Consider the following 60,948-nt stretch of genomic DNA (forward strand, 5'->3'; position numbering starts at 1 on the left):
AAAAAGTCAGAATAACGAAAATAAACTCCACCTAAACTTGGTTTATATCTGACTCGATAGACTGCAGGTCATAACTTCTTACCTGAAGTTCAGTTCACCTGACACGCGGACCGGCGGCTGCTTCGGTCTCTCCTCTTGCCTCCCTTTCCTTCATCCACCTGCTGGCCTCCACCACTTGCTAATGTTATTGAATCTGTGGAAGCTCCGATATCCACCACACGAGTAACGAGTAACGAGCCTATCTAAATCCCAGTAACGAGTAACGCGCTCCTGGTTTTGGCATAATAACTAGTTACCGTGCTCGTTACCACAATAATAACGTAGTTACTGTAACGCGTTACTTAAAAACGCGTTAGTCCCAACACTGCATATGACACAGTGGAGAATCAACTAGCCGATGCAGTCAGGAGAACCACATGACTGCACCAAGAAAGCTGAAGCTGAAGAAAAGTCGGAGAGACCTGGAGACTTGAAGGGCAACAGTCAGCTCAGAGAGCAGAAGAAATTGCACTGAGCAGGGCCCTGAGACTGGCTAAAGAAAAGAGAGCGAAGATATACACAGATTCAGCTTATGCATTTGGGGCAGCACACGTGGAGCCCACTCAATGGAAGAGAGCAGGCTTCAGAGCGGCAACAAATGCTCACATTTCAAAGAAGAAAGAAATGGGAGGACTGGAAAGGTCCTGGATGACCCAAACGAGGTCAGTATCATAAAATGCAAAGGATACTCTCAAGCAACCACATTGGTGGCACAAGGGAACCAGAAAGCAGATGAGGCTGTCAAGTAAGCAGCAGGCTACAAAGGAAAGCAGCAAATGGTGAGATGCCGGGTAAAGAGTGAGTTCGGACGAGGAAGTCCGAGAAAAGGACACCTTGAGTTGAGCAAGGTGTTTAACTGACTCAGGATTTCAGAGAATCGAGTCAGCTGTGATCTTGAGTTCTAATGGTAAATTGATTTTAAAGGAAAATCAATGTTTACCATGTTGAAGTAATTGTGAAAATATTACTAGATGTGCTGTGATACAAGTGAAGAATAAGTTGTGTACATGGGGATACACAATTGTGTTGATATTGATGGATCGGCTGCAGTCCATGTGATAAGTTAATACTGGGTGCATTGAGACAAGAAACTGTTTTTAAATCAGCACTGGCGGCAGTGATATACATGTGCTGAAGATTACTGGACCAAGCGAGGTCCATTTGATGAAGTCCTTGGGCAGATAAATGACAGAAACAGTTTTTGAGTCTTGTGTGAGAATTTTGAAGCACTGAGGTTGAGTTTTCTCCATGCTTGGTGCGCTGTGAGGACTTATATGACGGTTATAAGTCCAAAGTTTATGCCTTGGAGGCCAAGAGTTGTGTGAAGAGAAGAACATGACTTAGAAAAGGACATTTATGGTCAGATTTTGTCTAAGATGGGGAGAATTGTCCGATATGGGTTTATTTTTCTTCTCTTGTAAAAGGACAGACGCAGTTACTGGGTGTTGTCTACTACCTCTATTGTTTTTGTTTTTATTTTAATAGAGGAAGTTTTATTAAACATGGACATGTCTAGAATTGGGCACTTTAAAATGGTAACAGTGCACTTCTAGAAATCCTGTCAGGTGATTTTGTTTTGTGTTTTGATGAGCTAATAATCAGCTCTCTTTTCTCATTTTGTTCTAAGCAGGCCTGCAAGAGTGAATAACAGCGTTGTAAAAATTTCCGGACTAAAAGGATTGTAGCGAGCCAATCCAGTCCAAAAGCATAAAGAACTAGTTTCCATTTTTGTGTGTGCTGTGAGAGTGATTAGAGGTTTCAATTGTTAATCTTTGACTTGCTCTTTCTGATTATGAACAGCATGTCCAAAATACTTGTATGAAAGCATATTGAGTGATTTTAACTGTGTGAATGCTGTCAGTATTTGATTTGAGTGATTCTGTGTGATTGGTACCAAATAATGTATTAAATTTATCTGAATTGTTTCGCCCCACAGAACGGACTAATTTACATACCGAGGGATCTCCATTTATATCACAGCAGAATTAAACTCATGGATTATTTTTCACAATACAATAATAAAAATAAAACTAATACAGAGGCAAAATTTACCTTACCATCTCACTGGGAGCCAACATGGGAGCAGGTTAGTGGTGAGGTGAGGGAACTCATACAGTCAGACATTCATATTTTTCATCGATTTCTTCCAGTAGTAAACGGGGGGATGGGAGGAAGTAATTAGGGAGCTGCAAGAAAACAGCCCCCAAGGGTAGCAAAATTGTTATTATGGATAAACAACAGTATGTATGGGAGGCACACAGACAGCTTGCAAATACTAAATACGATAGGCCAACACGGGAGAGTCTACAAAAAACGTCACAAAACCTAATTTATAATATCATCAATCGGTTATATTATAAAAAAAACTACATCACCGCGAAACAGCGGGATTTTTTGTTTGGACCCACCTCCCCTCGTGAAAGACAATTATATTTGCTACCGAAAATCCATAAAGAACCAGGGAGCTGGCCAATACCACATTGGGTGCCATTAGGCAGACCTATAGTGTCGGACTGTACTTACAATGTCTCTCTGTATATAGACCACTTCTTGGGCCCCCTCTCCACCAAACATCCGAGCTACCTGAAAGACACTTATCACTTTTTGGAGGTTGTCAGACAAATAGTGCTACCCAGCAATGCTCTGTTGTTTACGATCGACATCGAGAGCCTGTACACGAACATTAGTACAGACTTAGGTTTGAACACAGTACAAAATGTCTTCAGTTGAAACCCAAATGCCCAGAGACCAGATGAGGAGATATTACAGCTTTTAGAGCTTTGCTTGAGATGCAATTTAATGGGAATCGGTACCTGCAGGTGGAGGGAACAGATATGCCCCCTCCTATGCCAATCTACTAAAAAACTAAAAAATACTAATGAACCAGTGACAACCTGAACATCATCAAAAACACAAAGAATCAGAGTGTAGTTTGAGTGCGTTGATCTTTAAATATGGGAGGCAGGTGCTTTGAAGAAATGCCGACACAAACCTCTTTTTTACCTTCAGTTCCTGGATGACATCATAGGGGCCTTTAGATCTCACCTTGGGTCAACACACCTGAATCACATGATTAGTTCATTACCAGGCCTCTGGAGAACTTCAGGACATGTTGAGGAGCTAATTTAGCCATTTAAATCAGCTGTGTTGGTTCGAGGACACATCTAAAACCAGCAGGGACACCGGCCCTCGTGGACTGAGATTGCCCACCCCTGGTCTAACCCCAGCAAAGTCCTTTGTCTTGTCCTAACCCTAACCCCAGCCCTGTATGTTAGCCCTAACCTTAACCACTTCATCCCCACCCAAACTCATTTTTAAACTTAATCCTAAACCCAACCCTTTTGATTTTTCATATTTATATTATGATATAAATTAGTAATGGGGAATTTAATTAGTCAAAATTCTTGAAAAATTGGATTAAAATTCTAAAAAACAGGGTTCACAATTTTATCAGTACAATTCATAGGGTTTGCAGGACTATTTACAGTTAAAAATGCATTAAAAACAAATTGGGAATAAAAACAGTGATTAAATTAATTTGGTTTTAAAATTCATTAAAAGTAATTTCATAGAGTTCAAATATGTTAATTTTGGCTTAAAAATAGCTAAAACATAATGCAGATTAAAAAAATAAAGAGAAAATTCATTTTTACCGAACATAAGTTCAAAAAGACGAATGGGAATTTAGACAGCCGAGGGGAGAATATAAAAGGCGGAGCTCGCACAGGAGCTCATTTTCCACTCGGCACTCGATGAGAGCACATTTCTGCCTGTCCAACTATTGCCAGCTAACCTAGCAAGTAGTTTTCTGTGTGCCACACCTGAAGAAGACCGTGTACGGTCGAAACGTCGTGGTTTTTTGTGTTTATTTTTTAAATAAACAGTTATGCACACCTTCCTTTGTTCTTTATTGTTTTTTTGTGACTTTTCCTTTCCACATTTTGGTTAAGCATTTTTTGTTTACATTAAATATAAAAACATTTTTTTCTTTTTGGAGGAGGATGGAGAGGATCTGGACAGACAGATTAAATACTTATGTGCCACTGGGTTTGAATGTACATGAGATGTGGGTTGTAAAAATGTGTTTCTCTTGTGTCTTTTACCTCCAGATATACGGTTTGGGTGGGTTGGTTTTAACAATTTCTTGTATTCAAAGGTGTTGTTAAGTTGGAGTATACCGTTTAATGAATCTGTCAGGACCCCAATGGGTGAGGGAGGGTGGGCAAAGGGTTCGGATGTCCTGTTGTGAACTTCCAGGAGCCAAGGTCGGAGGACTTGCCCGCGCACCGTTATCTCCACTTTTCTTATGCTTTAGATCATTTTTATTTTTAACAGCTGATGAAAAAGTGCATTGTTTCAAAGCTGCATCTAAAGGCTGCAGCACAGTTGGCCTTAAGGCCAAAAGGATAACTGTTCGTTAAAGAGTGTTGTTGATGGGTTTGTAGCTCAAAGTTCTTTATGTTTCTTATGCACGGGAGAGAACTGGACAAATGCCGTTCCTTCGCTTGACCCCAGTTGCTCTCGTCCGCTCCCCGTAACACTGCTCTTTTATTGAGGTCACATTAACATATCACGTCTACATACAAACAAAGAGTACCGTGTGTGTGTGTGTGTGTGTGTGTACTTGCAAAAATAGCGTGCAGTGGAGACTGAAGACCAACTGCTGTTGACTTGGCCTGATATATTTTTGTACCTTGTCTGCGGAGTCAGTTTCTGCTGGGCGCACATCCAATTCACCAAGGATTGGGTACAAGATTTGGCTATTTTCAAGCCTCCACGTCGCGAATCGTCATCATCCAAACAAAGGTAGCTTGAAGTACTGCGAGTAAAATGCGTTTGATTTCCCTCCGAACATTCAGATTAGTGCAAGCATAAATTCATTCATGAGGGGGAAATTACAGTGAGAACATGTGGACGCTCTGTTAGTGTTACGGTTTGGAGGAGGACTCAAGCGCAGGACTGTGGTTCTGATGCTCACAAGAAGGATTTATTTACAATTCACCAGGTGAATAATACAAGAAGGTGCGGGGGTGCTATATACAGCTGAGTGAGGAAAGGGTCTCCAGGGAAGTCCAGGGAAAAGCTCGCGTTCTTCAGATCATCCACGCACACGATCACAGGCTCACACTCCAATACTGCCACACGGGAATCACACGGGAGAAAATCCAGGGAGCTCTGTGCGTAGTTAAGTACGACGCACAAAGGAAAACACTCTTAACTACACTTCCTGTAGCTTGACTTCACTAACGCGTGGTAGACAACGATCCAGCGATGAACAGCAGTCGCCTCCTAGTTTAAATGCTGATCGTCTTTATGAGACCCAGGTGTCTCATCTCTCGAGGGCGTGGGCTGAGAGCGTGAACCCACAATGAGTTCCGCCCGGCGAGGAGAGAGAGAGAGAGCTGATCAGCGTGCAGCTGATCCGACAGTTAGATGGATAACATAGTGAGTTCAGTGCACCGATTGTCCTGAAGGATTAAAGAAATTGCACTAATTATGTCATATTCATTATAAATAATCCTAATTACACATCTTGCTTCATTGTTTGTGTGTAAAATATTTTAGTTTTATACTGTGAGATATGCCACGTTATACCCCTAATTGAAGATTGTGAAATTATTATGTAGTTTTAGTTTGCCTCCTGACTTAGAAGAATGTGGATGAATGATATTGTTTTATGATGCATGATACTGCTGTGTTATAAGAAATACAGTTTTCAGAGGATCATGGCCTTATTTGTCTGATTAGAGAAGAACAGAACATACTGCACAGGAAGCCAAGGTCATAACTTAGAGAGAAAGAATGTGGATGTTTAGGTTTTATGACTATGACTCCTGAAGCTATAAGAATGTGAGAAATGGTCAGACACATTGAGATCTTCTGTGACCCTCTCTTCCGGATGTATTGCGCAAAAGTGTTGTATGGAATAATGAGAATAGTATGGAATAAAATGATTGTTGATTGAGCATTTATATACCGAGTGTTGTTAACTGAGGATTTAACAATACATTGATCAATGGCCTGCAGAATCTCCTTATCATATTAAGTGATTCGTAATTGTCACTTCAAGTCAAACTTTATGCTTTCTCCATCTTGAAGTGATTGCATCCTCGCATTACATACTTTAGGTTCATTTTCTGCTGGCAGATTAACAAACAAACAAAAAGAACAGGCAGATTTAGAATATAACATGCAGCGTTCTACAGATGGACACATAAAAACACTTTATTTGTTACATTTATGATGAATGGATTTGAAAGTAGATTAAACACATTAAAGTTCTTGTCTTTAAATGAACTTTGTCTGTGTGTGTTTCAGGTACTACACTCTCAAAGACTGAATGAACCAGCATTGCCTCACAGGCAAGGTTGAAGCCGCCCACTGCAGCTGTATGGCCGGAGTTGCGGAGACCTGCACCCATGTCGCTGCTCTTTTGTTTAAAGTAGCAGCAACAGTGTTGATCTTTGGCACAAGGAATGTTACAGATGAACCTGCATACTGGGTTTGCAGGCATATGGCCTTTTTATCCATGCAAGTCCTCCAACAATGTAGTTTATATTTTAAAAAAAGTGTGCAGAAATCTGAAATGGCACAAACACTGATAGATCAAAAGTACAGTATTTACTTATTTATTATTTATTTATTATTATAGTATTTATTTAGTATACAGTATTTGTCCATCTAAAGAAAAATAACATTAATATGGTCTGTTGTCATCATTCATGTATCACCTGTTACGGGTCCGAAATTGAGGACAAGAGTAAAACAATGATGGTCCAGAAGAGGTCGATCAAACAATTGATTTTAATGAATACACGCAGCGTGGGGAGATGTAAACTGGAAACCATCAGTCGTAAATCCCCGTCCAAAAATACACTTCAGATTGCTTTTATAACATCAGGGTATTATGATGCCCCCTCATGCGTTTACAAGCACATAATTTGCATCTTAAGAACATTATTTGCCTCTTTTACAGACAATGATCAATTTTAAGAGATAAATGCAGACACAGAAGTTCCCCTTTCTGGCATCCTCTTTCAAATATGGTGATGATCTCAGGCCTTTGAGGTCCCCATGGACTTGTCCTCCTCTTTGCGTCACCTGTTGCTAGGCAAACTCAAATGCAATAAGAAGCTGAATACATTCAGGCCTTCACTCAAGCCTGCTTCTTGATTATATGTATTATTACAAATGCTTGTTATGTGGTTTAATGCAATGTTAATTAATACAATGATAATGCCAATAATAAGTATAAGTAGCAGTAAAATATTCCTTATTCCACACTCCCTCTTTTGACCCTGTTCACAAACAGGGTCACCACACTCCGTTGAGTCACTCTTCAACCCACTCTGTCACCTCTGGAACCATTCCCAGGTCCACTGCCTTCGCTCTGACCCTCTCTAGCCGTCCCCTGACTCAACAAATAAGACGATAACCTCATGTCATCTAGGTGGTCCAGTAACAAAACGCCAGCTCCCACTTGAAAACACTTCATGCTTAAGTGGTCTCTGCTCCTTTCCTGGGTCCCTCTCTAGTGGAAATCTAGTGGAATGGACCCTCGTCATCAATCACTACGTAAACTGAATTGGCGCAGGGTTAGGGTAACCCTTAACATTATATAGCGCCAAATCACAACAAAAGCCGCCTCAACACTCCAGATACGTTTCTGACAGGAGACCCTGAACAGCCTGACTGAAGCCTGTGCGCAGCAGAGGGAGGAAGATTCCTGTGATGGCTGTGATATGTTAAGAACATAATAACATATAATTTAGGCTTTTTTCTTTAGTCTGGTTTTACCTTTCAAAGTAATGGCCCTTTGAAATTGCAGATATTTGACTTAATCTTCTAACGATTCAAAATGCTCAAAAATGGAAAGTTCTTTTTCCACAGGGTAATTTCACTTTAGATCAACAGTATATAACCCCATACTGATACCATATCAATATCAAGTTATTCTGATGTTGCCTTCCAAAATAAAGGCCTTTTCAAATTGTCCATAATTGACCTAACTTTCTGTGATTTCAAAATGCTCTAAAATGGAAAATTCCTGTTTCGACAGGGTAATTTTAAAAAAAATGTCCACAAACTGTGCTGGTCTGTGTGTGATTAATATGACCCAAATTGCCACAATGAGTATTGAAATGAAATTAAACCAGAAAAAGTTGCATTTCCTCTGTCACTTAGCTAAATTAGTTCTTGTCTCAATAAGAGATGTGGTGAGAGGAAAAACATGCAGTGTGCCTTGGCTGCAGCAGCTGGACCCACCACAACAACCTGAAAATGTCAACGGTGCAGCAGGAAAGGGATCTCATGCAGCGGAGACGGAGGGCCCTAAACCCTAGGCTGGTTTCACTACATGGGGGAAATTCCCAGACAGCTTCAGCTGACAGAGCTGTGACGACACGCCCACCAAGCCCGGATGAAAAGTGAGGCCGAGCAACAGAATGCTGACCTTGATAACTCTGCATTAACAGTGCAGGGCAGTGACGGACCAACACAGAGCAGAGAAAAGGGCGTGCTAGAGACAGAAGGAGCAACTGAGGTCAAAAGGCACCTCAGAACGGACAAACACAGAAGAAGATGCAGGTTTCACCTGCGGCGAGCATGGACACTGGAGAAAGGACTGCACCAACTGGGGTCAGAACCAGGACGGACTGAACTTTGAACAGCAGCAGCAACGGTCACAAACAGACTGAACCCAAGGGCACGCTTCAGGCCCAAAACACCAGAACAGGAAAGTGAACACACACATAGGCTGTGTCCCAATTCAGGGTATGCACGCTTGAAGTATGCATTTCAAGTGCGAGTACGTCACCGCCACGCGACGACGGCTGTCCCAATTCAAAGTGTACTTCAAATGCATACTCCAAATGCGCCGTCGATTTCCCCAAATATCAAGCGTGGTGCGGTGCACGCTTGTGGTCCCATATATCCCACAATCCATAGCGGCGGTGGGTGTGGATAATTTTGCCGCAAAAATACGGCAGAAGGGAGCGGCAAGAGTGAAATGTCAAAAGTAAGTACTGAATATGATGTCACTTATTTATGTGCGAATGTTTAAGAACATTAAAACATTACTGTTGGCCACATGTCGGCAAAGTTATGTGACATTAGCGATGTTTGTACTAACTTGGTTTTAAAGCCTTTACTTCTAAATATGTATATAGTCGACCTTAATCTTACAGAGAATGTGATGATTTTATGGATAATTAAAGTCAGTCATATATCCACAAACACAACAAGCTGAAAGTCAGTGATGCTGCTCGGTTTGCAGTCCTGAATATGACGGCACAAGCAGGATTCACTGCACTGTTAATGTTAGCTATGTTATATTGCTGCCTCTGTTCGGTGGTGTCGAGCCAAACGGACTTTAACGTGTGTTTGAACGAGCTGACGGTTCACTCGTTAAGCTGAAAGAAAGATGCTTTAATCACAGGAGTCACACATGTGTCCACTGGACCATCTGGGAACTCTTCTTGTTTAGCACTCGTAATAACACAAACACTAAATCCTCCTTCTCTTGTGCTGTTTTGTAGCAGTGTATACACCTGAGACTGTCACCTGTCTGCCTGTCCTGCACTCTCTCTCTGTTTCTTTCTCTCTGATTGTGGAATAAAAGTATGAACATGTATTTATAAGTTACACTTGTGTTTGAATCCTGCAGCTTATCACACATTTGATTTCCATGTGTGACAACTGCAAGTGTCCAGAGTGAGGACAGACTGAGGGACCCACTGCTGCACATCATCTGTGAGGCTTTGCACCCCTGATGATCCACCAGGACAAACTCAGCAGTGTGTGAGGAAGAGGAGGAGGAAGAGCCAGCAGCAGCTGACAGATGGAGAGAATAGACAGACTGTTCCCTGTTTGTGAAGGACTGCTAGGAAAGTTTAACATAACTAATTGTCTGTCCTGAATCAGTCTTATTAGGTAATGTTCAAATAATGTTATCATCCCAGTGTTTTCAGTGTGGGAGAAAGTACTCAGGGCCTTCAAGTTACACACTATGAAAGGCAGCAACAAGTTTAATATTCAGAAACCTAAAGTATGTATCAGCAGCAGAATGGAGCTAAAAATAAATGTTTGTTTCAGTTCTATGAAGCTTTGAGTATTTTGGATTAGTAGCACTGCTGTGTTTGTTGCATCATATTGCTGTAATTGTTTATATGCTTTATATATTCTGAGGTAAGTTGATCTATAGTGTTACATCATATTCTATAAGGATGTTATGTGTTTGTAGACTTTCTGCCCAGTTTGACCCATTTAGCAGAAGTCAGCCTGTTTAAGGCTCTGATATCTATTCTGTATGACTTAAAGCAGTTATGACATGGTCTGATTTTCTCACCCAATAAAGGAATATTTCATATATCAGTCTACTCTTCATTCTATCAGAAACAGTTATCACAGCTCGTACATTTTCCTTTTTACACATATTGCATCATATTCTATAAGTAAGCATATATGTATATATATGTAAGCACTGAGCCAAATGTAATGATGCCAACATATTAAACGAACAATATTTGTCTCTTATATATGATACATCTATACACTGTCAAAGATATTTGTCTTTGAGTGAAGATTTAAGGTGATTTGAAATATAAATAACTGGAACTTGAATCTTTGACCCAGAGTTCAAGCTCACTGCTGTTATTCATATACATATATATATATATATATATATATATAACACCCATCTCGCCCCTACGGGTGGTTTATCCTTCAAGCTCGGGTCCTCTACCAGAGGCCTGGGAGCTTGAGGGTCCTGCGCAGTATCTTAGCTGTTCCCAGGACTGCGCTCTTCTGGACAGAGATGTCCGATGTTGTTCCCACACTCTCAGAAATAGAGGTACGAGAGAAGAACATTTTTGTACCTATAGGTACATTTTTTGTAAATGTTCCCTTAAAAGTACAATACTGGTCTTTAAAAGTCCAGAAATGCCCCTTTAAAGGTTCAATTTGAAATAAAGTACAAATCTGTACCATTTTGACCTGTACTGCAGTGACAGTGGCAGAATGTGGTAATGGGTCAGCATGGGAAAATCTGGATGGGCCTGGTTAATTGTAAAATTCATATGAGATGTGAGTGTGCTCATAAAAGCTACATGTTATAATCAAATCTGTTGGTCCTCTCCTCTGTACGTAAATTATCCTATGATGCAAAGAATATCTGTAACCTACCTTTGTGTAAGTTATGTTAAATTATATTAAAAAAACACACACACAATGACATGCAGGCACAACCAAATGATGTTAAAAAAAAACTGGTCCATTTCCATTTTATTAAGTTCCAGTTATAATTTTTAATGTTTTAAATCTTGGTTGTAGCCTTCAAAAACGTGAAATCATTTTACTGTTATGTTTGGCCATTTACTTTTTCGCTTTTACTACATCCTAGAATTGTTCATTAATTGTGAGGTTTTTATGGAATTTGCAACATCAAGTTAAACCGAGGTTCTTTGGAAGTTAAAATGTCAAGCAGATTTTTATGTTACGGTGACTACATTTTGTAAGTTACAAATATAGTTCGCCAAGACAGCATAACGGTTTCTAAACAACTGCGCATTAATACCACAATGTTGTATTTTCATGTGTCAAGTTCGCAGCATGCATTAATCCCAAAGGCTGAAAAGCCAGCAGCGATGAGTGCTCCGCCTCCGCTGACTAGCGTTGACACAGAAAATGACTCTCAGGGGTTATTGATGGAGGAGCTCCTTAAAAGTTGATGGAAGAAGGCATTGATGTGTCAGACGACGAGGCGCAAAGGTTTAGAGGTAAGTCGGGTGTGATTTTGTGTTTTATAAAAATTACAACGTGTAATTTTACAGTAGAGTTAGCAAAAGTCCGAAGAGCTAGATTTAACATGGGTGAAAGCTAGCAGTTAGCTAAGTTTTAAACAAAGAAAGATACAAATGTGGACTATTTAGACTGTTGGTGGAATGTTCAACGTCTGTCTGCCCGCCGTATTCGAGTGTTTTATCAATAAATAGTGACTAACCGTGTACAACAATGTAGAAAATCAATAATTTCTCAAAACGTGCTAGTATGTAAATATAGCTATTAACAAAATCGTTTTCTAAGCAAAATTTATCGCATCTAACTTGTTTCCCGCTCAAAGGGATTTTAAACAATGGAAGGTACACATTTGTACCATTCCACCTACTTAGTGGGATTTTCGAATATGAGAGCTGTAAGCTCTGCGCAGGGACACTGTCTGCAAACACCTGTGATGCCAGCTAGCTGCTCGATCAGGGATCGATTTATAATTTCAAATAAACCAAAATCAAGGAGGCAAATTGTGGGCAGCAAAACAGACAAGATAGCCTAGGATTCTATTCTATCCACAACTCGGGTTATTGTTTTGGTTGCAATGAATAATGCCTACAGCCAACAGGCAATCGGTATAAGGATTTCCCCAAAAGAAATTTGAAAATGGTTTTATTTTTATTTCATACTGTACTTTATATTTCAGATAACAATGTACAACATTGAAGGTACAGTTGAAGGTCCAGTGTCCCAAGCAAACCAGAGGTAGGTTGTGATAAATGTCTAAATTTGCATATGCATTTAAGTGCTTGCAAAATGGCTAGTTAATGCTGTTTTCCTACTGTATTGCAGTTCTATACCTTCTTGCCTGCAGTTATTTCCATTCCAAAATTCCCACAAGATGTCCAGAGTCGCTTGGATCTCAAAGAACCAGTCCAGAAAGAACAGAAGTACCGAAACAAAATAATTGGGACTCTTTATGAAATGCTGTCACAGTACACAATGTAAGGGTTCCTTTCTGAATAATTACATTAATTTCTTAATATTAATATTGCTGTTGTACGAGAGGCAGAGAACAAATGGTTAGCCCATCTGCCTCCCAATCTGGAGACCAGCGTTCGAGTCTGGCGTGACACACGGTTCCAATGAACTGGCAATAGTGGTAAAACCATACATCCTGTGTCTCCAGACCTTGTCTGGACTATGATATCCAAAGTGTTCATTTTGAATTTGCTCAAGAGTAAATTAATAATTCAGGACTGCAGTCAATTAATTAATGAAGTTTGGGAGAGGTGTGGCTGTTTGTCCGCGCCCATTTTTAAAAAAATTAAAATCAACTTTAGCTACATTGATTTGACATTGGTCTATAACATACTATTTACGGTAATAACAATATGAGTAGAAGAATTGAAGAACAGAAAAGCCCCAGAAAAGGATAAGAGTAATCAGTGTACTGTGTGTTGTTTTTCTTATGTTTGAAACAGGTACCCAACCCACTCAGACTACATCCAGGTCATCAAAGCCCTGATTGTGAAGTATCCTTTCTTAAGAGATGTACACGGAAATGGTTATGTGAGTACCTCTCCTTTTTTGTTTCTTTTATAGATTATATTAATATAAAGTAGGGCTGGGCGATATATCAAAAATTTATCGTTACCGAAATTTATGACTCTCATCGACGTCATTTTGCCCATGTCGGTAAATTCGGTATTTAAAAAAAAAAGAAAAGGCATGTGCAGGTTGGCGATGTTCATGTCCCTTTAAGGCGGCTGTGCTACGTTACAGACTTGACGGGTGGAGTCACATGACTCTACTACCTGTCAGTGTTGCCAACTTAGCGACTTTGTCGCTATATTTAGCGAGTTTTCAGACCCCCTTAGCGACTTTTTTTCTAAAAAGCGACTAGCGACAAATCTGGCGACTTTTTCTGGTGTTATTGGAGATTTATTTATGACTTTTTGACGTTAAAGTGGGTATCGCTTTTACTCTCAACAAGCAGCGGGTGCTGCCGTGGGCACCTCGCCCATACCAAAGCGCTCACAGGCGGAGGATAGTCCTCCCCAGCTGCTATCAGGGCAGACGATGTTCACACCTATGCGTCCGAACTGCAAATGAATCGCGCGCATGAGCGAAGCCGCTGCTCCCGCACTGACTGTAACGCAGTCAGTTCTTCTTTACTGTTATGCTGTTTTGTGGATCACGAGGTTTAAAACTACTTATAAACACACACACACACACACAAAGTAACTCCACCAGAGTGCCTATTTCGGTCTTTTTGCGGTCCAAGCCCGGATAAAGGAGCAGGGTTGGAATTCTGACTTTAAAAAAAACAATAATTGCTAAAATAAATTTAATTTGTAGTTCTAAATAAATTCTAAATGCATTTAGGACATTTTTACTCACTTTATGTCTCTAACACAATGTTATTTCTCTCTCAACAACGTAGGTTACAATTATATTAGCATGACCAATTATGCAAATTAGGCGATGATGTCATTTAGCGACTTCTGGCGACTTTTAGGACAGCCAATAGCGATTTTCCTTACTGAGGAGTTGGCAACACTGCTACCTGTAACAAGACGAGACATGGGTGAACAAATGGAGGACGATTTAAATGTTGAAGCAGCAGCGACGGAGGTAGAGCTGGTGGAGGAGGAAGAGGAGACGCTTGTTAACAAAAAAAAATGCATCATCAATCGTTTGGCAACATTTTGGATTCAACAAGGATGATATTGATCAAAAATTGTTAAATGTAAACTCTGCAAAAGACTGTTGCGTCAAGTCAAGGTAACACAACCAACCTCTTCCACCACCTGCAGCACAACCATGTGATTCGTTTGTTTCAACGTTTGTTTTTTTGGCACTTGGGGTGGTTATCGTCCATTTATCGTTATCGAGGTTAACTGCTCAATTTATCGTGATATTGATTTTAGGCCATATCGCCCAGCCCTAATATAAAGTAAGCATAATTAACTACTTATATACATTTGAAACAACTAGGACACCTGGCACAGCCAACTCAAGAGAAAGTTCAAAGCAGAACGGGCTCCCCTAATCAGCAACGAAGAAGTGAACCGGGTTAAAGAAAAGTTTGGACGCACGCAGAAACATCGGACCACAGAGGAATCCAGCAGCTCCTGTCTGAAGAGACTGAAGCCCTCTCTCGTAAATCCTCACACCCTCAGCCTCTAAGAGCTAAGGTAACATATGTAGTCTTATTATGTTCACTGTAAAGCTAAAAGTAAACATTAATTGAAAGAAACATGTTAACAGATAACATTAACATAGAAAAAGGAACTCACAGTTGATTTAACAAAAGTCAGCTCAACTTGCAATTCCTATTCAACATTTTTGCATTTTTTCAAAGCATTTGGTGTACAAATTACTGCATTTCGAGTAACATTAACTTATCAGATTTTACTTATGATAATACTGATATCTGCTTTGACAAAGGATTCGTGCTTTGTGGGGAAGATGCAGCCTCCGTTGATGCTCATATCAAGGTGCTAAATGATCAGCACAGGACGCTACATCCTGACACAGCACTGGTGAAAGACCGCATGACAAAAACCTTTGCATGGAGACGTCAAGAGGTAGCTGAAGGAATGTGTACTGTGGACCTATTAAAGAGATATCCATTCCTGGGGACATCTGCAGGGGTAAGAATTGTTAAGATGATTGGGCAAACAGCTAATGATTTTTTTTCTGTAAATCTGATTATTATTTTCTGTACTAACTGATTAATCAATCTGTTTATTATCTTTAGAATTTTTGTTCAAGGGTTAAAGCACTTTACATTTATCTCCAGTCTGTGTCTTTAAACATGTCAAAAGTTTAAATCCTCAATGTAAAATGTCATTCTTTTGTCTATTCTGCTCTTTTCATTTCCAGTTGTGTGATGAGGTTGATTTAATGCATCCCTGCCAAGACAACATCTGTTGCCGCTTTAGCGAGAACTTCACTGCTGTTCTTCAAAATGTTCTTCAAATGACCAAGGATTTGCCACTGAAGAAGGTCTACATGGAGGCAAGAGAGAATGCACTGGCTGAAGACATTACAGGTACTAATTTGACCTCATACAAATAGTAAATTTTGTGACAATTCATTTGCGCTCTCTTCCAAAGATAATTGATGTACCATAGTGCCATGTCAAGAGCATGTTAATGGGAATTTGCATGCTATCAAAATCTAATGAAGTGCATTTGCATCTGTATGACCTAGGAATTGACTTCAAGGGGGCACTTCTCCTCTTGCCATCCATCTTCAAGGAGAAGATAGAAGATTTCATCATCCTTGGAGAGGTAAATGCATGATGCAATGCATAGCCTTTGGCCACAAGTTTCATTCTCGGTGTTTTGTTGGCATGGAGCTGAATTCAGCTGCGGTTCAGCATCACAGCTAAGCTAATGTAGGGAAACACTGCTGTTAATCCACAGACTTACAGAATGCTCTGGAAATGAACAAAAGTTTTACAGATGTGCATTTTCAGGATAAAGTGCTTCAGCGTGTCTGCTATATCTGTCAGCAGTGTCAAATATGAACTTGAGGATGTTTATGTAGTTGGCCATGTACACACTGAAGCCATACCTATATTCTTTAAAATCAAGTATATTTTGAATGTTGATACTTGTTGGGTATTGTGTGGAAACTGTTACTTCCTTGCACTTATGAATGTCATTTCCATGCTTACCAAGTGGCAGTTCACAATGACTGGATCCTGTTCAATCCAGGAAATGAATTAGACTTTCAAGCTCTAGACACCTATTTAGTTGATGATAGGCTGTTTGTGTCCTTGAGGTATTCTGTGTGACGTTGCAAGCACATTTTCCACTTTGTCTATATATATGACATATATATATTCTGGCTTGTTGAAGTAGAGCAAAACATTTGTGTGGACAGTTTTTTAAATACATGCCATCTCTGTGATCCGTCAAAAACATTGTGTTCAGGTGTTTAATGTCTTTATGTGATTGTTTACTTTTTTTAAATGAATGTATTTTTCTTGACATGTCCTATGGCAATATACGAATGTAATCAAGGATGTATTCCTGTGGTTGTTTAAATGCTTTGATGTGATTCTATTATCGAAAATAAATGGTTAAATAACCAAATATTTTGGACTATTGGGGGTACATTTTTGTCTCTTTAGGTACGAAATAGGTTGTCGCTGGGGGGGTACCCTCATAGGTACCCTATTGTACCCTTTTCAAGGGAACATTTCTGTACTATAGTTTGAAGGTACATTTATGTCTTAGGAAAGTACATGATTGTACTTCAGATGGTACAACTTCATAAGGTACAAAAATGTACCACGCCTAAAGGGTACAGAAATGTCCTTCAAAAAGGAACACCCCCAGCGACAAGCATTTGTACCCTTTTTGGTACACTTTGGTACCCCTATTTCTGAGAGTGCAGGATCTGCTGGAGCCACTCGCCTAGCTTGGGAGTCACCGCACCTAGTGCTCCGATTACCACGGGGACCACCGTTACCTTCACCCTCCACATCCTCTCGAGCTCTTCTCTGAGCCCTTGGTATTTCTCCAGCTTCTCGTGTTCCTTCTTCCTGATATTGCTGTCATTTGGAACCGCTACATCATGGCTATTCAACTAAGAAGTTAGTTGGGCCAGATTTTCAAACCGAGGAATTTATCTGGACCAGATATTTTTTTGCAGCCAGTAAGCAGCAGATCATGATCAATTTCAAACCCACACAAGTGTATTGAAAAACAAGTAATTTTTATTCATTTTCCCCTGTAAATCTGGTGACCTCTCACAAATGTACACCAAAAGGTCCATTTTTTTAAAAAAGGGAGCTATAACTAAACTATTTTTTTGCACATTTGAAATAATAATTAAAAAAAAACATTTTGATAATTCCCTTTCCAATTAAAATAAATATTTTGCTGACCACTCACTTTTCCTGCCATGGATGGAGCCCCATCCGTCACAAGTATACAGACGAGCTTCATATCCAGACCATTTTCCTCAAAAAGAGCTGAAATCTTCTCAAACATTATTTCGCCAGCTGTGTGGCCCTCTAACGGTAGTAAGCCGAGCAATTTTGCATCCAAAAAACGGACATATATGCCCAACTGTGCATTATCAGTTCTGTCTGTGAACCCATCTCCTGCTATAGACATTACATCAGTTTTCTTCAGTCTATTTCTGAACCCTCTTCCTCTGCAGACTCCTCCCCAGTGTTTCTGTACTCAAACAGACGAGGGTCAGCTTTGATGGGGATGAGGCCTAATCTGTGGGCCAGGACTTCATCTTGGATTTCAAACTTGTCTGACACCAGAACTTCAACTCTACGAATATTTGAACTGTCTGACAGGGGTACGTTTTTAATAGCATATGTCACACTTTCATTTTTTCGTCACTTATCACCGCATCCACCACGGCCAGCATGCAGTATTGCACTGTTTCAGAATCTGTGAAAGACCTTTTCTTCTTTTCCAAGAAGCAAACACAAAGGGAAGCTGCTGCAGCTCTCTCTTGGGCTGTACAGGACCCTCACCATGGTAGTACAACTCCGGTTGTAAGATTACTCGCAATTAAACTGTACTTTTGCAGCCCTCTCCTGAGATTGCTCTGGAAAGTTTGTGTAGTAAGTCTGGTGTTTGTCATTGTGGTGCCTTCGTAAGTACCGCAACACACTCACTGCAAATTAAACACATAGGTTTGGCATTTGGATTTGGCGGTAAAATGAATAAGTATTTGTCAGGCCAGGCAGGGTTAAACCGACGGTTTTCATTGTTGGAGTTGTGGACTGAGAAAGACATGCTGTTGTCGCATCAGATATTACGATGATAGTTTAATATGTTTACATCACGGTGCATTGTGGGTTAAATATTGCTAGGCTACTAGGAGTGTTGCATTCACAGTCTACACTACGCTGTAGAAATTTACTTTTTTTCTATTTTTTAAAATTAATTAATTAATTTTTTGCGTTTTCTCTGTGTTTCTGCCAGGACTACAGGCAGGGCCACTCGCAGGTTGCTTCTGGGCCGCCATTTGAATAGGCTTGCGCTACATTGATCACTACGGCCGTCTTCTTCTGTTTGTCTACCACCACTATGTCCGGTTGGTTAGCCACCACCATTTTGTCCGTCTGTATCTGGAAGTCCCACAGGATCTTAGCTCGGTCATTCTCCATCACCCTTGGGGGCGTCTCCCATTTTGACCTCGGGACTTCCAGCCCATACTCGGCACAGATGTTCCTGTACACTATGCCGGCCACTTGGTTATGGCGTTCCATGTATGCCCTGCCTGCCAGCATCTTGCACCCTGCTGTTATGTGCTGGATTGTCTCAGGGGCATATATATATATATATATATATAGTCTGATATATAATTATATATCATAATAGTCTGACAATACATATGATATTGGCCATATTATATTTACATTACCACAGTGAGATGATTTTAGTCTCATGAACAACATTAACTAATTGTTATTTACTAACTGATCTTGAAATGACTGTTTGGTACAGAAATGAAGCCCAACTATCATGTTTTACAGTCCTGTGGTCTCAGCCTCAGATATTCAACTAATCAAAGTGATGTCATGACAAAAATGAATGACCAACAAAACATTTTTACTCCTTCATTTCTGTCACACTAAGCTGTATGAAACGTTTCTCGCAGTTAGTATCATGGTTGCTAGGCAACCTGAACAGCGCGACGAAGGCTAGACCGTCCCATTTCACAAGCCTCTCACTTCCGCACTTCTCGTACTTATAGTACGCACTGTATGTAGTACACGTAGTGCGCGTACTTCAAGCGTGCAGACCCTGAATTGGGACACAGCCAGTGAGTGCAGAAAATTTCAGACACGGTGGGAGAGTGAATATTTCTTCAAAGAATTAAAGGGGAAGTGTGTCTGTTTGATCTGCACTGAAACTGTGGCAGTTATGAAAGAGTATAATGTACGACGTCATTATGAAACCAAACATCAGGCCTATGCATCCTACACTGGTGCTGAACGAGAGCAGAAATTAAAGCAAAGGGTAGCTCTCCTGCAGGGTCAGCAACAGTATTTTTTTCGTGCTCAAATTGTCCAGGAAAAGGCTCCAATAGCAGCTATGAGGTCGCTCAACTCATCGCAAGACATGGCAAGCCTTTTTTAGATAGAGACCTCATAAAACACGGCCTCGTTAAAGTCACTGAAATAATGTGCCCGGAAAAAGTGCAGGACTTCAACAACGTCAGCATGTCCAGAAATACAGTTGTGCGACGCATTGAAGACTCGTCAGCCAACATTAAACTGCAACTGTCTGATAAAGCTGTGCTTTTGATTTTTACTCCATCACATGCGATGAGAGCACCGATGCCGCAGACACCGCACAGCTGCTAATTTTTTTTTGCGGGGAGTGGACGAGAGCACGAGCGCTTTAAAAATATATTCCACAGTACCCGTGTGTTAATAAGCATGCATGTGCAGGTACACATGCTTCACATATCAATAATGCGCATCAATTCTGTCACTACCCTGCTTTTGCGCACCACTTTCTTATATGCGTTTTTCTTGTTAACACACAGAGTACACACCGCTGTGCACAGTGCACGCACACGCAAAGTCAGCTGATCTCATCTGATGCAGATCTGCTCCTTGATCAAGTGACATTTGTCCGGATTTTCGGTACGAGTGGCGAAAAACACCGCAGCTGGTTGACTCGATGCCCAGTGCAGCTGATACTCACCAGAATAATTTACTAAAAATATTTGCACTCCTGGTATTCAGTCCAGTTCAGTCTGTTAATGTTGATAACGGTTTCAAACGAACGTTAATAGGTTAATAGGTTCCTTAATGTTCTATGTCGTCTATCTGTGACACCAAATATACCCATAGCTGCATTGGGTTGAAGCTCAACATTCAATGCTTCGGACAATGTTTTGAAAACGTGTAGGCTTTTAAAGTTGGACGTGACCAAAAGATATGTGTTAAATCTGCAGAGGGATTTCTACATCTCACAGCACTAATTTGGCACAATTAGTGCTGTTGTTTACTCTTAAAAGAGCGCTCTCCCAAATCTCCTCCTCTAAGTCCACCCCCAGCTCATTCTCCCAGTCCGCTTTAATCTTTGGCCTTGTTATTCTTAAAAGAGGCTATACAATTACTAATTTTTGAGATAAGGCCTTTAGGCTTAAATGTCAGGTTCAACAGATCATCTACAGCAGTAAATGGAGTTATATTTGGAAAGTCAGGGTTATGATGCTGAAGGAAGTGGCGAACTTGAAAGTATCTCAAAAAGCTGGACCGAGGGAGGTCAAATTTGTGTGACAAATCCTGAAAACTTGCAAAGACGCCATCTATGTACATGTCAGAAAAGTTATGGAGGCCTCGTCTCTGCCAAAGAGCAAATTCAGAGTCTAATCTGGCGGGAAGGAAAAGGTGATTATTGTGTATAAGTGTAAGTATTACAGGTTTACTACAAGCATGGAGTCGTATTACAGGTGTATTAAACACGTGGATGTGTATTAAAGGTTTACCACACGCGTGGAGTTGTATTACAGGTGTGTTAGACGCGTGGAGGTGTATTAGAGGTGTTATTACACGTGTGGATGTATATTACAACAGTATTACACGCGTGGAGTTGTATTACACCTGTATTACACTCGTGGATGAGTATTACAGGTTTACTACACGCGTGGATGTGTATTACAGGTTTACTACACGCATGGAGTTGTATAACAGCTGTAATACACGCGTCGATGTTTATTACAAGTATATTACACGCGCGGATGTGAATTACAGATGTATTACACGTGTGGATGAGTATTACAGGTTTACTACACGCGTGGAGTTGTATTACAGGTGTGTTAGACGCGTGGAGGTGTATTACAGGTGTATTACACGTGTGGATGTGTATTAAAGGTTTGCTACACGCGTGGAATTGTATTACAAGTGTATTACACGCGTTGATGTGTATTACACGCGTGGATGTTTATTACAAGTATATTACACGTGTGGATGAGTATTACAGGTTTACTACACGCGTGGATATGTATTACAGGTGTATTACACGCGTGGATGTGTATTACAGGTGTATTACACGTGTGGATGAGTATTACAGGTTTACAACAAGCGTGGATGTGTATTACAGGTGTATTACACGCGTGGATATGTATTACAGGTGTATTACACGCGTGGATATGTATTACAGGTGTATTACACGCGTGGATGTGTATTACAAGTGTATTACACGTGTGGATGTGTATTACAGGTGTATTACATGCGTGGAGGTGAGGTGTATTACAGCTGTATTACACGCGTGGATGTGTATTACAGGTTTACTACACGCGTCGATGTTTATTACAAGTATATTACACGCGCGGATGTGAATTACAGATGTATTACACGTGTGGATGAGTATTACAAGTTTACTACACGCGTGGAGTTGTATTACAGGTGTATTACACGCGCGGATGTGTATTACAGGTGTATTACACGTGTGGATGTGTATTAAAGGTTTGCTACACGCGTGGAATTGTATTACAAGTGTATTACACGCGTTGATGTGTATTACACGCGTGGATGTTTATTACAAGTATATTACACGTGTGGATGAGTATTACAGGTTTACTACACGCGTGGATATGTATTACAGGTGTATTACACGCGTGGATGTGTATTACAGGTGTATTACACGTGTGGATGAGTATTACAGGTTTACAACAAGCGTGGATGTGTATTACAGGTGTATTACACGCGTGGATATGTATTACAGGTGTATTACACGCGTGGATATGTATTACAGGTGTATTACACGCGTGGATGTGTATTACAAGTGTATTACACGTGTGGATGTGTATTACAGGTGTATTACATGCGTGGAGGTGAGGTGTATTACAGCTGTATTACACGCGTGGATGTGTATTACAGGTTTACTACACGCGTGGATGTGTATTACAGGTTTACTACACGCATGGAGTTGTATAACAGCTGTAATACACGCGTCGATGTTTATTACAAGTATATTACACGCCGCGGATGTGAATTACAGATGTATTACACGTGTAGATGAGTATTACAGGTTTACTACACGCGTGGATATGTATTACAGGTGTATTACACGCGTGGATGTGTATTACAGGTGTATTACACGCGTGGATGTGAATTACAGGTGTATTACATGCGTGGATGAGTATTACAGGTTTACTACATGCGTGGATGTGTATTACTGGTGTATTACACGTGTGGATGTGTATTACTGGTGTATTACACGCGGGATTTGAGGTGTATTACAACTGTATTACACGCATAGATGAGTATTACAGGTTTACTACACACGTGGAGGTGTATTACAGGTGTTTTAAACGCGTGGATGTGTATTAAAGGGTTACCACACGCGTGGAGTTGTATTACAGGTGTATTACACTCGTGGATGAGTATTACAGGTGTATTACAAGCATGGAGTTGTATTACAGCGTTATTACACGCGTGGATGTGCATTACAGGTGTATTACACGCGTGGATGAGTATTACAGGTTTACTACACGTGTGGATGTGTATTACAGGTGTATTACACGTGTGTATGTGTATTAAAGGTTTGCTACACGCGTGGAATTGTATTACAGGTGTCTTACACGCGTTGATGTGTATTACACGCGTGGATGTTTATTACAAGTATATTACACGTGTGGATGAGTATTACAGGTTTACTACACGGGTGGATATGTATTACAGGTGTATTACACGCGCGGGATGTGTATTACAGGTGTATTACACGTGTGGATGTGTATTAAAGGTTTGCTACACACGTGGATCAGTATTACAGCTGTATTACACGCGTGGAGTTGTATTACAGCTGTATTACACACGTGGAGTTGTATAACAGCTGTAATACACGCGTCGATGTTTATTACAAGTATATTACACGTATGGATGAGTATTACAGGTGTATTACACGTGTGCATGTGTATTACAGGTGTATTACACGTGTGTATGTGTATTAAAGGTTTGCTACACGCGTGGAATTGTATTACAGGTGTCTTACACGCGTTGATGTGTATTACACGCGTGGATGTTTATTACAAGTATATTACACGTGTGGATGAGTATTACAGGTTTACTACACGGGTGGATATGTATTACAGGTGTATTACACGCGTGGATGTGTATTACAGGTGTATTACACGTGTGGATGTGTATTAAAGGTTTGCTACACACGTGGATCAGTATTACAGCTGTATTACACGCGGCGAGTTATATTACAGCTTTATTACACGTGTGGATGAGTATTACAGGTTTACTACACGCGCGGGATATGTATTACAGGTGTATTACACGCGTGGATGTGTATTACAGGTGTATTACACGTGTGGATGTGTATTAAAGGTTTGCTACACGCGTGGATCAGTATTACAGCTGTATTACACGCGTGGAGTTATATTACAGCTTTATTACACGCGTGATGTGTATTACAGGTTTACTACACGCATGGAGTTGTATTACAGGTGTATTACACGCGCGGAGGTGTATTACAGCTGTATTACAGGTGTATTACACTCGTGGATGAGTATTACAGGTTTACAACACGCGTGGATGTGTATTACAGGTGTATTACATGCGTGGAGGTGAGGTGTATTAGAGCTGTATTACAGGTGTATTACATTCGTGGATGAGTATTAAAGGTTTACCACGTGCGTGAGTGGTATTACAGGTGTATTACACACGTGCAGGTGTATTACTGGTGTATTACACGCGTGGATTTGAGGTGTATTACAACTGTATTACACGCATAGATGAGTATTACAGGTTTACCACACGCCGCGAGTTGTATTACAGGTGTATTACACTCGTGGATGAGTATTACAGGTGTATTATACGCATGGAGTTGTATTACAGCGTTATTACACGCGTGGATGTGCATTACAGGTGTATTACACGCGCGGATGTGTATTACAGCTGTATTTCAGGTGTATTACACTCGTGGATGAGTATTACAGGTTTACTACACGCGCGTGGATGTGTATTACAGGTTTACTACACGCATGGAGTTGTATAACAGCTGTAATACACGCGTCGATGTTTATTACAAGTATATTACACGCGGATGTGAATTACAGATGTATTACACGTGTGGATGAGTATTACAGGTTTACTACACGCGTGGAGTTGTATTACAGGTGTATTACACGCACGCGGATGTGTATTACAGGTGTATTACACGTGTGGATGTGTATTAAAGGTTTGCTACACGCGTGGAATTGTATTACAAGTGTATTACACGCGTTGATGTGTATTACACGCGTGGATGTTTATTACAAGTATATTACACGTGTGGATGAGTATTACAGGTTTACTACACGCGTGGATATGTATTACAGTGTATTACACGCGTGGATGTGTATTACAGGTGTATTACACGTGTGGATGAGTATTACAGGTTTACAACAAGCGTGGATGTGTATTACAGGTGTATTACACGCGTGGATATGTATTACAGGTGTATTACACGCGTGGATATGTATTACAGGTGTATTACACGCGTGGATGTGTATTACAAGTGTATTACACGTGTGGATGTGTATTACAGGTGTATTACATGCGTGGAGGTGAGGTGTATTACAGCTGTATTACACGCAGCGTGGATGTGTATTACAGGTTTACTACACGCGTGGATGTGTATTACAGGTTTACTACACGCATGGAGTTGTATAACAGCTGTAATACACGCGTCGATGTTTATTACAAGTATATTACACGCGCGGATGTGAATTACAGATGTATTACACGTGTAGATGAGTATTACAGGTTTACTACACGCGTGGATATGTATTACTGGTGTATTACACGCGTGGATGTGTATTACAGGTGTATTACACGCGTGGATGTGAATTGCAGGTGTATTACATGCGTGGATGAGTATTACAGGTTTACTACATGCGTGGATGTGTATTACTGGTGTATTACACGTGTGGATGTGTATTACTGGTGTATGACACGCGTGGATTTGAGGTGTATTACAACTGTATTACACGCATAGATGAGTATTACAGGTTTACTACACACGTGGAGGTGTATTACAGGTGTTTTAAACGCCGTGGATGTGTATTAAAGGGTTACCACACGCGTGGAGTTGTATTACAGGTGTATTACACTCGTGGATGAGTATTACAGGTGTATTACAAGCATGGAGTTGTATTACAGCGTTATTACACGCCGCGTGGATGTGCATTACAGGTGTATTACACGCGTGGATGAGTATTACAGGTTTACTACACGTGTGGATGTGTATTACAGGTTTACTACACGCATGGAGTTGTATTACAGCTGTATTACACACGTGGAGTTGTATAACAGCTGTAATACACGCGTCGATGTTTATTACAAGTATATTACACGTGTGGATGAGTATTACAGGTGTATTACACGTGTGGATGTGTATTACAGGTGTATTACACGTGTGTATGTGTATTAAAGGTTTGCTACACGCGTGGAATTGTATTACAGGTGTCTTACACGCGTTGATGTGTATTACACGCGTGGATGTTTATTACAAGTATATTACACGTGTGGATGAGTATTACAGGTTTACTACACGCGTGGATATGTATTACAGGTGTATTACACGCGTGGATGTGTATTACAGGTGTATTACACGTGTGGATGTGTATTAAAGGTTTGCTACACGCGTGGATCAGTATTACAGCTGTATTACACGCGTGGAGTTATATTACAGCTTTATTACACGCGTGGATGTGTATTACAGGTTTACTACACGCATGGAGTTGTATTACAGGTGTATTACACGCGTGGAGGTGTATTACAGCTGTATTACAGGTGTATTACACTCGTGGATGAGTATTACAGGTTTACAACACGCGTGGATGTGTATTACAGGTGTATTACAGGTGTATTACATGCGTGGAGGTGAGGTGTATTACAGCTGTATTACAGGTGTATTACATTCGTGGATGAGTATTAAAGGTTTACCACGTGCGTGGAGTGGTATTACAGGTGTATTACACACGTGCAGGTGTATTAGAGGTGTATTACACGCGTAGATGTATATTACAGCTGTGTTACATGCGTGGAGTTGTATTACACCTTTATTACACGCGTGGATGTGTATTACAGGTTTACTACACGCATGGAGTTGTATGACAGGTGTATTACACGCGTGGAGGTGTATTACAGCTGTATTACAGGTGTATTACATTCGTGGATGTGTATTACAGGTTTACAACACGCGTGGATGTGTATTACAGGTGTATTACATGCGTGGAGGTGAGGTGTATTACAGCTGTATTACAGCTGTATTACATTCGTGGATGAGTATTAAAGGTTTACCACACGCGTGGAGTGGTATTACAGGTGTATTACACACGTGCAGGTGTATTAGAGGTGTATTACACGCGTAGATGTATATTACAGCTGTGTTACACGCGTGGATGTGTATTACAAGTTTACTACACGCGTGGAGGTGAATTACAGGTGTATTACACGTGTGGATGTGTATTACAGGTTTACTACACGCATGGAGTTGTATTACAGGTGTATTACACTCGTGGATGAGTATTACAGGTTTACTACACGCCGTGGAGTTGTATTACAGCTGTAACACACGCGTGGATGTGTATTACAGGTTTACTACATGCATGGAGTTGTATTACAGGTGTATTACACGCGGATGGTGTATTACAGCTGTAACACACGCTGCTGATGTGTATTACAGGTTTACTACACGCATGGAGTTGTATTACAGGTGTATTACACGCCGGATGTGCATTACAGGTGTATTACATGTGTGGATGTGTATTAAAGGTTTGCTACACGCGTGGATGAGTATTACAGGTGCATTACACTCGTGGATGAGTATTACAGGTTTACAACACGCGTGGATGTGTATTACAGGTGTATTACACGCGTGGATGTTTATTACAAGTATATTACACGCGCGGATGTGCATTACATGTGTATTACATGTGTGATGTGTATTACAGGTGTATTACACGCATGGAGTTGTATTACAGCGTTATTACACGCGTGGATGTGCATTACAGGTGTATTACACGCGTGGAGGTGTATTACAGCTGTATTACAGGTGTATTACACTCGTGGATGAGTATTACAGGTTTACTACACGCGTGGATGTGTATTACAGGTTTACTACACGCATGGAGTTGTATTACAGCTGTATTACACACGTGGAGTTGTATAACAGCTGTAATACACGCGTCGATGTTTATTACAAGGATATTACACGCGCGGATGTGAATTACAGATGTATTACACTCGTGGATGTGCATTACAGCTGTATTACACGCGGGAGGTGTAATACAGGTTTACTACAAGCATGGAGTCATATTACAGGTGTATTACACTCGTGGATGTTTATTACAGGTGTATTACACGCGTGGACGTGTATTACAGCTGTATTACACGCGTGGAGCTGTATTACAGCTGTAATACACGCGTGGATGTGTATTGCAAGTTTACTACACGCGGAGGTGAATTACAGGTGTATTACACGTGTGGATGTGTATTACATATTTGCTACACGCATGGAGTTGTATTACAGGTGTATTAAACGCTGTGGAGGTGTATTACTGGTGTATTACACGCGTGGATTTGAGGTGTATTACAACTGTATTACACGCATAGATGAGTATTACAGGTTTACCACACGCGAGTTGTATTACAGGTGTATTACACTCGTGGATGAGTATTACAGGTGTATTATACGCATGGAGTTGTATTACAGCGTTATTACACGCGTGGATGTGCATTACAGGTGTATTACACGCGTGGATGTGTATTACAGCTGTATTTCAGGTGTATTACACTCGTGGATGAGTATTACAGGTTTACTACACGCGTGGATGTGTATTACAGGTTTACTACACGCATGGAGTTGTATAACAGCTGTAATACACGCCGTCGATGTTTATTACAAGTATATTACACGCCGGATGTGAATTACAGATGTATTACACGTGTGGATGAGTATTACAGGTTTACTACACGCGTGGAGTTGTATTACAGGTGTATTACACGCGCGGATGTGTATTACAGGTTTACTACACGCATGGAGTTGTATAACAGCTGTAATACACGCGTCGATGTTTATTACAAGTATATTACACGCGCGGATGTGAATTACAGATGTATTACACGTGTGGATGAGTATTACAGGTTTACTACACGCGTGGAGTTGTATTACAGGTGTATTACACGCCGCGGATGTGTATTACAGGTGTATTACACGTGTGGATGTGTATTAAAGGTTTGCTACACGCTGCGGAATTGTATTACAAGTGTATTACACGCTTGATGTGTATTACACGCGTGGATGTTTATTACAAGTATATTACACGTGTGGATGAGTATTACAGGTTTACTACACGCGTGGATATGTATTACAGGTGTATTACACGCGCGGATGTGTATTACAGGTGTATTACACGTGTGGATGAGTATTACAGGTTTACAACAAGCGTGGATGTGTATTACAGGTGTATTACACGCGGATATGTATTACAGGTGTATTACACGCGTGGATATGTATTACAGGTGTATTACACGCGTGGATGTGTATTACAAGTGTATTACACGTGTGGATGTGTATTACAGGTGTATTACATGCGTGGAGGTGAGGTGTATTACAGCTGTATTACACGCGGATGTGTATTACAGGTTTACTACACGCGTGGATGTGTATTACAGGTTTACTACACGCATGGAGTTGTATAACAGCTGTAATACACGCGTCGATGTTTATTACAAGTATATTACACGCGCGGATGTGAATTACAGATGTATTACACGTGTAGATGAGTATTACAGGTTTACTACACGCCGTGGATATGTATTACAGGTGTATTACACGCTGTGGATGTGTATTACAGGTGTATTACACGCGTGGATGTGAATTACAGGTGTATTACATGCGTGGATGAGTATTACAGGTTTACTACATGCGTGGATGTGTATTACTGGTGTATTACACGTGTGGATGTGTATTACTGGTGTATTACACGCGTGGATTTGAGGTGTATTACAACTGTATTACACGCATAGATGAGTATTACAGGTTTACTACACACGTGAGGTGTATTACAGGTGTTTTAAACGCGTGGATGTGTATTAAAGGGTTACCACACGCGGGAGTTGTATTACAGGTGTATTACACTCGTGGATGAGTATTACAGGTGTATTACAAGCATGGAGTTGTATTACAGCGTTATTACACGCGTGGATGTGCATTACAGGTGTATTACACGCGTGGATGAGTATTACAGGTTTACTACACGTGTGGATGTGTATTACAGGTTTACTACACGCATGGAGTTGTATTACAGCTGTATTACACACGTGAGTTGTATAACAGCTGTAATACACGCGTCGATGTTTATTACAAGTATATTACACGTATGGATGAGTATTACAGGTGTATTACACGTGTGGATGTGTGTTACAGGTGTATTACACGTGTGTATGTGTATTAAAGGTTTGCTACACGCGCGGAATTGTATTACAGGTGTCTTACACGCAGCTGATGTGTATTACACGCGCGGGATGTTTATTACAAGTATATTACACGTGTGGATGAGTATTACAGGTTTACTACACGGGTGGATATGTATTACAGGTGTATTACACGCGTGGATGTGTATTACAGGTGTATTACACGTGTGGATGTGTATTAAAGGTTTGCTACACACGTGGATCAGTATTACAGCTGTATTACACGCGTGGAGTTATATTACAGCTTTATTACACGCGTGGATGTGTATTACAGGTTTACTACACGCATGGAGTTGTATTACAGGTGTATTACACGCGTGGAGGTGTATTACAGCTGTATTACAGGTGTATTACATTCGTGGATGAGTATTACAAGTTTACAACACGCGTGGATGTGTATTACAGGTGTATTACATTCGTGGATGAGTATTAAAGGTTTACCACACGCGTGGGTGGTATTACAGGTGTATTACACACGCAGGTGTATTAGAGGTGTATTACACGCGTAGATGTATATTACAGCTGTGTTACATGCGTGAGCTGTATTACACCTTTATTACACGCGTGGGATGTGTATTACAAGTTTACTATACGCGTGGAGGTGAATTACAGGTGTATTACACGTGTGGATGTGTATTACAGGTTTACTACACGCATGGAGTCATATTACAGGTGTATTACACGCGTCGATGTTTATTACAGGTGTATTACACACGTGGAGCTGTATTACAGGTTTACTACAAGCATGGAGTCGTATTACAGGTGTATTACACGCGTGGATGTTTTTTACAGCTGTATTACACGCGTGGATGTGTATTACAGGTTTACTACACGCATGGACTTGTATTACAGATGTATTACACGCGCGGATGTGCATTACAGGTGTATTACACGCGTGGATGTATATTACAGCTGTATTACACGCGTGGAGTTGTATTACAGCGTTATTACACGCGTGGAGGTGTATTACAGCTGTATTACACGCGTGGATGAGGATTACAGGTTTACTACATGCGTGGATGTGTATTACTGGTGTATTACACGCGTGGATTTGAGGTGTATTACTGCTGTATTACACGCATGGATGAGTATTACAGGTTTACTACACACGTGGAGTTGTATTACAGGTGTATTAAACGCGTGGAGTTGTATTACAGGTGTATTAAACGCGTGGAGGTGTATTACAGGTTTACTACATGCATGGATGTGTATTACTGGTGTATTACACGTGTGGAGGTGAGGTGTATTACACCTGTATTACACACGGGAGCTGTATTACAGGTTTAGTACAAGCATGGAGTCGTATTACAGGTGTATTACACTCGTGGATGAGTATTACAGCTGTATTACACGCGTGGATGTGTATTACAGGTTTACTACACGCGTGGAGCTGTATTACAGTTGTATTACACGCGTGGATTTGAGGTGTATTACAACTGTATTACACGCATAGATGAGTATTACAGGTTTACTACACACGTGGAGGTGTATTACAGGTGTTTTAAACGCGGGATGTGTATTAAAGGGTTACCACACGCGTGGAGTTGTATTACAGGTGTATTACACTCGTGGATGAGTATTACAGGTGTATTACAAGCATGGAGTTGTATTACAGCGTTATTACACGCGTGGATGTGCATTACAGGTGTATTACACGCGTGGATGAGTATTACAGGTTTACTACACGTGTGGATGTGTATTACAGGTTTACTACACGCATGGAGTTGTATTACAGCTGTATTACACACGTGAGTTGTATAACAGCTGTAATACACACGCCGATGTTTATTACAAGTATATTACACGTATGGATGAGTATTACAGGTGTATTACACGTGTGGATGTGTATTACAGGTGTATTACACGTGTGTATGTGTATTAAAGGTTTGCTACACGCTGCGGAATTGTATTACAGGTGTCTTACACGCGTTGATGTGTATTACACGCGTGGATGTTTATTACAAGTATATTACACGTGTGGATGAGTATTACAGGTTTACTACACGGGTGGATATGTATTACAGGTGTATTACACGCGTGGATGTGTATTACAGGTGTATTACACGTGTGGATGTGTATTAAAGGTTTGCTACACACGTGGATCAGTATTACAGCTGTATTACACGCGTGGAGTTATATTACAGCTTTATTACACGCGTGGATGTGTATTACAGGTTTACTACACGCATGGAGTTGTATTACAGGTGTATTACACGCGTGGAGGTGTATTACAGCTGTATTACAGGTGTATTACATTCGTGGATGAGTATTACAAGTTTACAACACGCGTGGATGTGTATTACAGGTGTATTACATTCGTGGATGAGTATTAAAGGTTTACCACACGCGTGGAGTGGTATTACAGGTGTATTACACACGCGCAGGTGTATTAGAGGTGTATTACACGCGTAGATGTATATTACAGCTGTGTTACATGCGTGGAGCTGTATTACACCTTTATTACACGCGTGGATGTGTATTACAGGTGTATTACACGTGTGGATGTGTATTAAAGATTTGCTACACGCGCGGGATGAGTATTACAGCTGTATTACACGCTGCGGGAGTTGTATTACAGCTTTATTACACGCGGATGTGCATTACAGGTGTATTACACGCATGGAGGTGTATCACAGCTGTATTACAGGTGTATTACACTCGTGGATGAGTATTACAGGTGTATTAAACGCGTGGAGGTGTATTACAGCTGTATTACAGGTGTATTACACTCGTGGATGAGTATTACAGGTGTATTACACGCGTGGAGTTGTATTACAGCTGTAACACACGCGTGGATGTGTATTACAGGTTTACTACACGCATGGAGTTGTATTACAGGTGTATTACACGCGTGGTGTATTACAGCTGTAACACACGCGCTGATGTGTATTACAGGTTTACTACACGCATGGAGTTGTATTACAGGTGTATTACACACGTGGAGCTGTATTACAGGTTTACTACAAGCATGGAGTCGTATTACAGGTGTATTACACGCGTGCAGGTGTATTAGAGGTGTATTAAACATGTGGAGCTGTATTACAGGTGTATTAAACATGTGGAGTTGTATTACAGGTGTATTACATGCGTGGATGTGTATTACAGCTGTATTACAGGTGTATTACACTCGTGGATGAGTATTACAGGTTTACTACACGCGTGGATGTGTATTACAGGTTTACTACACGCATGGAGTTGTATTACAGCTGTATTACACACGCCGATGTTTATTACAAGTATATTACACGCGGATGTGAATTACAGATGTATTACACGTGTGGAGTTGTATTACAGGTGTATTACATGCGTGAGGTGTGGTGTATTACAGCTGTATTACACGCGCGGGATGTGTATTACAGGTGTATTACATGTGTGGAGGTGAGGTGTATTACAGCTGTATTACACGCGTGGATGTGTATTACAGGTTTACTACAAGCATGGAGTCATATTACAGGTGTATTACACGCGTCGATATTTATTACAGGTGTATTACACGCATGGAGGTGTATTACAGCTGTATTACACGCGTGAGCTATATTACAGGTGTATTATACGCGTGGATGTTTATTACAGGTATATTACATGCGCGGATGTGCATTACATGTGTATTACATGTGTGGATGTATTAAAGGTTTACCACACGCGTGAGTGGTATTACAGGTGTATTACACACGTGCAGGTGTATTAGAGGTGTATTACACGCGTGAGATGTATATTACAGCTGTATTACACGCGTGGATGTGTATTACAAGTTTACTACACGCGTGGAGGTGAATTACAGGTGTATTACACGTGTGGATGTGTATTAGAGTTTACTACACGCATGGAGTTGTATTATAGGTGTATTAAACGCGTGGATGTGTATTAAAGGTGTATTACACGTGTGGAGTTGTATTACAGCGTTATTACACGCGTGGATGTGCATTACAGGTGTATTACACGCGTGGAGGTGTATTACAGCTGTATTACAGGTGTATTACACTCGTGGATGAGTATTACAGGTTTACTACATGCGTGAGTTGTATTACAGCTGTAACACACGCGTGGATGTGCATTACAGGTGTATTACACGCGTGGATGTGTATTAAAGGTTTGCTACACACGTGGATCAGTATTACAGCTGTATTACACGCGTGGAGTTATATTACAGCTTTATTACACGCGTGGATGTGTATTACAGGTTTACTACACGCATGGAGTTGTATTACAGGTGTCTTACACGCGTTGATGTGTATTACACGCGTGGATGTTTATTACAAGTATATTACACGTGTGGATGAGTATTACAGGTTTACTACACGGGTGGATATGTATTACAGGTGTATTACACGCGTGGATGTTTATTACAGGTGTATTACACGTGTGGATGTGTATTAAAGGTTTGCTACACACGTGGATCAGTATTACAGCTGTATTACACGCGTGGAGTTATATTACAGCTTTATTACACGCGTGGATGTGTATTACAGGTTTACTACACGCATGGAGTTGTATTACAGGTGTATTACACGCGTGGAGGTGTATTACAGCTGTATTACAGGTGTATTACATTCGTGGATGAGTATTACAAGTTTACAACACGCGTGGATGTGTATTACAGTGTATTACACGTTACATGTGTATAAAGGTTTGCTACACGCGTGGTTTGTATTACAGGTGTCTTGTATTACAGGTGTCTTACACGCGCGTTTATGTGTATTACACGCGTGGATGTTTATTACAAGTATATTACACGTGTGGATGAGTATTACAGGTTTACTACACGGGTGGATATGTATTACAGGTGTATTACACGCGTGGATGTGTATTACAGGTGTATTACACGTGTGGATGTGTATTAAAGGTTTGCTACACACGTGGATCAGTATTACAGCTGTATTACACGCGTGGAGTTATATTACAGCTTTATTACACGCGTGGATGTGTATTACAGGTTTACTACACGCATGGAGTTGTATTACAGGTGTATTACACGCGTGGAGGTGTATTACAGCTGTATTACAGGTGTATTACATTCGTGGATGAGTATTACAAGTTTACAACACGCGTGGATGTGTATTACAGGTGTATTACATTCGTGGATGATTATTAAAGGTTTACCACACGCGTGGAGTGGTATTACAGGTGTATTACACACGCGCAGGTGTATTAGAGGTGTATTACACGTGTGGATGTGTATTACAGGTTTACTACACGCATGGAGCCATATTACAGGTGTATTACACGCGTCGATGTTTATTACAGGTGTATTACACACGTGGAGCTGTATTACAGGTTTACTACAAGCATGGAGTCGTATTACAGGTGTATTACACGCGTGGATGTTTTTTACAGCTGTATTACACGCGTGGATGTGTATTACAGGTTTACTACACGCATGGACTTGTATTACAGATGTATTACACGCGATGTGCATTACAGGTGTATTACACGCGTGGATGTATATTACAGCTGTATTACACGCTGCGGTTGTATTACAGCGTTATTACACGCGTGGAGGTGTATTACAGCTGTATTACACGCGTGGATGAGGATTACAGGTTTACTACATGCGTGGATGTGTATTACTGGTGTATTACACGCGTGGATTTGAGGTGTATTACTGCTGTATTACACGCATGGATGAGTATTACAGGTTTACTACACACGTGGAGTTGTATTACAGGTGTATTAAACGCGTGGAGTTGTATTACAGGTGTATTAAACGCGTGGAGGTGTATTACAGGTTTACTACATGCGTGGATGTGTATTACTGGTGTATTACACGTGTGGAGGTGAGGTGTATTACACCTGTATTACACACGTGGAGCTGTATTACAGGTTTAGTACAAGCATGGAGTCGTATTACAGGTGTATTACACGCGTGGAGGTGTATTACAGCTGTATTACAGGTGTATTACACGCGTCGATGTTTATTACAGGTGTATTACACACGTGGAGCTGTATTACAGGTTTACTACAAGCATGGAGTCGTATTACAGGTGTATTACACACGTGCAGGTGTATTAGAGGTGTATTAAACATGTGGAGTTGTATTACAGGTGTATTACATGCGTGGAGGTGTATTACAGCTGTATTACAGGTGTATTACACTCGTGGATGAGTATTACAGGTTTACTACACGCGTGGATGTGAATTACAGGTGTATTACACGCATGGAGTTGTATTACAGGTGTATTAAACATGTGGAGTTGTATTACAGGTGTATTACACGCGTGGAGGTGTATTACAGCTGTATTACAGGTGTATTACACTCGTGGATGAGTATTACAGGTTTACTACACGCGTGGATGTGTATTACAGGTTTACTACACGCATGGAGTTGTATTACAGCTGTATTACACACGTCGATGTTTATTACAAGTATATTACACGCGCGGATGTGAATTACAGATGTATTACACGTGTGGAGTTGTATTACAGGTGTATTACATGCGTGGAGGTGAGGTGTATTACAGCTGTATTACACGCGTGGATGTGTATTACAGGTGTATTACATGTGTGGAGGTGAGGTGTATTACAGCTGTATTACACGCGTGGATGTGTATTACAGGTTTACTACAAGCATGGAGTCATATTACAGGTGTATTACACGCGTCGATATTTATTACAGGTGTATTACACGCGTGGAGGTGTATTACAGCTGTATTACACGCGTGGAGCTATATTACAGGTGTATTATACGCGTGGATGTTTATTACAGGTATATTACATGCGCGGATGTGCATTACATGTGTATTACATGTGTGGATGTGTATTAAAGGTTTACCACACGCGTGGAGTGGTATTACAGGTGTATTACACACGTGCAGGTGTATTAGAGGTGTATTACACGCGTAGATGTATATTACAGCTGTATTACACGCGTGGATGTGTATTACAACAAGTTTACTACACGCATGGAGTTGTATTACAGGTGTATTAAACGCGTGGATGTGTATTAAAGGTGTATTACACGTGTGGAGTTGTATTACAGCGTTATTACACGCGTGGATGTGCATTACAGGTGTATTACACGCGTGGAGGTGTATTACAGCTGTATTACAGGTGTATTACACTCGTGGATGAGTATTACAGGTTTACTACATGCGTGAGTTGTATTACAGCTGTAACACACGCGTGGATGTGCATTACAGGTGTATTACACGCGTGGATGTGTATTACAGGTTTACTACACGCATGGATGTGTATTACAGCTGTATTACACACGTGGAGTTGTATAACAGGTGTAATACACGCGTCGATGTTTATTACAAGTATATTACACGCGCGGATGTGAATTACAGATGTATTACACGTGTGGAGTTGTATTACAGGTGTATTACATGCGTGGATGAGTATTACAGGTTTACTACATGCGTGGATGTGTATTACTGGTGTATTACACGTTGGATGTGTATTAAAGGTTTGCTACACTCGTGGATGAGTATTACAGGTGTATTACACGCGTGGATGTATAATACAGCTGTATTACACGCGTGGAGTTGTATTACAGCGTTATTACACGCGTGGATGTGCATTACATAGATCATTACACGCGTGGAGGTGTATTACTGCTGTATTACAGGTGTATTACACTCGTGGATAAGTATTACAGGTGTATTACACGCGTGGATGTTTTTTACAGCTGTATTACACGCGTGGAGGTGTAATACAGCTTTACTACAAGCATGGAGTCATATTACAGGTGTATTACACGCGTGGATGTTTATTATAGGTGTATTACACGCGTGGGCGTATTACAGCTGTATTACACGCGTGAGCTGTATTACAGCTGTAATACACGCGTGGATGTGTATTGCAAGTTTACTACACGCGTGGAGGTGAATTACGGGTGTATTACACGTGTGGATGTGTATTACATGTTTGCTACACGCATGGAGTTGTATTACAGGTGTATTAAACGCGTGGAGGTGTATTACAGCTGTATTACACACGTGGATGAGTATTACAGGTTTACTACATGCGTGGATGTGTATTACTGGTGTATTACACGCGTAGATTTGAGGTGTATTACAACTGTATTACACGCATAGATGAGTATTACAGGTTTACTACACACGTGGAGGTGTATTACAGGTGTTTTAAACGCGTGGATGTGTATTAAAGGGTTACAACACGCGTGGAGTTGTATTACAGGTGTATTACACTCGTGGATGAGTATTACAGGTGTATTACACGCATGGAGTTGTATTACAGCGTTATTACACGCGTGGATGTGCATTACAGGTTTATTACACGCGTGGATTTGTATTACAGCTGTATTACAGGTATATTACACTCGTGGATGAGTATTACAGGTTTACTACACGCGTGGATGTGTATTACAGGTTTACTACACGCATGGAGTTGTATTACAGCTGTATTACACACGTGGAGTTGTATAACAGCTGTAATACACGCGTCGATGTTTATTACAAGTATATTACACGCGCGGATGTGAATTACAGATGTATTAAACGCGTGGATGTGTATTAAAGGTTTACCACACGCGTGGAGTTGTATTACAGGTGTATTAGACGCGTGGAGGTGTATTACAGGTGTATTACACGCGTGGATGTATATTACAGCCGTATTACACGTGTGAAGTTGTATTACACCTTTATTACATGACCACTGGCGACAGTGGGAAGGAAAACCCTTTAACAGGAAGAAACCTCCGCAGAACCAGGCTCAGGAGGGGCGGCCATCTGCTGCGACCGGTTGGGGTGAAAGAAGGAAAACAGGATGAAAGACATGCTGTGGAAGAGAGACAGAGATTAATAACAGATATGATTCGATGCAGAGAGGTCTATTAGCACATAGTGAGTGAGAAAGGTGACTGGAAGGGAAAACTCAATGCATCATGGGAATCCCGGCAGCCTCACGCCTATTGCAGCATAACTAAGGGAGGATTCAGGGTCACCTGGTCCAGCCCTAACTATATGCTTTAGCAAAAGGAAAGTTTTAAGCCTAATCTTGAAAGTAGAGATAGTGTCTGTCTCCGAATCCAAACTGGAAGTTGGTTCCACAGAAGAGGGCCTGAAAACTGAAGGCTCTGCCTCCCATTCTACTTTTAAATACTCTAGGAACAACAAGTAGGCCTGCAGTGCAAGAGCGAAGTGCTCTAATGGGGTGATATGGTACTACAAGGTCATTAAGATAAGATGGGGCCTGATTATTTAAGACCTTGTATGTGAGGAGCAGGATTTTGAATTCAATTCTGGATTTAACAGGAAGCCAATGAAGGGAAGCCAAAACAGGAGAAATATGCTCTCTTTTCTAGTCCCTGTCAGTACCCTTGCTGCAGCATTTTGGATTAGCTGAAGGCTTTTCAGCGAGTTTTTAGGACATCCTGATAATAAAGAATTACAGTAGTCCAGCCTGGAAGTAATAAATGCATGAACTAGTTTTTCAGCATCACTCTGAGACAGGATATTTCTAATTTTAGAGATGTTGCGCAAATGGAAGAAAGCAGTCTTACATATTTGTTTAATATGTGCGTTGAAGGACATGTCCTGGTCAAAAATGACTCCAAGGTTCCTCACAGCATTACTGGAGGCCAAGGTAATGCCATCCAGAGTAAGAATCTGCTTAGATACCATATTTCTAAGATTTTCAGGGCCGAGTACAATAACCTCAGTTTTATCTGAATTAAGAAGCAGAAAGTTAGCGGCCATCCAGGTCTTTATGTCTTTAAGACATTCCTGCAGTTTAACTAATTGGTCTGTGATACCTGGCTTCATGGATAGATAGAGCTGCGTGTCATCTGCATAGCAGTGAAAATTTATGCTATGTCTTCTAATGATGCTGCCTAAGGGAAGCATGTATAATGTAAATAGAATTGGTCCTAGCACTGAACCCTGTGGAACTCCATAATTGACCTTAGTGTGTGAAGAGGACTCTCCATTTACATGTACAAATTGGAGTCTATTAGATAGATATGATACAAACCACTGCAGTGCAGTACCTGTAATACCTACAGCATGTTCTAATCGCTCTAATAGGATATTATGGTCAACAGTATCAAACGCAGCACTGAGGTCTAGCAGGACAAGCACAGAGATGAGTCCACTGTCAGAGGCCATAAGAAGATCATTTGTAACCAGTGTTGGGTAAGTTACTTTAAATTAGTAACTTAGTTACATTACTAGTTACTTCTCTAAAAAAGTAACTCAGTTACTTCAAGTTACTCGTTACTTTCAAAGTAACTAGTTACTAGGGAAAGTAACTTTGGTTTTACTCAGAATTCTCTTGTTAATGTGTTGCTTCCGTAACTGGATACCCAGCCAGACTGCCAGTCTTCTAGCTTGCTTATTTGCCACAAGTGCACTGTGCCACCTACCAATAGAAAGGAAAAAATAATGTGCACATTTCCACGAGAGAAATCCCACGCCTGGACTGTCGTTGACCGCCGCCATGATTCTAGCCTGCTTTTTACATCCAACACAAAAACTGCAGTCGTGGTGCTTTTGATTGTACTCAGAACTTGGAAATTCTGCTTTCTGAATAGGAAGATGTAGGTAACACCAGACTGCAGATGAGCTGCATACAGAGCTGGACTGGGACAAAAAAATCGTCTCGGGCATTTTGACTAGAGACCGGCCCACCATTATAGGAAAAATCATAAAGCCTTTGAATGAAAATAAACACTGTTGTGACAGTGATGTACACTGTTCTGATGGTATATATGTATCAATCTATCAATTGTTTGTTGTAAGACTCAGATAATTATTTTTTTAAAGCGAGACATTTTAAATGAGAATAATAAAGAAAACCATTTCCTTGTCCCCCTCTCCCTGTTAATGCCCTACCTGGCCCCTGGCAAAATTTGCTAGACCCGCCCCTGCACAGTTACCAGCTGTCAGCTAGGTAGAAAAGGATGCTGGTGTTATTTGTCTCTCAGAAACAGCTCATAACTTCCCTTCAACTCATTCATGTCACCTAAAAGGTAAACCTGTTTCTCCATCACCTGTTCAGCTCTGATGATTCAGTAAGGACATCTCCTGGTTTCATCTTCATGTTTCCTCTCACCAGATAACCAAACTGATATCATGACCAGCAGCTTTACAGCTGTGGCTCCAGCAAACCTCAGCTGATACTAGAAATTAATATTAAATAAATTCTAACAACAGCTGATCAAGCTTAAACGTGTTGCTGTTGTTTAACGCGACATCTGCTGGTTTCCTTCTCTGGCGCAAAGTGGGCGATAAATAAACAAGAGAGAAAAGCCGATCAGCTGATCATTGATCAGTTTCGTGATTGAAGTAGAAACAGGAGAGGAGAGAATGAGAGAAGAAGAGGCAGCTGTGCAGCTTCAGCTTTGTGTCTTTTTCATTGTAGCTGAAGTCCGGGACAAACTGTGTTCCTTTTCACCTCAGTACGAAACGCGTAATATTTTCTCTGAATACCAGACGATTCTGTTTTTTACGGACGGTTGGCAACTCTAATAATTAACCGTATGAACAAAATAAAGTTCAACATCAGTAACATAGCACCCACACAGCTGTATAGAAACTCCGTCATGCTAGCTAGCACGCAGTACGAAAATGTCAGCATACCGAAAATAAACTCCACCTAAACTTGGTTTATATCTGACTCCGATAGACTGCAGGTCATAACTTCTTACCTGAAGTTCAGTTCACCTGACACTCGGACCGGCGGCCGCTTCGGGTCTCTCCTCTTGCCTCCCTTTTCCTTCATCCACCTGCTGGCCTCCACCACTTGCTAATGTTATTGAATCTGTGGAAGCTCGCGATATCCACCACACGGCAACGAGTAACGAGCCTATCTAAATCCCAGTAACGAGTAACGCTGCCTGGTTTTGGCATAATAACTAGTTACCGTGCTCGTTACCACAATAATAACGTAGTTACTGTAACGCTGCTACTTAATAACGCGTTAGTCCCAACACTGTTTGTAACCTTCACTAAAGCTGTTTCTGTGCTGTGCTGAGCTCTGAAACCTGACTGAAACTCTTCAAATAAGCCATTCCTCTGCAGATGATCAGTTAGCTGTTTGACAACTACTCTTTCAAGGATTTTTGATATGAAAGGAAGGTTGAGATTGGCCTATAATTAGCTAAGACAGCTGGGTCTAGAGATGGCTTTTTAAGTAAAGGTTTAACTACAGCCACCTTGAAGGCCTGTGGTACATAGCCGATTATTAGAGATAGGTTGATCATATTTAAGATTGAAGCATTAATTAATGGCAGGACTTCTTTGAGCAGTTTTGTAGGAATGGGGTCTAAAAGACACGTTGATGGTTTGGAGGAATTAATTATTGAAGTTAACTCAGAAAGATCAATTGGAGAAAAGAGTCTAACTTAACATTGATGGTACTAAAAGTAGCTGTAGATAATGTTACATCTGTGGGATGATTATTGGTAATTTTTCTCTAATGATAAAAATTTTATTTGTGAAGAAGTTCATGAAGTCATTACTAGTTAACGTTAAAGGGATTGTTGGCTCAGTAGAGCTCTGACTTTTGTCAGCCTGGCTACAGTGCTGAAGAGAAACCTGGGGTTGTTCTTATTTTCTTCAATCAGTGACGAATAGTAAGATGTTCTGGCTTTATGGAGGGCTTTCTTATAAAGCAGCAAACTATTTCTCCAGGCTAAATGATGATCCTCTAAATTTGTGACACGCCATTTCCTCTCCAGCTTACGAGTTATCTGCTTTAGGCTACGTGTTTGAGAATTATACCACGGAGTCAGGGACTTTGGATTTGAGGCCTTAGGTTTCACAGGAGCTACAGTATCCAGAGTCGCACGTAGTGAGGAGGTAAAATTATTAACAAGATAATCGACCTCTGTTGGAGTAGCGCTCAGATAGCTGCTCTGCTCTATGTTGGTACAGGGCATTGAAGATGATAACAGTGGGTGGATTATATTCTTAAACTTAGTTACAGCACTTTCGAAAGACATCTACTTTGATAAAGTCTACTCTCCACTGCTGTGTAATCAATTATTGTAAATGTAAATGTTATCAGGAAATGATCAGACAGCAGAGGGTTTTCAGGAAACACTGTTACATGTTCAGTTTCTATGCCATATGTTAAAACAAGATCTAGAGTGTGATTAAAGTGGTGGGTGGGTTCTTTTACATTTTGAGAGAAGCCAATTGAGTCTAATAACAGATTAAATGCGATGTTGAGGCTGTCATTTTTAGCATCTACATGGATGTTAAAATCACCCACAATAATTATTTTATCTGAGCTGAGCACTAAATCAGATAAAAGTCTGAGAAATCAGAGAGAAACTCTGTGTAAGGCCCAGGTGGACGATAGATGATAACAAGTAAGACTGGTTTCTGAGTTTTACAGCTGGGGTGGACGAGGCTAAGCATCAGGCTTTCAAATGAATTAAAAGTCTGTCTTGGTCTTTCGTTAATTAATAGGCTGGTGTGAAAATTGCTGCCACACCGCCCCTCGGCCTGTGCTTCGAGATTTCTGGTAGTTAGAATGACTCGGGGTGTTGATTCATTTAAACTAACATAATCATCCTGCTGCAACCAGGTTTCTGTAAGGCAGAGTAAATCGATTTGTTGATCAATTATTAAATCATGTACTAACAGAGACTTGGAGGAGAGAGACCTAATATTTAATAATCCACATTTCACTGTTTTACTCTTTGGTTCAGATGTGGATACTGTATTGTTCTTTCTTTGTGATTTTTATGTTTAAGTTGTTTATTGCTGGTTTTTGGTTTGTTTTTGTCTTTTGGGAGCTGACACAGTCTCAATGGAGATGGGTTTTGGGGGTAGCAGGAGGAGAGAAGCTGCAGAGAGGCGTGTAAGACTGCAACTCTGCTTCCTGGTCCCAACTCTGGATAGTCATATTTTGGGGGTTTAATAAATTTGTCCATATTTCTAGAAATGAGAGCTGCTCCATCCAAAGTGGGATGGATGCCGCCTCCTAACAAGACCAGGTTTCCTCCAGAAGGTTTGCCAATTATCTATGAAGCCCACATCGTTTCTGGGACACCACTCAGACAGCCAGCAATTTAAGGAGAACATGCGGCTAAACATGTCACCCTGGTCTGATTGGGAGGGGACCAGAGAAAACTACAGAGTCCGACATTGTTTTGGCAAAGTTACACACCGATTCAATATTGATTTTAGTGACCTCCGATTGGCGTAACCGGGTGTCATTACTGCCGACGTGAATTATGATCTTACTGTATTTACGTTTACCCTTAGCCAGCAGTTTTAAATTTCCTTCAATGTCGCCTGCTCTGGCCCCTGGAAGACAATTGACTATGGTTGCCGGTGTCTCTAGCTTCACATGTCTGAGAACAGATTCACCAATTACCAGAGTTTGACCCCCGGCGGGTGTGTCGCCGAGTGGGGAAAAACGGTTAGACACATGAACAAATGCTCTTCCAATTTCAAAAACTCAAACTTTGAGAGTTATAAATCTTAGAAATTTTTTCAGCCCCAATAGAGCAGTCAGTGCGGGTGTTTCATGGTCTTATAGTCAGGGGTAGGGATGGCATCGGTTCTGACATAAACGGTAGTAACCAGACCGAAAAGCGGCGCACATTTCGGTGCTTTATTTCGGTGCTTTTTTTTTCCTGAGATGTCATACACTTTGGATTCTAGCCAATCATTTTACCTTTGCAAGCGTAGTAGGCGGGCCCAGGTACGTACATTCTTTTAGGAGAAGCGGTCAAAGTCTGGCTGTACTTCACAGCAAAAGATGCAAACTCAGCAGCCTGCAACAAGTGCTTTAAGCTGATACTGTGCAAAGGAGGTAACTCCTCGAATCTGATGAAACACCTGGCGACGCATAGCGTTTTGTTAAAAGCCGAGAAATGCGCCGTATTTGATAGCTTGCTGCGAGACCTCACACCGTGCACATCTACTGCGGGTGTGGTGCCTGTTATCGGACCCGGAGTTAGCAACATCCCCCAAGAACCCGAAGAGTAGAGTCCTGGCCCCTAGCCCTGCCAGTGTAGCAGAAATGATGAGGATGATGATGGCAGCAGCAGCCGTTCTTCTCTGCGTGAGTAGCTTCATGTTGTTCGTGTGTAATTTACGTTGAGTAGGCTAACCACGTTATTACATTAATGCATGTAAGGTGAACTAGCAAACACCGTCGTAGTTACATGCGGCTGTCTTCTTGTTTGATGGCAGATACTCCCTTCACCCTGGCCAAAAGGCTAAAATGACCAAAGAAAAAGTGGAAAACAGTTAAACATGAGAGGTTTTGGACAAAGTTTGTGTTTTTTCCATTGTTTAAGCACTGCTTCCAGCCAAGAGTGATACCATATATGCCCTATAGCTGCAGAAAAGGCTAACATTGTTATCTTTTACAAAAAACAGCTAAACATGAGAGGTTTTTGGACAAAGTGTGTGTTCTTCATTCTTTAAGCACCGGTTCAAGAACTGCTTAAGCACCGCACCGCTTTCAAAAGTACCGGTTTGGTACCTAAACGATACCCATCCCTAGTCAGGGGTATACATAAGTGGTCCGCAGGTGCACATTCGCTGTCAAAATAAAAGACGCCAAGACCAGATAAGAAGTTGGAACGCGTTTGCGTACCTAAGATTTTCTGGAGGAGGACGGACATTTGTTCAGAACTCTTAAAGATGTCGAAGAAGCAAGTTCCTTTAAGCAATTACTTTGGTGTTCTCTACATAGAAGCGCCAGATTCTCGGAAATTCGGGAATACGCTTCTTTTGGTTGTTTCTGTGGAACAACCTCCCTCAAGATAGTAGGCAGGCATGCTCTGTGGAGGTTTTAAAACTAAGTTCAAGACTTGTCCTATCCTACATGTCTTAATTCTATGGCTTTTAGTTTTAAATTTTTACTGTTTTTTACTCGTATTGCTATGCATCACTTTTATTTTATTTATCTTTAGTTTCAAATAGTTGTACAGCACTTTGTTTGAAAGCGCTTTGTAAATAAAGTTATTATTATTATATTTAGATAGCAAGGAGCAGACGGCAGAGTTTCACTCCACCGAGAGAGCTCGTGATATAGTTTTGAAGGCTAGACCGTCACATTCGCTCACTTCTGGCCTACCCGCTTCCGGAGGACCCGCCCACTTAGACCCCCAAGGCCTCAGGTGGATGCAGCCTCTGAATTTGGACAGCCCAGGCTGGGGACAATAATAACTGTGACATTTAACTTACTTTAAATAAATAATTTTAAATAAATAAACACTGTAAAATTCAACTGTTTTGTATATGTGTATGTATATGTATATGTTGACCAATTCTTTGGCCTGTGCAAGGAAGCCAGAGTACCTGGAGAGAACCCAGGCAAGGACAGACACAACACTCAATCTCCACACAGAAAGGCCCCCGTCAGATGGTGGATTTGAACCCTGGACCTTCTCATTGTGAGGAAACCGTCCTACTGATACAAAAGATCTGGAGGAGGGTGCCCAAGGGCGAGCGCCTGGTAGCTGGGCCTTAGTCCATGGGGCCCAGCCGGGCACAGCCCGAAAAGGGGACATGGGCCCATCCTCCCGCAGGAGGTGTCGAGGGGTCGGGTGCATTGTGTGCCGAGCGGAGGCCCTGGCGGAATGATCCCCGCTACCAAGACTGGCAATTGGGACATGGAATGTCACCCTCTGGTAGGGAAGGAGCCAGAGCTAGTGCGTGAGGACCATCAAAGTTACATTTGTTCTCATCAGAGAATAAAACTTTCTTCCACCTTTCAGTGTCCCATGTTTGGTGCTCTCTTCAAGGAGACGAGGCCTTTGAATACGGTTTTTGTTTTTGAAGCCCTTCAGTCTTGGATGCCATCTAATGGTTATTGGGCTGCAGTCAGCGCCAGTAACGGCCTTAAATTGGGTCGAGGATCGTCCGGTGTCTTAACCGACAGCCAATTGGAACTCCGGCTCAGTGCTGGTGACATTTTTTGGGTCTTCCACTTGACTTTTTTGTTCCATAACCCTCAGGATCATTTAAGAAATTCCACATGACTGTTTTACTGCGTCCCACCTCAGCAGCGATGGCGTGCTGTGAGAGACCGTGCTTATGCAGTTCAACAATCCGACCATGTTCAAAAAGGGAACATTTTCTTGCCTTTGCCATCATAATATCATGACAGTGTGATTACCTGACAGAAAATGACAATGAATCCACATTTTTGTACAGATTTGGCCCTTTAAAGGCATGTTTCAGTTCAGTTTCAGTTTCAATTTTATTTCTATAGCACATTTAAAAGACCCAGGTACATCAAAGTGCTTCACAGACGAGCCACATTTGCGGGGTTACAGCAGTGAAGGAGCAGGAAAATACAATTATCAGCAAAAGAAAATACAGTTATAAGATGGTGACGTGGCAACAAGCATGAACCGGGGAAAAGTTAAAAACTAAGTTGTGGTCCTAAGCTTTCGATCAGCTGTAAAACTCTGTGTCTGTTTGAGTTTAAGTGTTGTTTTCAATAAATTGCATGCTCAAAAAAGGTTTTGTCTTTTTGTTGCACGTTGAAGCTCGACTTGGAACCTTGTTAAGATCTAACCATACAAAATGTGATTTTTTGCCATTTTCCAAGTGGTGTTTTGATCAGGACTGTTTTCATCATTATGCAGATGAATACCCTGTTATATATTTTATTTAATTTAAAATCCTGCAGCTCACAAATGAAGTCCTGAATAATCAGTCGAACCAATAGGAGGGAACTTGGAAACAACAAATTCAAAATGAGGAACTAAACCACAAATGAAAACTTTATCAGCACTGAATAATGTAGAAGAAGAACCAAAACTCAAATATTACATACTCCAGCGATAATTAAACAAAATGAGGAAGTTAAAACTCAACCAAACAAACATAAAAACTAAAAGCAGTAAAACAGCAGTAAAACCAAATGGAAAGACATGAACTCTCTTTTATAGCGGGTGCCTTGAAATGTTTTTATGAATGAACTGCTTATTTTAGGTTCTTGTTTTTAATGATTGTCATTGTTTGTTGCTTTTGACTCATTTCAGGAATAAATGTAAACACTTTTCAGAATTTAATAAATTAAACTTCAGACCTAGAAGAAGAAATAAATTTGTGGTACATTGTCAGCTTCTGTGTTTGTGGTCAAACCTTTTCCTGTCTACTTTCTTGTTTTGCTTTTAGCTCCTGAACTCACTGTGACATTATTCGCTTCCTCATCGTGATTTGTAATCGTTAACTGGGATTTGTCATTAACAGGGTTTTTTCCATCATCCACTGTGAAATGCTGATATATGTGAGCCGCTGCTGAGAGTTTTTTTTTTCCTTCCTAAAAAGTGGTTTAAAGATGCTCGTCCTCCCCTGAGACTCTCTGATATTCAGCTTTCTTCCAGACATGATGTTTGCTGGTTAAAGTCTGTCTGTGGGTGAACAAAGACTTGTGTTGTCAAGGTCCTGGGTCAGTGACCCAGTGTTTTGAGTTTTTGTATTATTATTGAACTTTGATTTTGTCTATGTTTATGTTTTCTAGTCTTTTGGTTTCTGTTTCTGTGTTCCTTGGTTGCTGTCCCCGTTTTGTTAGCTTTCTCCAGTTTAGGTTTTGCTTAGTTTCCATCCACACCTTTGCCATTTCTGTTTGTATTCCACTTCATGAATAGACTCACTCGCATCTCAGCTGCCTGCATCTTGGGTCCTAATTCTCAACCCCACCTCAGCGTCGTGACGTGTTGATTTTGTGATGATGTATTCACTTTTGGTCTGACTCAGTGTTTTGCATATAACTTTTTCCTTATATATAAACAAGCTGACATTGTACTTGTTACAAGTTTGATGGTTAATTGGCTGATTTTGGAGAGTAAAGATGAAAATAAGCAGCTTGTTAGATGCATGTTTATAATGGGACTTTCCATTTGGAGTTGGGGCAGATGTCCATCTGGAAACAGGAATAAGAATAAAGAAAAGTATCCTCCACCTGAAAGATAATCAGCTGGAGGAGAAGAAAATATTTTGTTCTTGATGTTTGAGATCAGATTAGAAAACATGAAACATGAGGAAGCTTCAGTTTTCCTGTGAAGGATTCCTCTCTTATTGGCTTTATTTAGTGAGCTATATTTTGTGTGTGCGCACAGAGTCACAACTGAATATTAGATTAAGAACTGCAGTCAGACCCAAACACTGTGTACGTGCCAGACAATCAGCTGATCTTCCTCAACGATCAGCACACCTGCTTCCACTTCCTGATCAGCCTCTCAGGATTTATATCGCTGCTCCATCAGCATCCACCTTTTACCAGAGTGTCTGTAAAATACATTCCTGACATTTCTGTGCTTTTCTAACAGATGAATAATTGGACAGTTGTTGTGCCTGCACCATTTAAATAAAATTTAATTGAAACTGATTCAGTGAAATCTGTTGTTGAATTAAAACAAATCAAACACACTTACACTAATGCTAATATGTTTATAAACAGCATTTTATTAATAACATGGCTGATGGTTATAAACAGTTTATATTAGTTGTATTGTAGTTCCTGATTTAGGCACGCTTGTGGTCACCTGTTGAACCTGTGAGCTAAACTGGTGCCTGGATTCAGTCATTTAGGAGAATTTACACACAGCACACAGTCACTAAGCTTCATTTGAGTTTTACTGACCCAGAGCTTTTTCAAACACCTTCTCAGCATCTTCAGCGAGCTCACTGAGGATAACATTCAGAACTTTATAAGTTGTAGTGAAAGAGAGACCCATGGTTATTGGGATTCCAGATTTATTCCAATAAATTGAATAAATCTGAATGATTCCTCTGCTACAATTAATGTAGCTACGCACCCAACTTGGGCTATCACCTTTAGTAGCAGCACTTTAGTTATTTCTACTGCAGCCAGTGGTGAAATGATGACGGCACGCAGATCAGCGTGAGGGCACACCTGTTCTGTCAGAAAGTCTCTTCAGAGACGGGATATCGAGACCAAACTCACAAACATAATGTGTGACAGCACCAACCAGCACAGCAGCATCAACAGCAATAGAAAGACCAGGAAGTGGAACAGCTGCTCCAGCTGCAGATCCAAGAGCAAAGTATTTTATTTCGGACTGAAAGGCTTTCCTCTTCTTCCTGATGATCTCTGGGTTGATGTTGGGCATGATGAACAGCAGAGCATCTCTCTTCTTTGAAGGAAGGTCTCTCTCTAAGGTCTCATGTAAGAGAGACAAGCTCAAGCTGGACACCAGGAACACCTCATGGAGACTCGACGCCTAATCCTCCAAGTCCTGTTTCACAGAAGGAACATGTTAACATGATTACACACGTAAAATCAAATATTGTAAACTTAAGACCCGAATATTAAAGTGAATCTATAAAGTGATCTCACTCAGTAACATGTGATCAGACACTCACTGTGAACACAGTCGTCTCTGATTACTTTGAGAGTCTCCTCTTTATTGAAGTCTCTTTTTCCCCAGCTTATTAATTGTTGTCAATCTTTGAGCAAACAAAGTAAAAACTTTTCTTCATCTTATGAATCTCCTGAGCGAGTTTTCACGTCATTTTCTCTGAAGCGAGTGTCTGAGATGATGATGAAGAATTCAAACTTCTTAAATCCAACAAGCTTCAGGTACTTCTTAGCTGGAAACTGGTGGTGCCGATTCCAGGAAGATCCCAAAAAGTAACATTGGGATAGTTTGGATGGGGGTACGGTTTGACCTCTGAGGTTGTTTCTGTAACACCAGTAGGAGCAGCTCCCTCGTCACCATCGCTCAGCTCTCTGACGGCATTAACAAAGGTGGATTTACCAGAACCAGATTCTCCTGTGATGGCGATATTTAGTTGGGTGTTGTTGTCCTGTAGGGACTCCATGATCTTTCCAACATCCGATGGTCTGTCAGTGTGTTGCAGAGCTGTCTTCATTTCTCTTGTAAGTGATTCACGCTTAGGCTGAAGACTCTGGTCCCTGATGGCTGTAGAGAAGAAACTACTCGTGTTACATTTTTGTTTTCTACTTATGAAAAACAGTCTAATGTAAAGACTGAAGACTGTTTCAGTGAAACATGATTGAAACTTTGTGATTTTTCTTATTTTATTAAAACTATAATTTACATTCTTTGTTTATCACAATATTGTTTCCTTTGATCTGACAGATGGTGTAACATAGTTTTGTGGTCAGATTGTTTTGTATTTGTGTGGATTGAAGCACGCACTTGTGAGTCCTCAACAGTTACACACAAATGATTGTACACATCGTACGTATTTGAGACAAACACGACATGTTCAGAGTAAGAACAGATGAGACGATATCACAGTCTGTGAGGCAGACCGTGTGGAGATGAGAGAGGAGGACCCAAACACAGACACACGGGGGATGAGGTGGGTATTAACAAAAGGCGAGCCTTTATGTTGGCTGAACAAAACATGACAAAGCAACAACGACGAGGAACGGAAAAGCTAAACTAAAGAACATGAGGAAAATATGAAACATTCTAAAAGCCTGAAACTGTGAACACAGAACCTGAGACATGGAGGAAAGCAGAGGATGAAGAACGGGATGAAGAACAGATGAACCAACAATAAACATGGAAGACGCAGGGCTTAAATACACAAGCGGGACACTGAGAGGATGGGGGACAGGTGGGAACACAGATGGGACAAATCTGACATAATGAGCTGCAGAGAAGCAAAACTCAATACACTGAACGCAGGACAAGGAACTAGCACAATAAAACAGGAAGCATGAGACTTTCAAGATGACGCAGACTAGACACTGAGACATGGAAACGTGAGGCGAGGCACAGAACCAGAACAGAAACCAGGAACAATAAATATAATACAACAGAAAACCATCATTCAAAAAGTAAAACGTAAACTGACCGAGGACCGTGGGATAGATGTGACATTTTGGAAATTAATTCTGCAGACAGAACTTGGAAAGTTGATGGAGGTTTACCTGCGTGCTGTGCTGATGAGAAGTACTGCATGCAGCAGTGAGTCTGATGGTGGAGGTCAGTCTGTTATAGAGCTTTAGAGTGAACTCTGTTCCCACCTGTATGTGTGGCCTGTAGCTCCGCCCCCTGAAAACAGCTCACGATGATCTTTGCTCGTCTCTGTAGCTGTCAGCGGTTCTAAAATCACCAATGCTCTAAAAACAAACATACATGCACTACAAACACAATCCTGCAGAGCCTGAAACACTGAAAGTGACCTGTTAGATGCTGATGGTTGAGCTGGAGCAGCAGCTACAGGTGGAGCACAAAGAGCTGCAGGTAATAACTGCAGACACAGAGGAGCATCAGTGACACTGCTCATGTCAAACAGCAGAGGCCTCCTCATGTGTTCTTCATCCCTCAGTGCAACTTTGTTCACTTTGATGAAGCTGCTCTTCATCACAAAGTGAACAAAGTTGAAACTTTTGTGTTAGACTTACACTGAATTTATTCTTTACCAACATAAAGTTACAGACCAGCATGCTGCACTCAGCTAATGATTAACAATTAATAACTGCAGTAAAACCGTTTTTTACAGCCATCTGTGTAAAGGCCATTTAGATGCTTATCATATGTATCAGACCAACATCTATATGACAGCTGCATCACAGACAATTTCTTCAGTGGCAAACAGCACCACATGCAGGGCAGAGGCATATTTACACAGAACACCCAACAACGCTGAGTGCAGTGAGTTTGAGTAAATATGAATGACTTGTCCATAAATAAGTCACGTCCACTCTGAGGCTGGAGGATACAGTCTCCTCCATTTATGGGTGACCAACAAGGACACATTTAATGACATTTACATTTGATTCAGTTTGATTTCACGAGCTGAGACCACATCCTCATTTAGATTTGACTGTGACTGATAGAGAAACATGAATTGAGAAAACAGTTTGGGGAAGGCCTCAGTGGGGGCAGGCGATGGCTGCCAGGCTGTGAGGAGTGATGTCAGGTCAGACCTGCTGTTTACCTGCCAGACAATCACCTGATCTTCCTCAGCTTTGCTCCAACATCTTCCTCCTCCTTCCAGATTCTTTGTTACCTCTTTGTGTTACTACATAGTCGATATTAGGTTGCACAGCATCGCTGTTTTAACGCAGCTTCGTGTGGTTGTGGTTATACCTGTTCAGGCATGTGAAGATTATATGTCACACTGACACTGTACTCTTGATGTTATGGTGGCAAGATTATATTTAGCACTAATTAAATAGCAGTGGCCACGATAATTACATCCAGCTGTATTAAGAACATTGGTGTAACTTTGTGCTGCACATTGTGGGGGGGGGGAGGGCAAGATCTCTGTCTAAATAAATCTGGGTAAATTCCCAGATGATTAAACATGCAACTATTTTGCTGGTAATACCTGAAATGAGTAAAGAAAATCAACAGCCTATTTATGCGAGATAATTCATTATTTTATTGGGGGTTATATTGGTTGGGTCTGATTATTGGGGGGTCATAACCCCTAACCCCTCTGGAAATTACGCCCTGATTAAGAATGAGTTAAAGGACCGTTCTGCTGTTTAATTAAACAGTTTTGCCACCATGTGCTATTTAAGGTCTACAGTGACCTCTTGTGGACATTGTGAGTTATTGCTTGTGCCAAGAACGTGACGCTGTTGTGACTGTTTCTATAGTGATCTATGACTCCGTTCAACTATGCCTGCACTGAAGACTGGAAAGCACTTGGATGTAACCAGTGCTTCTGTGGGACTTTATTAAAGACAATAAGTCCAACTCCTGGACTGCCCAGTTAGACCAGACCTGCTTACCCCAGTACTCCAGCACATTGGTGCTGTCACACACATTATGTACTCGGGCTTGGTCTTAATGTCTCGTCTCTGCAGAGACTCTTTGACAGCATGTTGTGCTGTTCACCACTGTCTGCATCAAAAAGCCTCCTGCAGGTCCCACAGCTGCACTGACGGCAGCAGAGGAAGCACACAGTAACTGCAGCATCAGTGGTCCTCTCTTTCATAGCAACCTGTAAAGACTTTATGATCATCATGCCTCCTGATGATGTTCAGAAAGTGCTTTTAAAAAGTTCTGGATCTGAACACCTCAGTGCAGTGATCAGTCTATCAGAGGCCTCGGCAGGTCTCTTTCCCTCTGATCAGACCAGAAACAACAGAGTCAATCCCAGTTCTGAAATCCATCCATCTTCTGGGAATCTGTACACTCAAGTTTCAGCTGACAAGTACCTGCTGAAAAAGTTCTTCATGTCTCAGAGACGACAGCGATGTCAGTCCTGAGGTAAGAACGAGAGACTACAAAGTCAGAGAGCTGCGTTCAATGTGAGCTTCTCATCTGTTCACTTGTATCTGTGTGTGATCAATATTTGGATTTACTCAAGTAAAAATATTCACATTTAAGTTTAAATGTCTTCCATATAATATCTATTTATATATAATCGATCATCAAAGCATCTCTTGTATAACACGTTGTCAGACACACAGCAGCGTCCAGCTTTGAGCTCCATGACAGCAGATGTGTGTCTGGGCCACTGTGTCTGCAGCTGGAGCAGCTGTTCCTCCTCCTGGGCTTTCTGTTGGTTGGTGCTGTCACACATTATGTATATTTTGGGTTTGTTCTTGATATCCTGTCTCCAGAGAGACTTTCTGTCAGCTCAGGTTTGCTACACAATGTGCTGCCATCATTTCTTCACTGGCTGAAGTGAGATTTCATCATGTTGGAACGCTGCTGCCCTCAAAGTCACAGAGTCATGAAGATTTAGATTTAAATAGATAATAAATCCATGATGCCCACTGATCAGTGTGTATTTTCTCTCATCAATCACTGATTATAAAAGCATCCATGCTAAATACAAGAAACTATTATCTAACTGAGAGGAGGTGCAGGTCGTGGACTCCTGCGTTGAGTTTCAGCACAAAGGTTGGCACTCCGACTCTGTTCCACATATGGGCTCATGCTGCTGCTGTGGAGGTCAGAGCGTCGCGACACGAGGAAGCTGATTCACTCAGTCATGAACTGTCAAAGGAGAAAACAAAAGCTGTATATGAGGATAAAGTTTCATGGAAACTTAAAGTTTTCATCGACCTGTGACAGACTCGTGCTCATGACAGGATAGAAAGACTGACTGCAGCAGATGATTAAAGTCAAATCGAATCATTATAACACCATAACTCAACATAGCTGATGTGTTCTCACATGGGCTCAGACACAGACCTGCATGTACTCCTCTTCATCAGTCCTGTGCTGCTATGACCAGCAGGTGGAGGTGTTATATTACTGAATAATCATCAAATGTTTTAGTCAAATATTTTGCAGCATTAATAAGTAATGTAATTAAATGCATTATAAATATAATGTCATCTGCTAAATGCTTCATTGTTATTTATTTAAATGTTTATTTACATTAAATTAAATCTGTTGGTTAAAAAAAAGCAAAACTAAGGTATGATTATTTTGATATTTCATTTTTATAGTAAAAGGTTAAAGACTTCTAGCTTCTGGCTTCTGACACAATAATACGCCTGACTCGATAGTATCCGTAGTGCATCCCACCTCTCGCCCCCCCACAGCAGCTGGGAAAGGCTCCAGCACCAGGACACCCTCAGCTGGATCAACAGAAGAAAATTTATAGGCAGATATATTTTTACTGTTACAGTTTTAACTGGTTTTTTTTTTTTTTCAACTTTTATAACTTTTATGGTATATTTATTCTTTTATCTTTTAATTTATAATATTACTGTTTTAGATTTTAGATTTCTTTCTATGGTTTGTATAAACTTTTCAGAATTTTATTATTACTGCTTTATTTATTTTTTTATTTTCATTTATTTTATTTCTGTCATTGGCCTCATTCAGGATGGTGATGAGTCTGCATACCGGCAGGAAGTTGAGCGGCTGGTACTCTGCAGCTGAACATGCTTAAGACCGTAGAGATGACAGTGGACTTCAGGAGACATCCACTGCTCCCCCTCACCATATCAGACAGCCCAGTGTCGACTGTGAAGATCTTCAAGTTCCTGGGTACCACCATCTCCCAGGACCTGAAGTGGGAGACCAACATCTCCTCCATCCTCAAAAACAGCGGTCCCCAAACCCCGGGCCTCGGACCGGTACCGGTCCGTGAGTCGTTTGGTACCGGGCTGCGAGAGTTGAGGCTCAGGTGTAAAATGTATGGTTTTCAGGGTTTTTAGCGGTTTTTAGCGTTAACTCGGTTTTCCTGGGTCTTTTCACGTGTGTTATGAATAAATCTTCTTTTTTTCGGTACCGGCACTAGTTTTATTTTGTTGTATTTATCCGCGACACCTTATTGCCGGTCTGTGAAAATATTGTCGGGCATAAACCGGTCCATGACGCAAAAAGGTTGGGGACCGCTGCTCAAAAGACCCAGCAGAGGATGTACACTGCAGTCATTGAGTCTGTCCTGTGCTCCTCCATCACAGTCTGGTATGGAGCAGCCACTAAACAGGACAGGAGCAGACTGCAGCGGACTGTACCGGCAGCAGAAAGGATCATCGGCGCCCCCCTGCCCTCCATCCAGGATCTGTACCTCTTAAGAACCAGGAAACGGGCAGGGAAAATCATCACAGACCCCTCACACCCTGGACACAGACTTTTTGACCTGCTGCCCTCTGGCAGACGGTACAGGAGCCTGCAGACCAGGACCACCCGACACAGGAACAGTTTCTTTCCCCTCGCCATCTCCCTCCTAAACAGTTGAACTGTCACACTGCTCCCACTGCCAGACTGCAACTGCACCTTATGTACATTCTGTGGTACTCATTTCACTTTATTTCATTTCTGTCATCCTCTATTTTATGTATATAAGATTTAGATTGGTTATTTATGGTTCGTTTATACAGCTTTGTGTATGTTTGTGTACATGTATATATCCACACGTGTGTGTGTGTGTGTGTGTGTGTGTGTGTGTGTGTGTGTGTGTGTGTGTGTGTGTGTGTGTGTGTGTGAGAGAGAGAGAGAGTGGGTGTATTGTGTTGCCTCATTGTTGAGATTTATTTACACTGCTGTGCTTGAGAGTCACCATCTACCGGAACCAAATTCCTTGTATGTGTGTGTGCATATACATGGCCAATAAACGCGATTCTGATTCTGATTATTTTACCTTATTTTAATATTGTTTTTTCTGTTATAACCTATTTTTGTCCCACGGGTCACAAGTCTTGCCAAGCTTTTCATCCAACATTTTAATGTATGCATTTTATCTTTTACTCTAACACAGTTCATCCATCTCCTTAGCTTTAGGACCCTCAACCCCAAATGACCCCCACAGGTGTAGTTACCTGTATTTTTTAATAATTTAAAAACCTGATCAGAAGTGCAAGAAAATAAATCATCATGCTGCTGCTGCTCTCTTTTCTCCATGAAACAGAGAGAGGGCGGGACCTTAAAATCACACGTGACCCCAACAACATCCTGCACACGTACAAGCTGATGGCCTCAGGAGGAAGGTTCAGGTATCCAAACTGTGACCTGAACAGATTTATGTTTCTTCATCTTTATTCTGAGTCAACCTGCTGAGGTGAGCATGCATGCCGTACGTTTTTTGTGTTTGTGTTGTGTTGATAGGTCTGGTTGTGACAGTAAAGTCTGAACAGTGAAGCTCACACTTCTCAGATGCTCTGTTAGCACAGTTAACCACACAGCAGCTTTTGGTTAGATAAGGGATTAAAAATGCTCCAGAAACAGTCCAGACCTTCAGAATAAACTTACTACAGTCATACATGTAGCCTGTATCTAAAAAGAATAATACAGTTTATACTAGAAAGTGCATTTTCTGAAGAAACTGCAGTGTGAATGCTTGACTCTGAATGTATGCACTGAAATGAATTAATTGCTGAATTTAAGTTAAAAATTTTGAATGAGATGAAAAAAACTGAATTTTTAACCTGAAAACAAAAGTGCTGAACTGCTAAAAGCTGACATCCACAGAGAAGAAGTTGGAAAATAGCTGAACATGTTTAAAATGTAAATTAGAAAACGATGAGTAATGACAAAAGAAAATTTAGTCAGAAAACCTCTGAATGAATAACAAAAGTTCATATTTTTCTAATCACTTAAAGAGTGGAATTATGTATTATAAATCTCTAATTCATAAAACAAATAATAAAAAGTAAATGTAAAAACAAATGTGTTGAATTGAACTGAAAAGATGAACAAACATTCTGGAGAAAATACAAACTTTAATATACAGCATGTTTTCCAGACATATACACATGTGTATATCATGTTTAATGATATTACATACATCAATTTGTTTTGTATGTCATAGAAAATAACATAAAAATCTTAAGTAATATTTTACAGCTTCTTTCTGAAAAGGACTTAAATTAATTCAACATTTTTTTTAATTTTTTTGCAAAATAGAATAAAAATAATTTTAAAAAGAGACGTTTGCAATGTTTTAAGGTGTTAATAATCTGATCCTGTCATGTATCTGTTCAACTTTAGTTTCTGGCAGAGACTCCATTCTTAAAGAACAAATTACAAAATAATAAACAAATAAAACTGAAATTAAAGTAGCTTTTTTGTTAAACACTTCACAGGAGAATAAATAAAAATAACTAAATTAAATAACTAAATGAAAATAATAAGCAACATATGGAATACATGAAAATTCAACTTTTAAAACCACAATCCTGAACCTTTAAATTGTGCTGGTTTCTTAGAACATGGCTGAACAGCCGTTTCTATCGGTCTACTTAATCCACTGATCTGTCTACACATCTTTTATTACTCATTCTTTTTATGTTTTAATCTAAACAGTGTCCACACAGTGGTAAATGAGAACTGTATAAAGATTTTGAGTAAACTCAAATGAAAGCCTAAGGTGGTGACACAGTTTTTAACACATGTAAATAATTAAATAAACACATTAGTCCTTTTGTGAACATGCATAAATAAGTATCATTAGTTTACAGCATTGTTCAGCCATGCCACTAAATGCTTTTTACACAGTGATTTAACCTGGGCTCAGACACAAAGTCACAAATTTAGTTAGTCCCTGACTTTGAGTTGTGGTTATGACTAATTATTATACACAAGGCTTTATCTATCTGAACTCTAAGGACACAAATATGAATAAACCTATACTTACCAGCTGATACCCCACGTTACACACTAGGTGTGCCATGTGACCTGAAACTTTGGTACAAACCCATCATAATCATTCTGTTAACACTGTTTTTTTTTAACACTGTTTATGTTGCTGTTCAGCAGTTTAAAATGTTTTAGATTGGATTACATGGAATGAATTTGAGTTCTCTTGGGATTTTTTGTGTGTGTTTCGTTCTTAGCAGATTTTTTTTACATACTGTAGAATTCCAGTTACCACATTTCTGGTCATATGACATTCCGAGTGCCCACTTAAAAAATCCCCACAGTTAATTCAACATTAAAACAAAATAAAAATATGTTAAATAAATAAAGGTTTGCTCTGTGATGAAATATTAAACAAGCATACACTGTACAGAGCTCTAACAATGAAAACAATCCTTTAGCCTGTTGATCAGAGAGAGGCAATCATTATGTCCATTTAAAACCTGTAATTAAGGAGCACAACATTTCTGTGAAACTATAAAGTCCCATATGATCCTCATCATGTCCAGTGACTTCAGAGTGGATCCTTCCTGTCATCCGCCCAGTGTTTGATGTGTGGCAAGCAGCACAGAAGCAGGATAGCTGAGGACTTTAAAAGAAGAGCAGAAAACAGGAACATATGTAGTTGTAAATGTAAATATCAGTGATACTTGTCTTGTCAAAGGGAATAAAATAATGAAAATGTTAACTTACACACTCATTTAGGGAGGATCTTGACACTGCACAGAGGAGGCACAGTCAGTCTGACAATGATGGTGATCTCCAGGGATGTTTTCCTGCAGCAACAGTCCTGCCGACTGGCCATATGATCCAGAGTAGTTGGTTTGTAAGGAACAGAAAGGTGTATATGTTAGGTAGTGTGCACTTAGAGCTGGTCCTAAGAAACAAACACATCCTGTAATAAACTGAATACCTGTAGTAGTGCTGCTGCAAATATAAAGCCCTTCTATCATGAGTGGTTTCAAAGAAGGTGTTTTGGAGGCTCAGTCACAGAAGCTGTGCAGTCTGTTCAGTCCTGAGTGTCTCAGCTCTGAAGGGGATGGATAACAGAGAGAAACACCTGAGTACAGACATTAAAATACACTCAAAATAACACTCCTAAGGTCAAGTGAAAACACAATTTAAACATTTAACAAAGAATTATTACATGTTTTCATGAAAATAATGTCATTAACCCCTTTTGTTGTGAGTAAATCTCACCGACTGCTTGAGGGACAAGCTAGAAGGAAGACTTATCACAGAATTTCTCCTGTGCTCCAGATGTGAAGTCTCACGCCTGATCGATCGTGCAGCGATGAAGATGGTGATGATGAAGCCTCTCTGATCTGTGGCATTACAGTTTCTGGCTGCTATGTGCTTTACACTGTTGAATTTTGCATGTGAAGCTTGGAGAAGACACAGAACTGTGTCTCTCTTAACAAAAAAAAAAAAAGAAAAAGAAAAAAAGAAACCTGACAACCTCCCACCGCACCCCCCCCCCCCCCTCCCCCAACTCAACTCCCACCTACCCACTCCACTCAACTCCCCAGCCTCACACCACCCGATGTCTATACAAATGTAGGGTATCAGCTGGTAACAAAAAGCAAGTGTAACATATGTAGTACATATGTGACACTGCTGAAACATTTCTGGCCAGAAATGTGCAGTTATCAGCCAGTGCATTTATAAATCCAGACTCAGACCCACCCTGATAAATGCACTGGCTGAAACATGATGAAAGCTC

At 40.7% G+C, this 60,948-nt stretch overlaps 1 long non-coding RNA gene and 1 pseudogene across 1 annotated transcript; one reads left to right on the forward strand and one right to left on the reverse strand.

The window, feature by feature from the left end:
* The first annotated feature begins 12,479 nt into the window (after window positions 1-12,479).
* On the forward strand, window positions 12,480-15,279 carry LOC120434747. Its single transcript, XR_005609319.1, has 5 exons — window positions 12,480-12,570; window positions 12,658-12,809; window positions 13,290-13,377; window positions 14,806-15,005; window positions 15,259-15,279. It is a non-coding gene; the product is annotated as an uncharacterized LOC120434747 (long non-coding RNA).
* Window positions 15,280-49,802: 34,523 nt separating this feature from the next.
* On the reverse strand, window positions 49,803-52,123 carry LOC120434941 (annotated as a pseudogene).
* Window positions 52,124-60,948: the final 8,825 nt, after the last annotated feature.

Source organism: Oreochromis aureus, linkage group 19, assembly GCF_013358895.1.
Source record: "Oreochromis aureus strain Israel breed Guangdong linkage group 19, ZZ_aureus, whole genome shotgun sequence".
Lineage (NCBI taxonomy): Eukaryota > Metazoa > Chordata > Actinopteri > Cichliformes > Cichlidae > Oreochromis > Oreochromis aureus.